At 45.4% G+C, this 71,686-nt stretch overlaps 1 protein-coding gene across 1 annotated transcript; it reads left to right on the top strand.

The window, feature by feature from the left end:
* The first annotated feature begins 249 nt into the window (after window positions 1–249).
* Window positions 250–26,356, top strand: SLC22A5 (solute carrier family 22 member 5). Its single transcript, XM_043587335.1, has 10 exons — window positions 250–722; window positions 8,046–8,149; window positions 14,676–14,830; window positions 15,832–16,003; window positions 17,208–17,334; window positions 19,043–19,143; window positions 20,824–21,038; window positions 23,207–23,389; window positions 24,423–24,558; window positions 24,923–26,356. The coding sequence occupies exons 1-10, from the start codon at window positions 330–332 to the stop codon at window positions 25,008–25,010; spliced, it is 1,674 nt and encodes a 557-aa protein (XP_043443270.1). The 5' UTR covers window positions 250–329; the 3' UTR covers window positions 25,011–26,356.
* The last annotated feature ends 45,330 nt before the right edge of the window (window positions 26,357–71,686 follow it).

Here is a 71,686-nt window from a genome sequence, read left to right on the forward strand (position 1 = left end):
GTGCACGCAGCGGCTGGGGCCTGCCCACCCGCCGTCACGCACAGACCCAGTCCCGCCTCTCCGTCTGCGCCGCTAAGCCCAGAGCCCGCCCCAGCCTCGAGCTCTATGTAAAGCAGGTCTCTGCAGGCAGGCCGCTATGGCGTCTGGAGCGCGACTGCCCGTTCAGTCAGAGGGCCGACAAACCGCCCCTCCCTCTCTGGGTCGCGCGGCGAGGGCCTGGCGCGCACGCGCACGCGCACGCTCCACCCCCCGCCCCCGCCCCCGCGCGCTGCCGCGCGCCCCCGCGTCCTTCGACCCCGGGCAGCGCGCCGCTGGCCGCTGAAGGCGGCATGCGGGACTACGACGAGGTGACCGCCTTCCTGGGCGAGTGGGGGCCCTTCCAGCGCCTCATCTTCTTCCTGCTCAGCGCCAGCATCATCCCCAACGGCTTCAATGGAATGTCAGTCGTGTTCTTGACGCCCACCCCGGAGCACCGCTGCCGGGTGCCCGACACCGCGAACCTGAGCAGCGCGTGGCGCAACCACAGTATCCCGCTGCGGCTGCAGGACGGTCGCGAGGTGCCTCACAGCTGCCGGCGCTACCGGCTGGCGGCGATCGCCAACTTCTCGGCACTGGGGCTGGAGCCGGGGCGCGACTTGGATCTGGAGCAACTGGAGCAGGAGAGCTGCCTGGATGGCTGGGAGTTCAGCCAGGACATCTACCTGTCCACCATCGTGACTGAGGTGCGTACTAGCCCCGGGGCCGAGGACGTGGGGAGGACCTTCGCACTGCACCCCACAAGGTGTGCGCTGGATGCTGTCACTCTCTCTCCCCCAATACACTATCCACCTCGAAGTGGGCATCCTCCAGGCAACGCTTTGAGAAGTGACTTCCAGCCAGACCATGCCCCTACCAGCACGAGTGTCCTATTAGCTGCCTGTTAATGGCCACCTTGAAGAGGGTGCCAAGAAGGCCACAGCGGTCCCTAAGATACTCTAAGACCGTGAATAATCAAAGACTTTTTCTAGATGGAGATGGGGGTGTTGAGCAAATTCAGAGCTTGGGCCAAGGGGCTGTCACCGCTTTTTCTCTAGCCTCTTGGCATCTGTTCAGAGAGAAACACTCCTTTCTTAAGAACTTGTAGGGGCGCCTGGGTGGCTCAGTCGGTTGAGCGTCCGACTTCAGCTCAGGTCACCATCTCACGGTCTGTGAGTTGGAGCCCCACGTCGGGCTCTGGGCTGATGGCTCAGAGCCTGGAGCCTGCTTCCGATTCTGTGTCTCCTTCTCTCTCTGCCCCTCCCCCATTCATGCTGTGTCTCTCTCTGTCGCAAAAATAAATAAAAATGTTAAAAAAAAAAAAAAAGAACTTGTAAAACTAAGGGAAGCATGTGTATAAAATAATGACGGTGCTCCTTTCTCCAGTTACTCTTTCCTCACCCACCCTCACCCAAAATGTCGGTCTAGTCATACCCTATCAGAGATTGTTTACCTTTTGCTTATGTTTAGTTACCAGAATTATAGGACCCATTCATCTGAACATCAATTCAGGCTGACTTGTTCACTTGGAATGCTTTAGAATATTCGAAGGCCATGTCGTTGGGCAGATTTAAAGCATACAACTTTAGTTCATAGGAAGCATGGGGGGGTGGTGCTTCTTATTCCCCAACCCCTTGGATTTTCCTTTTTGGGTAGCTTTGTCTCTCCCAGTGACCCTGCAGTCGTTAGTACTACATGTATGGCATCACGTTAACGGATGCTTGTAGATGTGCTTTGCATCTTATTCAGACACTGGACTCCCTGGGGTCTCAAGCAGAAATGAACTAGCAGAGCAGTGAAAAGAGTCCTCCATAGGCACCTAGGTGCCCAGGTTCACAAAGTGTCAGGATCAGGGATTCACAGATGAGAGAAAGCTTCCTGGCAATGGCATCTCGCTGAATCTGGAATGTTTAGCTCCAGTCTGGAACAGCTGGAAACAACCTGGAAGGAGGGCAGGGTTCACAGGGAGAGTTCTAAAAGGGAGTGTGCACAGGTCCTGATATGGCATCAAACCCTCCTGTAAGCCCACAGGGGTTCTGGAGGCCCCTTTTATGTTGCTTCTGGAGGCTGTCACCCTTCAAGGGAGTCTGATCACTGCCTTGAGCCTCTTGTGTCCATGGATGTGCACGCTTGTGCTCTGTATGTTTGGATGTTTGATGTCCCCAGCATCTGTGCTTCCTTACTGCCATGTATATGTAATAGGAGTGTGATCTGAGCCCCACTGGGATCTCTCAGCTAGTGATATCATTCCACTGTCCTGAGGTATTGATACTTGACAAGACAGGCACTGAATGGAGGTAGCTGACAGTGCTTTGTGACCCAAGAGTCGACAGAGAATCAAAACTCCTAGTCATTACAAGTCCTCAAGCAAGTCTGTCACACCCCTGGAAGCCAGTGAGTTGTGAAAGCAGAGGCTGTCCCTCAGGTTGCTTGCTGAGGCCACCAAGGGGAAGCCATACTTCATGACACAGGAGTCCCTGCAAATTCTGCTTCTGGCTGCCCAATGAAAGGGGAAGCAGTGAATTCACGAGAAGCTCATGGCATCTCTTTGGATTTTACCCTGACTTCTAGAGTCCCTTGTCTTACCCTACTCATTTGCTCTTGCTTCACTGCCCCTATCCTGTCTTGGGCTAAGACTGGTGGTGGCACTGATGAGCTCCCAAAGGTCGGCTATAGTGGAAGCGTCTTTGAGCTACATTGCTGCCAATGTCAGTCTTTTCCTTTTTTGTATTTAGCCTATTTATTTAGCTGTCTTGGCAGTTTCATAAGAGCTGCCTGCCCTTTTACCTACATATACATTTTCAGCCTTTGCAAGGAGACAAGGTTAATACATTACTTAGCCCTTTGTTTTGGGATTCTGGAATGTCTGACTCTTAAGCCCAAGGCTGTTTGTTCCTCTTAGGTGAATAGTCACCCCTGGAAGCTATTGCATTAACATTCTGATGGCTCCATTTTTCTGAGACCCATTTTCTTCCAACCTGGACCTGGCCTGCTGATCACTGCAGCCAGTTCCATGTCTGATAAAGTTTCAAGCCTGTCCTCAGCCCCAAATCATACATAGAGGTGTTTATAAGTACATTGGTATTGAATTCCTATTTGTTTTTCAACAGAAGATGAAAACCTTAGGTCTCCTGTTTAATTGTTTTTCCTTGTTGAAGTTATCAAGTATGTACATGTAGTACTAAACGTTGTGGTAGATTTACCTCTTTGCATCTCCCTGACATGAGGCTGGATATAGACAGGGTACTGAAGGAAATTTTTGGTGAATGGATTAATGAACAACTTAAGAAATGTTGTCTAAAGTTTGAGAGCTAAAGAAGGAAAGGACAGTTTAATTCATAGAAGGGAAACTTGGAGGTGGTCAGAAAGCATTGACCAAAATATTTTAAAGAAAATGTAACCTCCCAGCCCACAAACTGTGGCTTGCCCCTAAATGGATCTGCGACAAAGTGTCGGGATTGGCGGAAAGGAGGTGAAAAGGAATGCGATGAAAGGGAATGTTTCGGGAATAGTTTGGTGGTTCCTGTGCTTCTAGACTGGCCTCTTCCCTGCCCCTCAGTCATTCCTGGAGTACTAGAGAAATCAGCCACCCCACCTTGCAGTGTTGCTCCAATATCTGAGTGCTTCTTGATTCAGGACTACCCCTCTTCTGAAACCTGGGTGATTCAGCAGGCTGCCTGGCCCACCTGCTTTTTGGTATTTCTCTAGCCCAGCTAGCAGCCAGAAAGATTCTTTGAGAAACTTCTAGCTCTTCTGGCACCCATCAGTTAGGGTGTCTTCAGCTAAGACCTGGGAGTCATGTGTGTTTCCTTGCTTCTGGCCATTCTCTGCTTCTCTGAAGCCTCCTGCCCCAGCCCATGGCAATACTTTGACTCACTCCTTATTGTCCTGGAAAGTCTCTTCCTCTGGACTGGCTTTTCTGTCAGTCTTATCTCAGGTACCAAGTCTTGGAAGATAGGACAGCCCTCAATGCTATCTACAAGCCTGCCTGAAGGAAAAACCACATCAACCGGGGAGGCAGGGCTGGGCTGACTCAGTGTGGAAAGACCCAGAGCTTGTGCCTCACTGTTAGGTCTTTGCTGACATGTCTCACTCAAGGGAGAGTGAGTGAGCAGACCCTCAGCCCTGCCTTTGGAGCTCATGGCAACCAGAGAAGTTACTTGTTGGGTCCCTGAGGCCCCTGTACACACAGTCTTAGTAGAACCATCTAGACATGAGTGGTCAGATTGAGCCCTGCTCTAGCTGGCTGAGAACCGACACCCTGGGTTAAAGTTCTTAGAGCTGACACAGAGAGGGGGTTAAATAGAAAAAAAAAGAAAGAAAAAAATTCTAGAGATTGAAGCTCAGGGTTCATCTGGGCCTTGAGCAGCCAAGCCTAAGGTCCAAGCCCAAAAGATACTGTGGTGTTGCAAGTTAACAGCCCTTTTATTTATCTATTCCCTCACTCAACTATGTACCAAATAGCCTCTCCTCTGTAGAGCACTGCCAGGCGTTATAGAGGATATGGCAGCAAATTCTTTGTCTCCTTGCCCAGACAGCCTTGGGGCAAGGATCTGCCATTAACTGCAGCAGGAGGCAGGATGAAATGTGTGTAGGAACACATGGCATTCAGTAACAGGTGGTGCTTACCAGCATAGCGTGTCTGACCATTGATGCGGTCAGGCCAGGTACATCACAGGAAGAATTTCTGCCCTATGGGCACAGACCCTGTCTTTTTTCCCTTCCAGCCAACTCACAGGTTAGAACATTTAGTCCCAGGGATCTACATCACATCTCTATTTCCCACAACTGAGAAGCAGCTATAATTATATACTGCATACAAGATACACAGTTCTCTCTCTTCTTAAAAACATTGACAGCTTTGGGGCGTCTGGGTGACTCAGTTGGTTGAGCGTCCAACTTTGGCTCAGGTCATGATCTTGCGGTCATGATTTCGCGGTCATGATCTCGCTGTGAGTTCCAGCCCCGCATCTGGCTCTGTGCTGACAGCTCAGAGCCTGGAGCCTGCTTTGGATTCTGTGTCTCCCTCTCTCTCTGCCCCTCCCCCGCTCATGCCCTGTCTCTCTCTGTCAAAAATAAATAAACATTAAAACAAAAAAACATTAACAGCTTTGTTGAGGTGTAAATAACAGAAAATAAATGGCACATAAGTAAAGTGTACAATTTGAAAAGCTTTGAGAGAGAGAGATCCATGAAACCATCACCAGTAGAGAGGCACATTTCTGAACAGGAAGGATGGCAAGTCTGGACCCTTGCCAGAGTGGCTCTTAGATTTTTTCAGGCTGTCTGTTTTCACAGCTCACCCAGCTGAGGGGTCACAATGCTAGACTCATGACCTGAATCTTAAACACACATTTAGTTCTAACACTGAGACTTGCTATCATCAGCCAGTACCAGCCTATCCCACGAACCAAGAGGAAGCATCCATGAGCTAGTCTATAGCTGCTTTAGTCATGGCTGGGGAGCCACGAGCTCAGGATAGGAACACTAGATTCCTCTGCAAACACAAATCTTGATACATAGCCTGGACTCTAAGGGCTTCTCAGCCCACCTCTGCTAAAGAGGATGCAAGCCAAATCCTGGAGCCCACTGCAATCCTGGTGGCTGACACATTGGGTTGGCTGAATGGGTTGGCTGGGTAGGATCTAGTCCATGGCTGCCCTTGTGTTCATTTTTTGAGACCTATTATCTTTCCTGACCGTACTCATAGGCTGTCTGTGGCCAGTAGGAAGGAAGTGTCAACCCAGGTTTGCTTTTGGAGGCCCAAAACCAGGTCCTGAGGATTGTTAAGAATCTTCAGTGGTGGATAAAGGGCCCAGTTACTCCCAAGGAGTTACACACTTGCCCAGAGTAAGGACAGCCTGGACCAAGTGGTGGGATTGAGGCTGCAGGTACTGGAGAGATGCCCTGGGAATCTATCCCAAGATGAGCATGACAGACACCTTGTCTCCTGCAGGGGATAGTCTGACCTGGTTTCAGGTAACACCTGGCCTTGTCAGCACAGAATTCCCTATAAGCCTGTATCAGGAGACCTGACATTGTTGGGGGAGGGGTCTACTGCTCCAGAACTCACTATAGAAGCCCCTGTGGATTTCCAGTCTAGCTCAGCTGTATCAGTCCCCACCCCTCATGCGAATCCTGTTGAGAAGCAGCTACTGACTCTTCAGTTTTGCATCTCTATTGCTACAAAAGTAATGCGTGCTGGCTGGGAATAGAGCCCATCATAGTCAGGAGCTGCGGTGGTAGTCGTAATCTGGCCCCTGAAGCTCTAAGCTTAAGAGCCAGAGGCTCGCACCCCATTACCGAGTCCCCCAGCTCTCACTCCCTGGTCACTCCCATCCTGACTGTAGCAGCCGTGTCTGTATGAGAACTGCCCTGGGAGCACTCACCCTCCTAGAAGAGAGATGCTATCTAGATGCTAGCACCACTGAGGCTGCGGGGGTAGGAGGGCTGCCTGAGTATTTGGACCTTGGTGCTCCTCTATTCTTGCCTCCTGCTAATCTGGACTTCCTCTAGATTTGTGTGTGTGTGTGTGTGTGTGTGTGTGTGAGAGAGAGAGAGAGAGAGAGAGCACAAGTAAGCGAGTGGCAGAGAGAGAGAATCCAATGAGGGACAGAGAGAGAGAGAGAGAGAAGGGGGGCTCAAACTCACAAACCGTGAGATCATGACCTGAGCCAAAGTCAGATGCTTAACCAACTGAGCCACTCAGGCGCCCCTAAACTTCTCTAGATTTGAGTTTCAGATTGCTACCTCTTCCTTGCAGTGAGGATCACCACACCATTCTCAGCCCATCCAAGGTGCATGCTTATTCCAGAGTGGAGAGCCAGTTATGTGGCCAAGTGACCCTTATTGTTAGCTGTGGGGGTTCTTCATGGACTGCCTCACACCCCTCTGAGGTGCCCGGAGGCTATGTGCACACATGCCCAGTGGGGCAGGGAAGCAGACTTGTTTTTCCCCTGTCACTGGCCTGGAAGAAATGCTTTCTTGGAAGCTGCACATCGCCCCACCCCTTTGTTACTGGGGAGCCAGCAGGCTCCATGGAGGGCAGGCCAGCAGCCTGGCACCAGACAGGCAAGGGTCTGCATTCCTGGAGGGCAGCCTTCTTGGTGATTACTGAGCACCATCTTTCTCTGTTCTGGGAAACATTTTTCTGGGAACCACTAAGATTTTTGTTTTGTCCTTTCCTCTCTTTTTTTTGGCTCCTTGTTAGGCTGGGGCAACCCACCATCTGAATGTTCAGCTGCTTCCCCATGCCTACAGATCTCTTTTCATGGTAACTATAGATGGAACTATGCACTGGGAGCTGGAAAACTCAAGCGGAGCAGCCTGTTCGGTACCTCGATCCCTGTTTTACACATGGGGAAATTAAGGCACAATGAGGGAGGAAAATCTTACCTGACATTGGATAACCACTTAACAGTAGAGCAGAAGCTAAACCCAGTTTCTTGATTCCCAGCTCAGAGCTCTTGGCTGTAATTTGGCCTAGTGTTTTTAGCACAGCATTAAGGATCCCAGGGCTCACTGGCCCAGAGTGGGGACCTGGGTCCAGCTGCAAGAACAGATCCAGATGATGCATTCTGGGCCCTCTGGCCTCAGTCCTTTGCTGGATGCCTTGACTCTTAGAGCCCCAGAGTCCCACTTTAGACCCATTCCTGTGCCATTCATCCTAATGGCCTCAACCCCGCTGAAAGAGTACCCTGCCCCATCCACAGATTCTTAGAAGTGACCATGAAAGGCCACAGTATTTGCTCCCTACCTGTCCCCCCCTCCTCAAATTGGTAGCAAAACAATGGAGCTGAAAGCCATGAAAAACAGGATGGGAGGGGCCCGCTCTCCCTGTGAGGGGCAACCTCCTCTCTGCTTTGCTGCCCACATGAGCCTTTGCCTGCCTGAATGAGGTCATGACCTGTGCAGTAATGTAAACAGAACCTGCAGGGATGCAGGATATTCTCATTTAATTTAACAAGAAGTCTTAAATTTAAAACATTTAACAAAAGAAGTGAGTGATATGTCCCTTTGCTCCCTTACAGTGGAACCTGGTGTGTGAGGACGACTGGAAGGCCCCACTCACGGTCTCCTTGTTTTTCGTGGGTGTGCTGGTGGGCTCCTTCATTTCGGGGCAGCTCTCAGACAGGTAAGGTGGGTGTCTGTCTCCTGCAGCTGCAGGGGACCATGGGACCGAGCAAGGAGCATGTACGTGCCTGGCGCCTGACTTCAGATGATAGTCTCTCAGCCCAGGGCCTTGTGTTTTAAAAGAAGAGGAAGCTGTGTCTATAGTATATACTCCATACCAGGTAAAGAAACCCAACAACCTCCTCCCTAATTCTTGCTTAGCAGAACAATCTGAGCGAATTATATCCATGATCCCACTGAACCAGAAATATGCCATAATTCACTTCTTGTACCAGCCTAGTTGGCTTTCCCTAGGTGACTCTTTCATGTCCCTGAGCTTTGGAGAGGTAGACACCACACACATGCAGATGAATTTTTTGTAGATCTTAAGGCCTACAATGAATGACCACCTCTGTATTTTCCAAACCATCATTCTCTCTGGTGATGAGGAGATCTCACTAGCTGGTAGTGGCATAACAGGCAGAACTCTTAGGTTCATGGGGATGGTGCCTCTTAGCTAAGAGACCTTTGGTTATGTTACCTACTTCACAACAAGCAGAAAATGTGCTATTTTGGCCCATAAGCAGCTTATTTGTGTAATTCCAAGGTTTTTAACTCAAGTTCCATTCATGGCTTAGGGAGTTCACCTACTCTTGAAATTATGTGCAAAATTTTAGAGATTGTATATGAGCATTTTTTTCTGAGGAAGGTCCATAGTTTCCATGAAGTCCTCAGAGGGATCCATTATACCCTGTCTTTTTACCCTAGGGCTCCAAGGTCTGTTGGAGAAGTCCACAGTGAAAAGAATAGCCTTCACCCAAGGTCCTTGGCTGTACTGGATCACCCAGTGGAGTCCCAGCATTCTCCTAGCTGGTTGGGGTTTAACAGAGAAGTTCAGGATGAGAATGCCATCCTACCTTAAGAACAAAGTCAGGGGTGTCTGGGTGGCTCAGTCAGTTAAGTGTCCCACTTCGGCTTAGGTCATGATCTCATGTTTTGTGTGTTCGAGCCCCACGTTGGGCTCTATGCGGACAGCTCCTAGCCTGGAGCCTGCTTTGGATTCTATGCCTCCCCCTCTCTCTGCCCCTCCCCTGCTCATGCTCTGTCTCTTTCTGTCTCAAAAATAAATTAAAAAAAAATTTTTTTAAAGAACAAAGTCATATTGTCCCATAGCACAAACTCAGGGTGGTGTTCTGGCATGTTTAGATTATTGTTTTTACCTGAGAATCCTTTCTTCATGAGAAATAAATGGATTTCTCACTAGATTTGTGTTTTCCAAGTGTCATCTAGCCATTAGAAAAGGGTCGGAGTGCCTGGGTGGCTTAGTTGGTTGAGTGTCCAACCCTTGGTTTCGTCTCAGGTCATGATCTCATGGTTTGTGAGTTTGAGCCCCACATCCGGTTCCGTGCTGACAGTGCAGATTCCCTCCTTCTCTTTCTCTCTCTTTCTCTCTGCCCTTCTGTCTCTCATGCTCTTTGTCTCTGTCTCAAAAATAAATAAATAAAGTTAAAAAAAAAAATTAGAAAAGGATCAAATTCCCGCAGTCACCAGTGAGCATTAAAGAGTCAGGTGGGCCATGACCACTGATTGACAATTCTAGACGAGCCTGAGACACTTGCTCTTTTGGAGGAAAGACCTTGCTTCCCTAGATCTTTAATCTAGCAGTAAGCATCAGTTGATTACTTATATTTATCTAACAAATACATGGCACCTAAGATGTACTAGACACTCTCATAAGCACTGCACAAATTTAAAAGAAAGAACAAATAATCTCATCATAACCCTATGAAGTAGGAAGTATTCTTACTGTTATTTTTACAGACAGGGAAAATGAAACCCACAGGAGTTAAATCGCTTGTACAGTCACAAAGCCAGCAAGTGGCAGAGCTAGGATTTGGGCCCTTAGAGCCTTGATGCTCTGTTTTGTGTGGACTACTGTTCTCGGGCCTTGCTCTTCCAGAATTTGCCTTCTATCAAGGCAGAATGTACTAAACAACTACTTGAGGCATGTACTTGTCCTTTGTGGTGTAAGTGATACAGAGAAGTAGTACAGGAAGCTAAGAGAGAGTCTGACAGAGGAGGCCAGGAGAAGCTACCCCGACGAGATGACAATGTGCTGGGAGTTGAAAGAGGAGTAGAAACTGGCCAGCGATAAAGGGGTGCAGAGAGGAAGGAGCATTCTGGGCAAAGAGAGCTGTACTTAAGCCTAGACTCCAGAAGAGATGGCACACTTTAGAACCTGGAAAAAAGTCCTCTGTGGTGGATGTGTGGAGAGTGGTATGAAGAGGAAGCATGACACATGGAGGCCCAAGCAGAAGAGCAGGCCAAGCTTAGCTGATGGACAGGAATTTGGGCTTTAGTCACAGAATAGTGGGGAGCTGAGAGTTTTGTAAAAACAGGAGTGTGGTATAATCAGATTTGTATTTTTTTTTTAATGATTATCTGATAATTTTGCAGAGAAAGGACTGAAAGGGAGAAAGAGGGGTTGTGGAGAGACCACATAACAGGCTGTCACAGTATTTATGTGGGAAATGATGGCTTGGACCAGGCTGACAGTGGTAGAAATGGAGAAGAGAGGTAGGAGGTCCAACCAACAGCCCTTGGCTGTGTGTTGGATGCAGGAGAGGAAGGAAGATTTGGGGCCTGTACAACAGAGCCCTTCTCTGAGACAAAGTACTCTGGAAGAGGACCATGTCTGTAGGAGAAGAGTGGAGCTCAGTTTGAGTGTTCTGAATGTGGTGTGACTGGGAGAGACCTGAATGGATGAAATGAGCCTGCAGTTGGATGTACAGCTATGGTGCTCCATGAGAGGTTTGAGCTGGAGAAACACATTTGGGAATCGTCAGCTCCGTAGAACTCTTGGCAAAGCCCCCGAGTGTGGAGGAGATTGCCTGGGAAGGGTGTAGAGTGAGAACAGGGGCTGCCCAGGACTGCTCTTTGAGACCTTCCAAATGGGCTGGTCGGTAGGAAATCTCCTCTCACGGGGTTGAGTGGCAGCTAAGACTCAGAGGAATTTCCTTGATGTAAAAATCAAGGAGGAAGTACCCCAAGTTCAAAGTTGAAACTCAGTGTATTTTTCTGGGTCAACTATGTCATGGGTTAAGTAGATCTTTGTGGGCTAGCCTGAGAACCTGATTACCAGGAACACCATGAATGCCTGAGGAAAGTGTTCAAGTTCCACAGATGTGATCCCAAGCAAACAGTAGAAGGAAAATTAATGAGTACATTGAGGACTACCTTAGCCTTCTGAAGGGCAAGTGCAGTATTTTAAAAACGTAAAAAACGTGAGCAGACTTCTTTTAAGTAGGGTCATCTATGTCAAGTAAATGAAGCAGCTAAAAGTGTAGCTGTTGTAGGTGCAGCCCTGCCTTCAGCTCCTAGCATCACCTCTCAAGTTTGTCTGCACCCCTATGGGAGGCACCAGGCTTGCCGGGATGGACGGTTTCTGATCTCATTACTTCTAAGTAAGCTGGCTCCAAAAAATGACCTCATGCCAAAGAAATGACCTCAGAGCAGTAGATTCATGCCCTCAACTTGTCTAGGGTATCAACAGTAACTTTTTGTATAAGGCAAAGATTTAGTCTTCTTTCTAGAATGTTAATAAGCCTGAAATTCAAGAGCAGTTAAAATAATCCTGGGTTGTCGCAGCATTTTACCTGAAGATACCGAGTTACCTTCTTGTGTGTGAATTACAAGAGGGCATAGCCCTAGAAAGAAGTAGTCAGATATTTCCTGGTTTTCTAACATATGTGTGGTTGACATTTTGTTGACAGACTTTAAAAGCGAGCATTTCTGGTCCCAGCCCTGGACTGCCAAAAACTGGTGCTATGTAAGGATTCCCTGGGTCTTTCTCTTCCCTACCATCCCAGGGAACCCATGAGAAGGGAAGGCATGGGTAAAGGTTATCCCTGTCTCCTTATAGGAAGGGGCCGTCCCTAGGTTTGTGTGTAGGGTACTCTTGTTATGGAACAATGCAGGGGGAGATGGTCTCCTTCTAGACCAGAGTTTCTCAACCTTGGCACTATTGATATTTTGAGCCAGAAAATTCTGTGTTGTGGGAGACTATCCTGGGCATTTTAGGATGTTTAGAACATCTCTGGCCTCTACCTACTGGATGCCATTAGCACCAAAAACAAAGATTAAACCTGTTTCATTGGAGGGGCGCCTGGGTGGCGCAGTCGGTTAAGCATCCGACTTCAGCCAGGTCACTATCTCGCGGTCCGTGAGTTCGAGCCCCGCGTCAGGCTCTGGGCTGATGGCTCAGAGCCTGGAGCCTGTTTCCGATTCTGTGTCTCTCTCTCTCTCTGCCCCTCCCCTGTTCATGCTCTGTCTCTCTCTGTCCCAAAAATAAATAAACGTTGAAAAAAAAAAAAACAAAAAAAAACCTGTTTCGTTGGAGACAAGCACCAAACTCTTTAACATGGCACCAAGGCCTTGTGCGGTTTGGTTCCCCCCACACACACACCGACCCCGGCAGCCTTCTGTTGAACAGCTGACGCCACTCAGGCTGGCTGCTGGCTGCGCATGTCCTCCTGTCTCCTCCAGCTGCACTTGTGTATGCTCTTCTCTGTGTTCCCCAATCACCCCGACCTTCCTCAACCATGAAGGCCAACTCATGCTTCCTTGTGCCTTTTCTCCATTGCACTGATCAGAAATTGGTAATTAAGAGGTGTTATCATCTGATTAATGTTGGTCTCCTCCACTATACTGTGAATGCTTGGTCCCTTTTGCCTACTTCCCTTTGTCAATAATAACTTCTTTTTCGGGCCTCATCAGCTCCCCATCATTGGGGATCCCTTCCCTGAATGCCCACATCCCCAACCCCTAGTCCCAGGCCAGAGTAGTTTCTTTTGTTGTATCCCTTGTGAACCTGAGTGGTGATCATTCAGTGCACTTGTGTCCATGTGTAATTGTACTTTCAGTAGTATGGTTGTTTGATTAGAACGTGATTACTGTCTGTCCCACCAACTGTAGACTGTAAGTCCCTTGAGGGTAGAAACAACAATTTTTTTTTTTTATAATCCAGAAGTATCCCTAGTGCCTAGTATATAATTGAGGTTCAAGTAAACATTCATTGAATAAAAATGGGTAATTTAGCCAGCCCTGGCCAGACTCCAGCTGAACCTGCTAGGTTGGTTGAAATACGTTGACTTGTTCCTTTCTAACTGTGATACTATCTTTAAAACAGAACAAACCCCCCAAAAAACCAACAGTTAAAAAAATTTTTTTAAATGAACATAGAGAAAACCACACAAAACAAGTGTGTGGTGGATTGATGACTTATTCCAGGGAAATAACCTTGTAACTACCACTGAGTCAAGAAATAGAACCTTGCTGGCCACCCAGGAGCCCCCATGCACATGTCCTGTCTCAAGTACAACAGCCTCTCTCCACCATAGGTAACCACCAGGCTCACTTAAAAAAATTTTTTAACATTTATTTATTTTTGAGAGACAGAGCATGAGTGGGGGAGGAGCAGAGAGAGAGGGAGACACAGAACCTGAAGCAGGCTCCAGGTTCTGAGCTGTCAGCACAGAGCCCAATGCAGGGCTCAAACTCACAAACCGTGAGATCATGACCTGAGCTGAAGTCAGATGCTTAACCGACTGAGCCACCCACGTGCCTCTCAGCCTGACTTTTATACTAATTACTTCCTTGTGGGTTTTTTGTAGTTTTATCCTCCCGATGTGCATCCTTAAACACAATTCTAGTCTTGGCCACTTAAAAAGTTTTTGATATGTCTTTTAGTCTACTTTGATTAAGGGATTCTGCCTCCATCCTTTTCTTTACCATATATTTTATCTCTTGCACTCTGGATTGTTCCTCTGTAGAATTTTCTCGTCTGGATTTTGCTGATTGCATACTGAGGGTGCACTTCAGCATATTCCTCTTTTCTCTGTGTCTCTTGAATATTGGTAGTTGGATATAGAGACTTGATCAGATTCAGGTTCATACCCTTTAGTGAGACTAGAAATCATGCATGCAGTATTCAGTTATCTTTTCATAAAAAGACTGTTAGCAGTCACTGAAACATAATTCCCAAATCTGTCCATTTATTAAAGATTATAATATGGTGATATTCTAATTTTATCACTTCTCTTTCATTTAATAGTTGGAATACTTTCATAAAATGATATTTCCCCTCACCTATTATTGGTTCCTATTGACATTCTTTGGATATGTGACAATTGTTTCTTTTCCTTTATTTACCAGTCTTCATTTAAAATGACTTGTTTCTCCATCATCCTCCAAAGTAAACCAGTTCTCTTGTAAAAAGCTACATAATGAATACACTTCAATCCCTTGCAATCATTATCATATTTCTGGCACTACGTTGGGGGCAGTCCTGGTGCCTGGGCTGAACATTGGTCCTGGGGAGTGGGGAGGGCAAGTAACAGCACAGGGACTGGAGACCAGGACTGTCCTTGTACTGCACCCTGGCAGCACTGTCCACAGCCCCTCCCTGGAGAGCTCTGGGGGAAGCCCATCTTGGTGGAGCCCATTTCTGCCACCTCCTCCCAGCTGGATCTCTGTCACTCTCTTCCCAGGTTTGGTCGGAAGAACGTGCTGTTTGTGACCATGGGCATGCAGACAGGCTTCAGCTTCCTACAGATCTTCTCGAAGAACTTTGAGATGTTTGCTGTACTGTTTGTCCTTGTGGGCATGGGCCAGATCTCCAACTATGTGGCAGCATTTGTCCTGGGTATGGCCATCAAGTTGGAGTTGAGTACTCGATCCTGTGTTTCACCATCATCCCACCACCCACTCTCTGGAGATAGCTATGATGTCCCCCAAGGGGAAGTGGTCTCTAGCAACACCAACCAGCACTGCTTGAACCTAGTTTTGTAGGCAGTGAAATTGAGTCCTCTGAGTGCCCAGCCTTGAGTCACTAGGAGCACGGTAGCCTGAAGGCTGAATTCCAGTTCTTTTCTGGTCTCTGAGATGTGGACCTTGGCCCCATTAGTATTCAATAGCCACTTTACTAGAATTCACGAAAGATCATCTGTTAAAAAAAAAAGAGCCTTCCCAGAGCTAAGGTTGCTAAGGAAAGATGGAGACATGATGTGAGGGGCAAGGGCCATGAATGGTAGGCTTGCCAAGGAAGAAAACTGCCTCTTCTGTAAAGCATTGTGTCCAGGAAAACTGACTGGAAAGAACGAATTGATATGAATGGACTTTAGTCTTGTGATGTTTAGGGTTTTAATTCCAAGAACACACTGCAGTACTTTGGCCTGTTCTCACTGAAAGTCCCACTCTCACTGTTTGGAGGAATCCAACTCTAGCTTATTGGTCTTTGGGTTCCTTGGGTTGTATGCTGAAAGGATTATTTCTTTCTCTTCACGTCTAATAGAATAATCTTTTCTTAAAAATATTTCCTTTAAGCCCCCATGTGCATCCTTCATAGTGACTTCCCCTTTAATAAATTCTTCCTCACATGAGGATTACATTTTGAGGCCTAACGTGGCATCTTTAGTTTACAGCTTGGGGAAGTGATAAAATTTTCAAGGTAGAACTGTCCTTGAGGAGCCTAAGAGGCCAGCGTGGGGCACCCCCAGTGGGCGCTCAGACTGCACGGGGTTCAGAATCCCACCGTTTCCTAGGGCGTGGCTGCTTCCATTTCTGTTGAAAATTACATAAGAGAAAATCAAAAAGGAAATTACCTAAATTAAAGTGCTAACATGACTCCTCCCTTGTTTTGAACAGGAACAGAAATCCTTGGCAAGTCGGTTCGTATTATATTCTCCACGTTAGGAGTGTGCATATTTTATGCGTTTGGCTACATGCTGCTGCCACTGTTTGCTTACTTCATCAGAGACTGGCGGATGCTGCTGCTGGCGCTGACGGTGCCGGGGGTGCTGTGTGCCGCGCTCTGGTGGTGAGTGTCACCTGTGCCCAGGGGTGCCCATCCGCAGGATGTCTTCCACCTGGCCTTCACTAGGGGGCAGCAGCAAGCCACAAATCCCTATTTGGGCTCCCAGAGACAGGGAGTGTAAATTAGTTGTAAGTTGTTTCAGAATGTTTTTTCCCTACCGGAAAAGCCAAAAAGGAAACAAAACAAAATCCCCAGACATCAACAGACAGACTTGTTCTCAGTCCTGTGCTGGGTTTATTGAAGCGCAAGGAGAGGAAGAAGTTGTAGCCGGGAGATGATGGGGTCTAGTATGACCTTCAGGAAGTTATCAGACTGACAAGACTGCCTAGGCCCTGGTTCCGGCTGTGTGTTGCCAAGACCTCACACCACAGGCACTGGGAGAAGAGGGAGAGCGCTGGAAGTGAGAGTCCCCTGGCTTACACGGAGGAAGCCAGGCTCTACATGGGCTTCCAAGATAGAGGACTTGGACAGGCAAAGAGGAGGCTGTCCATACCAAGAGTGGGACCACAGCAGAGCGCCTGAGGCAGGAATTGCCCCTTGCAGGTGGGGTTGGTGAGATCACTGCTCCCCTTAGAGCAGAGAGCATTACAGAGCATAGTGGGAGAGGACACAGAGCAGAGCATGAGTCATTCCTGGTCATGACCAAAGGGCAGAGTCCATTTGGTGAGGTGGAAAATAAGATCCATAAAGTCTTAAAGTCCCAGGTGCTTTGATAAACATAGGCAGGGGATCTGACAAGTCATTTGGATGCAGCAGGGGTGGGAAGTGAGGAAAAACTACAGGCTAAGAGGCCAGTGCAGAAGCTTCTGTGGATGCTGGGGACAAGTAGGAAAGTACAACAGGGCAAGAGTCTGGGCTGGGCCAGGCCCAGGACAGAAGCCAGGCTTCAGGAACTTATCTTGTGCCTTTCTCTTCAGTGTCCAGCAGGTGGCACCACCATTCTTTAGAAATGGAGGTGGCCAGCCTAAGAAGGAATCTCGTCCCGGTGCGCAGGACCCTCCAAATTTTGTGCACTCTTGAGGGTACTCAAAAGCTCACACTTCAGGTCATTAGTGGGTATAGTGTCAACCATCTCTTTGCTTCTCGCTTGGAAACACCAGACATTCCCCAAATGTAGACTCTAAAACCCCATTTCCCACTTCCACTTATGCTGCACCTGGTCTGTTGGGCAGGACTGTCCCAGTGAGATTATTGCTTATACATCCAGGTTCATCCCAGAGTCCCCCCGATGGCTCATCTCTCAGGGACGATTTGAAGAGGCAGAGGTCATCATCCGCAGGGCTGCCAAAATCAATGGAATTGTTGCACCCTCAACTATCTTTGACTCAAGTGAGGTAAGCGCCATGAGGGAGCTGGGCAGAGGGTGTCCGTGACCATGATTTTAGGCCAGCACCACACAGGAGCCCAGCCCTCTCCCTGCCCAAGCCCCAGCTGCCCTGCAGCAGGTCCTGTTCAAATTCACATCTCGAGGAGAAGGTACCAGTTGTCCAAATCTCTTCACCTTCACCTTTGGTTGTCATACTTATGTAATTCTCTTCTAGGCAATCATATAGTTAAACCATTAATTTGAATAATAAACACTCTGAGTAATAGGACTTGCATGAAGTTGGCATCATGGGAAATTATTGTTTCTCATGTCTTAGGTAGTTTCTCATTTAAAAAAAAAATAGTACATAAAATACAGAGCAAAAGTAGGTTTGGAGTTAGAAATGTCCAGTGTCCTTCCACCCACCAGTCATTCGTGTTGCATATCATCTTGGAGCCAGCTCCTTTTTGACATCCGCCTCTTCCGCCTATGCCACCCCTCTCTGCAAATCCTATTCTCATGTGCCATGGGTAATTTCCTGGCTCTGCCTTATTCCTGGGTCTTGATTCTCCCTCCTGTTCCCTCTCCTTCCACCATCCAGAGCAGGCAGTTTTCCTTAGTCTCATGACTACCACAAGAGGTTAGAAGTTGTAATTGCTGGCTGATGGGGTCCTGGAATGTGTCTCTGATCTGATGGGAAGACAAGGCTGTGAGAACAGCCACTAGCAGTCATGCTGAAGTGTGTGCAGAAGGAACGTGAGAAACACGCAGGACTCAGGTGCAGACCAGGGCTTAGGAAAGGGAGACCAGTTATTACAGGCATCAGAGAAGCTGCTGGCCACCAACAGCCCTGCCTGCCTCACAATTAAGTGCTGGCCCAGCAACAGCTCCCACCCAGCACGTACTGGAAGGGCCTCTGACACACAGATGGCAGGGCGGGAGTAGATGGCAGGGAGGGCTTTTAAGTGTGGTAGCTTTGGTGGCTTTTCAGTGAGGGGTCAGTCTGGGTGAACCCATAAGCCCCACTGGCATCTTTGAGGAAATGAGGCTATTTCAGGGGCTCCATTAAAGTCAAAATTTGACCTTTGGTTGAACTGCTAACTTGAGAAAAACAAACTCCAAAGCTGGGTTTGCTTAAGAAAGCAACATCAGTGTGTTTAGACGTGTGGTTTATTAATGTCCTTGGCTGTGCCAAATTTCATAGGAAGTTACTCTGGGTGAAGCTGAGGTCAATTTTCCTGTTTTTCTATCTGAGATTTTTTTCCTTGGAAGTAACCCAGTAACTACATGGTATGAGGACTCAAAACATTAATTCTTTAAAAATATCAAATCAATAAAGTGCACAGCCAGTTTCTCTCTCTGACCCAGAGGGCAGGGAGCCAGCCTCAGGAAGGAATGCTTGGGAGGCCTCCCTGGAATGTGGCCACTGATGGTGGCTGGGGGTGGGGCAGAGAAGGAGCTGTCAGCCTGGGCCTCTGCCTTGGCTGCATCCCCTGAGGTATGGGTCACCTACTTTTCCTTATTCTTGCTCACTAATGTGTCATCGACAAGGCCTGGGGATGCCTTCTGCAGCAGCGTAAGATACACTCAGCACACTTTTTCTTTTCAAGAAAGAAACATAAAACACTCACCAACTTGGAGACGCAGAAAGCTAAGATGATAGGGTTCAGGTGTGTTATTGAATCTCTGAGTCTCCAGCCTCTCCATCCCATACCCTTGTCATATCATTCCTGCAGCTACAAGACCTGAGTTCCAAGAAACAACAGTCCCACAGCATTCTGGATCTGCTTCAAACCCGGAATATCCGAATGGTCACTGTCATGTCCATAATTCTGTGGTGCGTAAGTGAGACCTACCTGAGGCTTCCTGACAAAGCTTCTGGCAGTGGCTGTCAGGCCTCTCATTTGCAAATGTGTGCCTCAGACCAAATTGAAAGCCTGTGTCATCAGAAAGCGTAAGGGATCTGCCTTGCAGTGAAAGAAGTGGGCATGTCACAATTTTTAGCTTGATGGAATCTCAGAAAAGGAGAATGAAATCTGTTGTGGGGGCTTTTTGGGAAGCTGTGGGGTCTTTGGGGAAACCCTCCAGGTCCTGAGGCAGATCCTTGATCACTGTGGGCCCTAGTTTGTTTCTGTCCCCTGCACCTCAGACAGTGACTGACGAGGACAGGGGAGGCCTTTAAGAAGGAGCTAAGTGAAAACGTTATGTCCTTCCCATTACAGAGACTGCTAAGTACTGTCTGGGAATGTGGAAGCAGAACATCCTCCCTTTGGGATGTTCACAGATTGTCCTGAAGGCAGGGCCCATAGCCAAGATGTCCTCAGGCTCCTTTTAATGAGGCATTTCACCAAGCGTGTCAGGAGGGCATTTGTGAGTTACCAGAGAAGGGGGCACAGCCTAGTGCCTTGGTAGCATTGGCTCAGTGGCCAGACCCTTGGGATTGTAGAATACCTGAGCTTGCTGGGTGAGAACAGCAGGCTTCATCTCAGTGTCCTTTGTCACTGGAGCTGTCAGTTTTGAGGCAGCCAGCTGTTTTGCTCCCTGGGGGATACTGTGAGTCACTCACTTCCAAGGAATTGCCCAGGACCCCTCAGGGCAGTGCACCACACCTGTGTGGGCCTCAGACAGGACCGGTGTTCATCCTGCACCACAGACTTGCCAGCCTATGATGAGTCACCTATTCTGTGGTTCACCCAGGTCCTCTTCCACCTCTGGATTTCCCAGGGACTCCTGGACACTTCCTTTTTCCTGATTGTCCCAGCTGTGGTTTCAACATGCAGATGAGTCAAAACATCCTAATGCCTAAAGGTCTGGTTTGCCAGAGTGTTGGTCATCAGCAGAGAGAATGCCTACCAGGGATAGGGTCCAGGCCTGGGACATTGGGAAGCTTGTAGATGAGAGATGATGTGGCCCTGCCATCGGGAGCTCCTCCCCTTGTCCACAAGTACAGTGGGGCTGCAGTCAGCCGCTTCTGTCCATCCTCCTCTGGGCTGAGAGCCACAGATGGCGGGTCTGCTAGGAGGTCTTTCTCCAAATGTTTGACCTAATGATTGTTTTATCTTATCCCTCCAGTCCTGTCACACCTTACTTGACACATGCCTCTTTTCTCATTCTCTCCCTCCTTCTGCACTTGCTGGATTTAGGGGCTGGGGGGTCACAGGGTAGGGAAGTAGCTTTTGTGAGTACTTTGGCTTAGGGTTTTTAAAGCTGAGAAGCACGTTGGAGGTGGTTATTGTTTTTGTTTTTTTTTCAACAAAGTAAATCTACCTGAATTATATAAGCCTTTTTGCTGGGACTCTTTCTATTTGGAATGCTCTGAAATTGGTGTGGTCCAGGGTTAACATGGGGTTAGGAGGAAATTATCTTTTGTTCTAAGAAGTAAGGCTCAGGGTTAAACCCGCTGTCCTCCTGGCGAGGATAGTTTTAAATTTCCTGCGCTAATTGTACTTTAAAAGTTGTTGAGGTTGGGAGGCACATGGATGCTATTTCTCCAGCTTTCTCCCGCACTCTTTTCCAGGATGACCATCTCAGTGGGCTATTTTGGGCTATCCCTTGACACTCCTAACTTGCATGGGGATGTCTATGTGAACTGCTTCCTGTCGGCAGTGGTTGAAGTCCCAGCATACGTGCTGGCCTGGCTGCTGCTACAGCACCTGCCCCGGCGCTACTCCATGGCCACCGCCCTCTTCCTGGGCGGTAGCGTCCTCCTCTTCGTGCAGCTGGTGCCTCCAGGTAGGGGCCACATGCATCTGTGGTCTGAAGTTTTTGCTGACTCACTCATTCTCTACCAGGCTGTGTCCCCCCATTAATGAAGAAAATGAAATCACGCAGAAACAGCTTACTTGCATATCTGCATCCTCCATCAAAAAAATCAAGAGAAAGTGTCTCCTGGGACCAGACACTCATCATGGCTTGGGCTTTGGGGGAGTGGTGAGAGCTGGTGGTGAGCATTAACTCTCCCAAGTTAAGGTGTGCATATGTGTCCTCTGCAGAGTAAGGGGGAAGAAAGAGCCAACCCCATTACTCTTGAACCTGGGCCTATGTTAGTCATGTATTTATTCAATAAGTAGCTCCGGAGTGCCTCTGTGGACCAGGTGCTGTGCTTGCGGCTAAAGACGCAGAATTAAACAAGTCAGACAGAACCCCGGGCCCTCCTGGAGTTCGCACACTAGTTGTGAAGACAACAAACCAGTAAATAAAATGGTTAATATGGTGCAGACTGGGTCACCTTTGATAATAACAATAAAGGACAGTGGAGAGCTAGTTTAAATAGAACAGTCATGGACAGTGTCCCTGAAGAACAGGCATTTGCAAGTGAGCAAGGACGTAGATGGAATGATGGAGAAGACCGTGAGAGGGTCTACACATAGAGCATTTCAGGCTGAAAAAACAGCAGAGGCAGAGACCCTGAGGAGGGAATAACTCTGGCATGTCTGAGGAGAAGGAGGGAGCTGGTAAGAGGTGAAGGGATGGAGAAGGAACGGGCCAGGCACCGCATGGGTCTCACAGGCCATTAGCTGGATTTTTTTTTAATTTTTTTTTTTAACGTTTATTTATTTTTGAGACAGAGAGAGACAGAGCATGAATGGGGGAGGGGCAGAGAGAGAGGGAGACACAGAATCGGAAGCAGGCTCCAGGCTTTGAGCCATCAGCCCAGAGCCCGACGCGGGGCTCGAACTCACAAACCGTGAGATCGTGACCTGAGCTGAAGTCGGACGCTTAACCGACTGAGCCATCCAGGCGCCCCTAGCTGGATTTTTTTTTAATGTTTATCTTATTTATATTTGAGAGAAAGTGAGCATGTGTGGGGAAGTGGAAGAGAGAAAGAGAGGGAGAGAGAATCCCAAGCAGGCTACATGCTGTCTGTGCAGAGCCCGATGTGGGGCTCAGACTCACAAACCTGAGATCATGACCTGAGCCAAAACCAAGAGTTGGATACTCAACTGACTCAGCCACCCAGGAGCCCCAATTTTTTTTTTTTTGAGAGAGAGAGACAGAGAGAGAGGGAGAGAGCATGTGCATGCACGTGAGTGGGGTATGGAAAGAGAGAGCAGCACTCAGCACTGTCAGCACAGAGCCCGTTGTGGGGCTTGAACTCACAAACCGTGAGATCATGACCTGAGCTGAAGTCAGATGCTTCACCAACTGAGCCACTCAGGTGCCTCAAGTGGATTTTATTTTTAAAACCATCTTGGTATCCTACTGATGGGATAAGGAGGCAACCTTTTTCCAGAATTCACAGAACAGTGTGTGGACCTTTGTATTCCATCATGGTATCCAGATACATGAATATGGGGGCCTCTGGTGGTTGTTTGTGGGTGCCTGAGCCTGGCAGTGTTCTGCACAGGCATGGCATATATACATAGAGCTCACACCAGAGCTTAGGGTGACCCACAGGCCACTGTGCCTCATTGGTACAGCGAGCAGGATAGATAGGATTATTCCTGGGGATCTGCTGTCCTATGAATTGTCAAGGTCTATGTGAGGGAAAGCATGAAATGAGTTAGAATGGAACCCCATTCATCCACAGGTCATTCATTGATTCCACAGTGCCTGCAGTGTGCGGTTCTAGGGTGCCACCTGACCCCTCGCTAGGCATGTCTTTAGTGACTTCTGGACTAGAGCAGGTTTACTTGGGCTATTGAGAGGCTCACTTCGGTGGTCTATAGGCTGAGAAGGGCATGTCCTCACACAGCTGTGGGTCCCAGCCTCCTCTCAGGAAGCAACTTGGAGGGATATCTTGGCTACAGCTTCTTATCCCACAGAAGGTCATTAGAGAAACTGTCCCCCATATCCCAGAAAGGAGAAAATATGTTTGCTTCAGGAAAAAAGATACAAAATGCCTAATAGCAGCGTACTGTGGGTTGGTGCCTTCTACTTCCTTCCCTTTGCCTTTCCAGATTTGTATTACTTGGCCACTGTCCTGGTGATGGTGGGCAAGTTTGGAGTCACTGCTGCCTTTTCCATGGTCTACGTGTACACAGCCGAGCTGTATCCCACAGTGGTCAGAAACATGGGTGTGGGGGTCAGCTCCACAGCATCCCGCCTGGGGAGCATCCTGTCCCCCTACTTTGTTTACCTCGGTAAGTCCTGTGGGCTGGGGCATGCAGGAGCCGTGGCATGGAAGCACTGATTGCCTTTAATGTGAGCTCTGGTGGGTTGTTAACAGCAAAGCAGGCACACACAGCAGATGGGATCCATCCAGTACCAGATCTATGCCTAGAGAGGGCCTGTGTCCAGGCACACTGTAGAGGAGGCACTCACTTGTAAACAGAAAACGACCTACGCGCTAGCTAGAAATCAGTGAGATAAGTAGAGTTTTGTTTCTGCTCTGGCTATCCCAGGCCTTCCATCAAAGAATCTAGTTCCCTTGTCCTAAGAAACTGCAGCATGGTATAGGGAGCCCATGTACTTAATTGAAGAAATTTCTTCTTGGAATCAGAGTATAAAAGGAACATGGAGGGAAGGATGTCCATTCAAGACATCTGATGGATGAACTGAGAATTACCGTAATTTGGAACACTTTGGTTTTACACCATGGTTCTATACTGTGTAAAGATATGCCTTGTGCCATTTTATGTAACAGGGCATAATTTTTCTCTTCTTTGGAATTATTTCCCCATGGCAGCTTCTCCCTCCTGCACACCCCCAGCCTGCACATCTTTGGGGGGGGTTGGTGGCCGCCTTGAAAGTACCCAGAACATGTTGTGAACATGCTACATGAATCTGACAAGCAGAAACACATTATCTGGCCTTAAGGCAAAGTGAGCGGGTTGTGACATATCTAGAGAGGTGGAGGAGTTACTGCTGTACCTGGATGAGAACCTCGAGTTCCATGGAAATGCAGCATTGGGAGATAGGAATAGTGCCCTCCTCCCGGCCCACACCCCTCCCCTGTACCGTGAGGCACTGCAGGATCTCTGGGCACATCTGTGCCAACTCTGGGTTCTGAGTGAGACCTGTCCAGGTGCCAGGTTTCAATCTGGTAGCTCAGACTGTGGGAGATGCAGAGGCTGAGAAGGCACGTGGTCCCCTTTAGAGTCCTGGGAGCACAAAGGGAGGAAGGGAGGCCAAGTCTGACTGCATCCCTCGCTTAGAGTTCTGTCTTTGCCATAGGTGCCTATGACCGCTTCCTGCCCTACATTCTCATGGGAAGTCTGACTATCCTGACAGCCATTCTCACCTTGTTCCTCCCAGAGAGCTTTGGCACCCCTCTCCCAGACACCATTGACCAGATGCTGAGGGTCAAAGGGTAAGGTTGTGCTGGGTTGCTGGGTTGCAGTGTTGATGTACTGGGTCCAGGCCTGGCTGAGAGTTCCCTACAAACTCTCCCAGACACCGTGGGCTAGTTTAGCCATCAGAGGGTTAGAAATGGCAAGGTGCTTAGAGACTGTCCTGTCTGGTCTGAGACAGACCACAGTGTCACCATGTGCATCTCCACCACCCCAGAAGCTCTGGGACCGCAAGAGACCAGGAGAAACCTTTTAGAATCTGCTGTAAGATTTTTTCCCCCTTAGTGAGATCATCTCAGTTCTGGGTTTTGTTTGACTATTTAGAGACTGGTAGACATTTTTTTAAAGATTCATTGCTAACACTAGTTTTGTTTGTTTTTGTAGGATAAAGTACAGGCAAACTCCAAGCCACACAAGGATGTTAAAAGATGGTGAAGAAAGCTCCAAAGTGCTTAAAAGTACAGCCTTATAACACAGCATCCAGTGGGGGAGAAGGTGAGGAGAGGGACAGGGTCTTGTCAGAAACAGCTTGTGCTGTTGTGCAGACACTGAGCCCTTCAGCAGTGGACATCTCCACCCTTCATGCTCTTGCCTCTGTGTCTGACTTGCTCCTGGCTGGACACCCAGACTCAGAGGTTGCATGTGGCCCTAGGGCATTACCTTCCCTCCAGAGTGACAAATTTAGATACATCTTAACTCCCGGATTTGGTGGATGGTGGACTTGGCACTCCCTAAGAAGTTAACTGTTTGCCAGAACCAATGGGACTTAGAAGAATAAGAGAGACACATGCTAAATTTACATCTTAATTTCAGGCCACCTGAAAAGACTCCTGACAAAACTGGAGGTCTAATTATCCCCCCAAATCTTCTCCCCATTTCCCTCTAGTGGTGCACTTTAGAGGAAAACAAATAATTGCACAGAGAGTTTGCTTTCTCACACTTTCTTAGTCTTAAGGGGTATTAAGTGGGATTGTTGCTCCCCCAGGCAGGAGAGCACAGATCTGGGGAAACCTAAAGGTAATTAATACAGAGGGAACTGAGCAGATAATGGAAGAAGGGCAAGTGCATTGATTTGTGAGTTCTGGTGCCACTCAGTGTGACTACTGGGTTGACTTGTTTACATCTGATCAAAGCCTTGGGCTTGTCCAGGCCCATACAAGGTGCATCATCGAATCTCTTATTCTTGTTTTCCACTGCTGTGTGAATCACATCTCTTAGCTTCTGTGGTTTCTGATGTATGATTGGAAGGAAGTGTATCAGTGAGAAAGAGAGGCAAGCAAACTCATCTCTTTTCTCAAAACTATAATGTAGATTTTGTATATTTGTGTTTTGTTTGTTCATTTGTTGTTTGTTATGTCTTTTTCTGCTTAAGTTATTTGCCCTTCAGAATAGACTTTAGGAAAGGCTTGTTCTTCAGCCTCCTGGTTTGTGTCTTTGTTGTTTTTTTCCAACCCAGAATCACTCTGGCGATGGCCTGCCATTGCCCTTTGTGCAAAGAAATCAGCCTTAGCCACAAGCACTTCTCTGAGTGCCAAAAATGACGTCACTATAAGAGTTCCTTTTGTGATACCTAATCATGGGAAAAAATTACAAAGAAGAAAGTTAACCTGTGTTCACAGTCTTTCAGAGTTGCTCACTTCAGTCGTGTAACATTGGGAGATATTTTGTGTTCAGTGTAACTGTCTTTTATGATTATGTTACCACGGTACTCCAAAAGCAGATGCTTCACCTGGATAAAAACCATATTTTTGTGAAAGCTACTGAAGTGCCTTGGTAAATGAAGATGTTTTAATAAATAAAATGATTTTTTAAATAACAGCTGCTGCCTACAACCTTTATTTCCACAATTTGGTGAGTCATGCCACACTACCGCCTGACTTTTGTCTGGGTCAGCTTGGGCTCATTGTTGCAGTGATCGGTGATTAGTCTCTCAGGCTAAGATTTAATCCCTGTGTGCTGGAAACCTTTACTTTATTAATTGACAGTGGAATGAGCCAGCCTTCTTGCACAAGTGCCTGGGTTCTCCTGAAAGCAGGGCCTGAGACCAGTGCTTCTGTGCAGTTAGGTAGTATATTTGGGAACAAGATTCCAAGGGGGAGGAAACAGGGAAAGAGGGACACCCAGTACAAGGATGCACGCTCAGGATGGCCACCACCAAAGGCACTGCTCCAGCCAGCCAGAACTTCTGAGGAGCCCTATGCATCTCAAAACCATCTGATCTGCCTCGTGGATAAAAGGGGGAAGCATGTATACATCGGCTTCCTTTCCACATGCATCAAAGGCAGCCCCATAGGTGTCAGGCCCCCAGGTTTCCAGGTTGCACATGTGTGAGTCCTGAGCAGGGCCTTTCCTCTGGTTAGAAAGCAAGAGGTAATATATTGCAGACCTGAGGTGAGGCAATGTCAGGTTGCACTTCAGTGGAGATGGTCAAAGCTTGTGTGAACTGGTCACTGCAAGAGTGGCTGGAGTAAGTGGTGGGGCCAGGAAGACTGTGGGTTGGGCACAGTCCATAATACATATATACGTAAAACATGCCACAGGGCGATTTGAGCTAGAACGTGTAGATAGATCTGGGTGAAAAAGCTCCAGTGTTGGACAGATAACTCAAAAGGCCTGTTGCATAACATAACAAGTAGCATCAAATTCCAGTGGGAAGGAAGGAAGCTCATCTCATGTAGTCCTACTGGCTTCTCCACTCTCTTCAAATGTGGTTCTGTGCTGGACTCCTGATTAACAAAGTTTTCTCTCTTATTCTCCATGCCACTGATCCCAATCATTTGTGGCCTTCTGCAGACAAAAATCATAATTACCTGAACGCTTAGAGCTCTTCCTGTGGCCAGGCAATAGCCCATGTCACTGCTTCCAGGACTGAGCCAAGTATCTGAAAATCCAAGCCCTCTGGGCCTGCTGGACTTGTTTCCATCAGAGCGATGGCTTTGGGAATACTAAGCAAGTTATCCTGACCAGGGACCTCCTCTCAAGGAGAGAGGGGTGCATCATCTGAAGTCACAGGGACAATTGGTGCTCAGTTAAAGCCCCTAAGAATTAGAAACCAGGATCGCCACAGAAATACAAAGGACAAAACAAACAAAGTCAATGAGCAATTCAGATTTTAAAAATAATAACTTTTCTACCACAGATAAAGATGAAAGCAAGAGTAAACCTATGATCTTTCTTATTCTTGGCAATAGCTCCTCTCTCTCAGAGTTCCCTAAACATTCTCATAAATTCCAGAAGGGCTATGTTTGCCAAAGAGAATTATTCTACTTAACACCTAGTCGAAGTGATGGTGAATGAAGTTGGGCAGAGGGCCCTGTTCTCTGTCAAGAAGTAAGTGCAAGAAATCTTTCCCCTAAGTGTTTATCATTTAATTGCTTTTCCTAAAGGGTTTTTAGGTTGATGGAGGCTGGACGCAACACAGTATTAGCAGTACCTGAGGTTGTGTGCCATTGCCCTAAAATCAGGTTGGAAAAATGCAGGCATATCTTGTTTTATTGAACTTCACTTTGTTGTGCTTTTTACAAATTGAAGATTCAAGATGTTAGCAGAGGAAGTAACAGCAGCTGTGGTGGAAATAGCAAGAGAACTAGAATCAGGTGTGGAGCCTGAAAGTATGACTGAATTTCTACCATCTCCTGGTAAAACTTGATGGATGAGGAGTTGCTTCTTGCTGATGAACAAAGAAAGTGGTTTCTTGAGATGGAATGTACTCCTGGGGAAGATGCCATGAAGCTGAAGATTGTTGAAATGACAACGAAGGATTTAGAATATGATTTAAACTTAGTCAATCAAGCAGCAGTAGGGTTTGAGAGAATTGACTCCAATTTCAAAAGAAGTTCTGTGGGTAAAATGCTATCAAACAGCATCACATGCTGCAGAGAAACAGTATGGGAAGGAAGAGTCACTGAATGCGGCAGACTTCATTGTTGTCCTACTTTAAGAAATTGCCACAGCTCCCCAACCTACAATAGCCTCCATCCTGATCAGTCAGCTGCTGTCTGTGATTGGCTGAAAGCTCAGACAATGGATAGCAGTTTTTTAGCAGCAAAGTATTTTTTTAATGTTTATTTTTTATTTTTGAGAGCCAGAGAGCATGTGTACAAGCAGGGGAGGGGCAGAGAGAGAGGGGGACAGAGGATCCAAAGCAGACTCTGTGCTGTCAGCAGCAAGCCCGATGTGGGGCTGGAACTCACGAACTGTGAGATCATGACCTGAGCTGAAGTTGAATGCTTAACTGACTGAGCCATCCAGGCTCCACAGCAACAAAGTATTTTTAAATTAAGGTGTGAACATTTTTTTTACATATAATTCTATTGCAAACTTAATAGACTACAGTGTAAACATAACTCTTATTATGTACCAAGAAACCAAAAATTTCATTTGACTTGCTTTTTTGTGATATTTGCTTTATTGCAGGGGTCTGACCAAACCTGCAGTATCTCGAGGTATGCCTATACACCTGTTTTCTCATTTGATCCTTATAAAAAGCCCATGAGAATGAGAGGTTTCTCAGAAGTCACATGTCTTCCTGGAGTCTCAGAAGGACCCACCCCAGAAAGTCTCACCTTGGGAAGAAGAGACTTAACTCAAGTATAGTTGCTCAAGAATCTGTCAGAGACACTGGAACATCATCTCTCTGCTGGGCCAGCCAAAGGCAGCAGCCAGGCACCGGATTAGCTCTTTTTACCTCAGAGGAAGTCTCATATGATAAGCTCTTCTCATGAATGTGTGGGGGTGTGGGAATAGGCTGCAGGCATCAAGGATACAGTACTAAGTGCATGCAATGGTAGCAGCATTCCCCAGGGCTTGTCTACTGAAGAGCTTGGAAACATTTAATTACCATGTAACCTTTGATTAGGAACAAAATAATTCTGAAAATTCCAAATGTCATTAACCAAACAAGAAACCAGCATGATATACAACACACTTTAAAAATTGGTGAAAGGAAGTAGAAAATTCTAACACTGTATACAATGTAGAACATTGTATCTACATTCTAACCATTGTAATACAACATAATAACCCCTAAACTCTTTAGCCATACTAAAAAGTCATCAACATCTGGAAGTCTAATCCTCCCAAGTCTGGGCAACAGCAGACTGGATGAAGGCCTCTATTTCCCTCTTCAAAGATTTTTGCAACTGCTATAAAAAACAAATAGATGAAATGGAGAAAGTGGATAATGGGGCTAATCACTGAAAGAAGTGAGGCCTGCCCTATGAGAAATGTTACAGAGAGCCCTTCAGGCTGAAATGAAAGAATACTAGACAGCAACTCAAATCCACATGAAGGAATACAGCACATGGATAAAGTGAACAACCTAAGTAAATATAAAAGGCATTAATCAATGAAAATGAGGAAATTGTTGCCAACCCTACAGAAATAATAAGGATTATAAGAGAATACTATCAACAACTGTATGCCAATAAATTCGACAATGTAGATGAACTGTATAAATTCCTAGAAACACAAAGATTACAAAAAATGACTCAGGAAGAAACAGAAAATCCAAACAAACTGAAGTAGAGAGATTGAATTAATAATCAAAAACCTCCCCCCAAAATAAATGGTGAACCAGATGGTTCTACCAAACATTTAAAGAAGAATTAATACCAGTCCTTCTCAAATTCCTCACAAAAATAGAAGAGGAGAAAATACTTCCTGACTCACTCTATGAGGCCAGCATTACCCTGAGACCAAACCCAGACGAAGACTTCAAAAGAAAAGAAAACTATACATCAATATCCCTTATGAGCATAAATGTAAAATATTCCATAAAATACCAACAAACCAAATCCAGCAGCATACTAGGAGGATTATATATTGTGACCCTGTGGGATCTATCCCAGGAACACAAATATAGCTCAATGTAAAAATATTAATAACGTAATACAACACATGAATAAAATAAAGGTTTAAATAAAGGTCATATCAATTGATGCAGAAAATTATTTGACAATATTCAACCTACTTTCATGATAAAAGACACTCATCAAACTAGAAATAGAAGGGAACTTCCTCAACATGATAAATGACACCTGTGAAAACCCTATAGTTAACATTATACTCACTGTTGAAACAAAGCTCTCTCCCTAAGATCAGGAACAAGACAAGGAAGCCACTTGCTACTCCTGTAATTGTATTGGAACTTCTGGCCATAGCAATTAGGCAAGAAAAAGAAACAAAAGGTAGCCAGTTGAGAAGGAAGAAGCTACAGTAATCAAAACAGTGTGGTACTGGCAGAATGACAGAAGTAGAGACAAAACAGAATAGAGGGTCCAGAAATAAACCTTCACATATGTGGTCAAGAAGGTGATTTGCAAAGAAAGTTCCAAGATAATTCAAGGGGGAAAGGATAGTCTTTTCATCAATGAAAACAATATTGAAATATCATTTTTACCTACCCATCCTCCTCTCTGTTTAAATGCAAAGAAATGCATAGAATATTTTTCTAATATTAATAGCAATGTTTTAGATGGTAAGATTTAGGGAAGCTTTTCAGGCATTTATTATACTTTGTATAGTGTTTGCATTTCTTATAATGAGCATGTATAAGTTTTGAAGTGGTTTTAGTTAAAAAATAAAACTGGAAGTAAATATGCAAGATGACAATAAAGAGGAATTTTTTCTTCTTTTTACTTTTCAGCATTTTTTAACCACCCCCCAACCCTCTCCCAAACCATCACCTATTTTTTAGTGTATTTTGATTCTTGAAATAACACACTTCCAGTTTTGCATTTTTCCTTCACATTCCTGCATCCATCCTTATCTCTGATTTCCCAGTCCTACCCATGTTCTAGGTTCAGCTCAAACACATCCTCTTCTTGGGCGGCACTGGAGCATATTGGCTAAGTGCCCACAGTGGGACACTGCTGGAGCAGATGTGCGGTCCAACAGGCCCAAAAGTAGGTTTCTCCAATTACTAGCTCTATGACTTTAGGCAAGTCACTTAATCTTTCTGAGACTCGGTTTCCTCCTCTATAATAGAACAGATGATCTATCTCACTGGAGTTTTTAAAGAATTAAATTAGATCATAACATGTAAAGTGCTCAACAATAATAAATTTGTGTCGATGATAATAATACTGTTATTCCTCCAGACCTCTCTAAAGCAATCATTAGCTCTACAAATAGTCAGTCCTTATTAATTCAGTTTGGTTCCATGTGGGAAATTATAACTACCTTTGGGAGAAATAGTTTTACCCATTCATCCCTTAATGAAAGCCAGAGCCCTCAGGAAAACATACTTCATGATGCCCACACCTGCTTCTTCCTCTTTTTAGTCCAAGCAAACTAATGGTATCTAGGCTTCTTGAAAGCTTGGTTTAAAAAAAGGAAGAAGGATGGGGTGCCTGGGTGGCTCAGTCGGTTAGGCACCCAACTTCAGCTCAGGTTGTGATGTCACCATCCGTGAGTTCGAGCCCCGCGTCGGGCTCTGTGCTGACAGCTCAGAGCCTGGAGCCTGCTTCGGACTGTGTGTGTGTCTCTCTCTCTGCCCCTCCCCTGTTCATGCTCTGTCTCTCTCTGTCTCAAAAATAAAACATTAAAAAAATAACAAAAAAAGGAAGAAGGAGATGGGGAAGAGGAGGAGGAAGAGGAAGAAGGAGGAGGAGAAGAGAAAAGGTAATCTCATCTACTATCAGCCTCCACACTTCACAATGAGATGGGTATGGGCTGTCTGGGGTCTGTACTTAGTGAAGGAAACATTGACTTATCAGAGAGGTCAGTGTTCAAATACTCATATTGTAGTCATGATTTCTGTTCAAGCCTGAGGTCAGCAGGATGAACCAATGTTGGACTTGAACATATCTGCCCTATCACTCTTTACTCCTGCAAGCTACTGGGGACTGCAGTCTTCATGACAGGGTCATCCTCTGGCAGCCAGCTCTCGAAGGGCACCTTGCTCAGGGAGACAGACATCAAAGTAAGAGTGCCTTTCGGAGTACTAGCTTCTTTTCCTCACTGAAAGACAGATTTCCATCGGTGTTGCCAAATATGTAAGTACTTTCCTTTAGGAACACTTATGAAAGACTACGTTTTCACAGGAAACCAGGGCCACCCAAAGCAAAAATCTTCACCTTTAACTGTTTAAGAACAATTGCCCACTCGCTTTCTATTTGTTTACTTTTTCCTCCTCCATAAGAAATTTAAAGGATATTTTTGCTAGTGGTAGGTTGTATTTTTCCAGAGGCAAACAGTTTTAGTTTTGAGTTCTAAACTAAGGTTTGGAGCCTGTCCGTGGAACAAGCATTTTACAAAGAAGACCAGACACGAGCTCATGCAGAGGACATAGTTGGATAGTTCAGTAGCAAAGCACAAACACATCTCAGCAGTAGGAAAGCAGACATGGAAATTCCCTGCCCACCTGACACCTCATCCAAGATGTGCAGAATCGAAGCCCTGAAAAATGTGATCCTTTAACACAGTTCTCCAGCTCAAAGAAAGGGGTCATTGTGTCAGTTCAGGTCCTCCTAGAGCATATGCCAAGATGGGATTCAACATGCAAGAACTTACTGAGAAACATGTTTATGAAGGGTGAAGGGGAGAACGAACAGGAATAGTCAGACTCAGATTATGACGCAGCTCTGTCTCCTGTGAAAAGGGAAAGGGAAGGAAGGAAGATTGGGCAGCACGAGCTTCAAACTGCAGATGAGTTCTGAGAAATTATTGACCACACTGATGGAAATTCCCACAGTACAGATTGCCTGTTAGAGGAGGCCCACCTTGGGCAGAAATGGCCTGGCTCTGGTACCCCCACTGTGTTCATTCATTGGCTAGGAGCAGCCAGAGAGCGTGTAGCCTTGTGTGAATGTTGCAGCACATCTAAAGGTGTGGCAGCCCAGGTGCCTGGGTGGCTCAGTCGGTTAAGTGTCTGACTTCGGCTTAGGTCATGATCTCACGGTCGGTGAGTTTGAGCCCCGTGTTGGGCTCTGTGCTGACAGCTCAGAGCCTGGAGCTTGCTTCAGATTCTGTGTCTCCCTCTCTCTCTGACCCTCCCCTGTTCATGCTCTGTCTCTCTCTGTCTCATAAATAAATAAACATTAAAAAAAATTTTTTTAAATAAATAAATAAAGGTGTGGCGACCAGTGGCTCTCAGCTATGTTCTTGGTAGAAGGTTCTCTGGAAGAGTGATCTGTATAGGTATACAGCTACCACAATCATTCACTCAATTATGCATCCTGGGAGTCATGACTCTTATCTTATCCCTATCTCTAAGACCCAATCTACTGGCAAGTTCCTAACCATTTTACCTCCTAAATATCCTTCATGTCTGTCCATTTCTATCTCCTTCACCACTACCACCATCATCTTGCTCCCATCTGGTGGCCATCTTTCTTTTCTTTTCTTTTCTTTTTTTTTAATGTTTATTTTTGAGAGAGAGAGAGAGAGAGAGAGAGACTGTGAGCAGGGGAGGGGGAGAGAGAGAGGCAGACACAGAATCCAAAGCAGGCTCCAGGCTCTGAGCTGTCAGCACAGAGCCCCACATGGGGCTCGAACCCATGGACCGTGAGATCATGACCTGAACCGAAGTGGATGCTTAACTGACTGAGCCACCCAGGTGCCCCCAGAACAGTCTTTTAAAAATAGAAATCAGGGTACCTGGGTGGCTCAATTGGTTAAACTTCCAACTCTTGGTTTCAGCTCAGATCATGATCTCAGTTTTGTGAGATGGAGCCCTGCATTAGGCTCTGCGCTGGCAGTGTGGAGCCTGCTTGGGATTCTCCCTCTCCCTCTATCTCTGACCCTCCCCCACTCACTCTGTCTCTCTTAAAATAGATAAATAAAAACAAAAAAAAAATACAAATCAGATCTGCTTAAACAACATCAGTGATCATAGGATAAGGACCTAAGTCCTTAGCATGACCTTCAAGGCCCTGTTACAGCTTTAGCCTCCTGTGGACTTGGGTTGTCCTTCCTCTCTCTGCTCCCTCTGAGCATCAGATAGATATCTGATAGATATCAGATAGACAATCTAACCTGCTTCCAGTTCCCCAAATGTTCCAAGTTCTTTCCTGCCTCTGGACCCTTGTATATGTTGTTCCCTCTCCCAGTCATCTCTTCTCCAACCCTATGCCCCTTTACTCAGTTAACTAACCCTCATTCCTTTGCTACCAGTTCAAATATCATTTCTTTCTGCCTTCTTTGACCCTCACACAAATCCAAATCCTTTGTCATTCTCTCTCATAAGTGAATTAAATGCACTTTTGCAGCATTTAGGATGGTATTCTAAATATGACTAATTATCTGATTGACTACTTCACTATAAAGTGTGTTTTCTGATAGCAGAGACTATGTGTATTTTTGCTCATTATTGCATTGCCAGCATTAGCAAAGTGGTTGCATTTTGTAGTTGCAACAAAATATTTGTTGAATAAAGGAAGTATCTAAAAGGGTTAGTTGATATGTATTTTTTCCTTTTTATCTGAGTCACTCCAAGCGTTTTATTTTTTAACCAGCAAATTCTATTTCTTTCTCTTTGTATTGTTATCCAGCTGTGTTGCATGATCTCTCCTCATGTCTACTTCCACCATGGTAAAATCTTTGAGGGCTGGCCTTGGACTTGGATTTTGGGTCTTCGCTGATGAGCACTGCAGGCCTGGATAATGTGCTTGTTGCAAAACTTACTGTAGCACAAGATTTTATTCTAGAGTTAGAAGGCTAGGGAGGTAGGAAGGAAAAGAAAGTGAGTTGCCCCCCAAGAGTTGGGATACAAAGTTGCGCTTTGAAAGTTAAATTATAAATCAAACCCATCAAAGCAAAAATATACAAAATGCCCCCTTAAAGAGAAATAAGGGCTCCAGGACCTACAAGGCCTAACAGTACTGTCACTTAGTAAGGCCTTGCTCTACCTAAAAAAGAAATACGTTCATCTGAGGAGGGACAGCCCAGGTGGCATAATAAGGAGAAATTAAGTAATAGAGATGGGGCTGTCCACCAGCCACCATCTCCAAGAGAAGCGCTGGCCAGGACAGCAGGAGCGAGTGGCCTGTCCTCACAGCAGCTTGTTTGACCTCTGATGTGGAGGAAGATGCACCACACTGTCCAAGGCTGATAAGTCAGACAATTCACTCTTCTGATTCTGACTTCAAGCTCACCAAGCCACCTTCCAACAATTAGGTTCCAAATTGAACAGTTACAAGAAGAGAGTGCAGTCACCAAACAGTCTCATGTTCCTGACTGTTTTGCATCTAACAGTAATAGTTAAGCTCCAGGTTTTGGAATCACATGGCCTTTATTTGAACACTTATATACTGTACTTACTAAGCTTGGGAATTTCCTTCATCTTTTGTAGCTCAGCTGAAAAAAATATCACAATATACTGCACGATTACAGGGAGAATTAAATGAAGCAATGCATGTAATGTACTTAGCATACAGTTTAGCAAACAGTGAATGAAATCAGTAAGTTGGCATTCTGATTTTCTACAACATAGATTTTTAATCAACACTGGAACACTGAAAAGATGAAATTTTATATCCCATAGTATCAAAGACCAAATCTGGACTCTGGGAAATTACCAAGCTGATAGACTATATGCTAGCCTTTTACCTCTTGGCACCTCTCTGGTCACATGTGTAACATCTTGTAAAAGGTAACCAGGACTTGGCTTTATCTTCTTGGATCTCTACCTCTCTTTTCCTAACCCTCATCTCCCAGACATACTTTTTATGCAGAAACAGATTTACCTCTACTTTGCTCTCGTGGAATCAAGAATGATTATCCACGGGGCGCCTGGGTGGCGCAGTCGGTTAAGCGTCCGACTTCAGCCAGGTCACGATCTCGCGGTCCGTGAGTTCGAGCCCCGCGTCGGGCTCTGGGCTGATGGCTCAGAGCCTGGAGCTTGTTTCTGATTCTGTGTCTCCCTCTCTCTCTGCCCCTCCCCCGTTCATGCTCTGTCTCTCTCTGTCCCAAAAATAAATAAACGTTGAAAAAAAAATTTTATAAAAAAAAAGAATGATTATCCTATCACAAGGAAGAGCTCCAAGGCTTGCCTTGATTTTTTTTTTCTTTTTCCTTTTCCTTCATACTACAGACCAAAAGCATCATCTCCTGGAGGGGGAAACATGGGCTCTTATTTTTCTAAGATCATCATTTGGCCTGCTTCACTTCCCCATGTGCTCTTGAGGGAAATACTGCAAACACTTAGAAACCCACAGCATGAGTCACAAATCAAGTCCTCCATCATGCAGGGAACGTGCCTGAATTTCAAAGAGGCAAACCAAAGTGACTGGCAGATCAGGCAGTTAATCTGTTTTTCTGTTCCAGTTATCAGACTGCTCTATGACAAAAATGAACAAACCCGTGGCAAACTGTGTTTGGAGTATGGAGTCTTAGCAACATTTTCCAAGTAGGACGGCTTACAAAAAGTATTTTCAGATCTCAGTAACTGATGCAGGACAGGGCTGTGGGGACTTGTGTCCAACTTCAACTGCAGCGGTACTCTAAGAGAACTTGGTCCACTGGCATAATTATAGGGGCAAATTGTCAGGCTGAGTGTGAGGTGCCTTCCAAAATGACTGCAGTGCCTCCTCAGCCCTTCTAAGTCATGATAGCACAGTCCAAACTTTGAAAACTTTCTTATTATCATAGAGATCTCCAAATTTTATCAACTGACATTAGAGAATGTCTATCAAGCATCCAGAAAAACAACAACAAATATTTTCTCCCTTACATCGGTTCATTTAAGTCCTACAACCTTGACGTAGGTATGGTTATCATCCTCATCCTACAGGGAGTACTCTGCCCCAAATCACACAGCCAATAAGTGATAAGCCTCTAAATCCTTCGGTATTGATGGGCACCAATTAGTCCAGGGAGTCCAAGTCTTAAGCTTGCTGTTCAGTTTTTCTTAATCAAATGAAGAGCCCCCATTTCCTTGATACCACTGACTTTTTATTTCCCCGCTGACCCAGGATGAGGAGCCTGGTAGGTACCTCATGGTCACGACCAGGCTGTTCGAAGCGATGGTGCCGCCAACTTGGCAGAGGGATCAGTGCGCATGCCCACGCTTGGGCACAGGCTGACCCCAGCTGGCTCAGCGCCCCCACCCGAGACCCCTCAGAGGCTTGCTCCTGGTCGCCCAGGCCAAACCCGCCTCCTGAGGCCAGAAACCCACGAAGCGCCGCCACCAGCCCCGAAGCCGAAGCAGGCGCTAAGGGGCGGCCTGGGAAGCAACCCCGATGGGCCGAGGCACGGTAGGCCGCGCGGGCGAACGACGGCGCACGGCGGGCCACTCCACCTGCTGCCCGGACGCGGCCCGGGCCCTGTCCCGCGGAGATGTTCGCGCCAGGCTCGCTGCGGCGCCTCAGGTGGACGGGGTTCCCGCCCGAACGCCGCCCGGCCGCCCGCGTGCAGGCCCGAGACCTGAGCCCCCGCCTCTGGCTGCCAGCCCGCGCTCCGCGTTCACCGCGCTCGGCCGGGGCCCGCCTCTCGGCAGTTTTCGCTTTCGCTTTCCTGCCGCTGTTGTTGAGGAAAATGAAAGTGACCGTGGCCGTGGCCCGGGCCGGCGCAGCTGCCGTCGGGGCGAGGGACGCACAAAACGGCGGCGGTCGGCGAGGGGCCTGGGAGCTGGAGCCGCTACCCGCGCCAGACGAGGTAAGCGCAGCCCCGTGGCGGCCGCCTCGCGGGCTCCTCCTTGCGGACCCGGCGGGCGGGACGCCAGGCGGGCCTGTGACGCACGGGCGGGTCTTGCGGGGGGCTCCTGCCGCGGGGCTGGGGCGGCGGCGACGCGGCAGCGCCCGGGCCTGCAGGGCTCTTGTCCTCCGGGCCCGGCTGAAGACCACCTGAGGGAGCTTAGAGCAGCGTACCAAGGATCTGGCAGCCCGGGGCCGAGGTCGCACCTCGGCAAGACTGGCCACGGTTCCCATCGCACGTTTCCTTTTTGTACGACGCCACCGGTCCCCCACCCCCCACCGGACTTCAGTAAAAATCGAAGTGGGGGTTGTATAAAATGCTGAGCAGAGTGCTTCACCTGAGCTCAGCAGGGAGGAACTCATAATGTACCCCTTCGTACCTGTGAGACTTCTCTTCCCCACTCAGCTCCACTCCTCCTGTAGTTTGCCTTTCTACGTTTTACAGATAGGGTGCACTTGGGCGCACCTGGGGTGCCTTCCAACCTTTCCCTGAACTGGCAGGCTTGCAGCGCGCCTCTCTTGGTCATAGGCATGGACATCAGCTAGGCCAGGCCGTCACCCTCTCCCCAACGCTCTGTTCGTGAGAAGACAGGGGCTCGCTCCAACCCTGGGGCTGGCGATAACGGTCGGGGACGGGTGCACTCAGGGACTGAGTCCTTCCCAGACCAGGAAACTTTCTGTCCACTGCATCTGCCCGCAGAAGGGTGAAAGATGAGTGCTCTCGTCCCGTTAACGCTAAGTTGATCGTGGGGTGCGGGAACTGGGCTCCACCTCAAGGCTGTGAACACAACCACTGGGAAGACATGGTGGGGGGCGGTGAGATGTGTAATGTCCCCAGGGGTAAGTGAAAAAGGCAAGACAAAAGAAGGAATATATCTAGGGTATGTATGTATGTGTATGTATGTGTGTGTATATATGTATATCCCAGAAAGCCAGTTATGTGGGACAAGCATACACTGTAGAAGGCACTAAGTGTTGAAAGTAAAGTGGCTTACTTGACTTATATTCGAATGATGACGGTTTTTGTAGCCAGTACCATGAACCCCCTTTTAATCAGCGTTTGTCTCAATAAAAATGAATTCAGCCTAATCACATGGATCTGATCATAAGGCCCATTACTAAAACAAAACTTGAATAATCTTAACTTTGAAAAAAGCCATCCGAATTTGACAAAAGATGGCATAAGGTCCTGATTTTTTTTTAATTTTTTTTAACATTTATTTATTTTTGAGAGGGAGACAGAGCACGAGTGGGGGAGGGGAGACAGAGACAGAGAGACACTCACAGAATCTGAAGCAGAATCCAGGCTCTAAGCTGTCAGCACAGAGCCCCATATGGGGCTCAAGCTCAGTGACTGCAAGATCATGACCTGAGCCAAAGTCTGTCGCTTAATGAACCGAGCCACCCAGGCGCCCCCATAAGGTCTCGATTTTTAAAGCATGGAGGTCTTCTCCTGCCTTGCTCCAGGGCGGTGTTGAGTATTCGTTGCTTTTAGAAAACGCTGCCTTTATCATAAGGCAAAAAAATTAGATTCTTGGATTCAATCAGTTATTCCTTTTCTTCTGAATTCCATAATGTCCTGTTCTCTCTCTCCTGTTAACTAAAGTTCAGCTGTAGTGGATGGTTCTCTCCCTTTGCTCCCCTGTCTCCTGTCTGCAGGGGGAGGAGGTGGTGTAGTGGGGACAACATCCACCACATTTCTACCACCCTGTGTTCTTTCTTCCCTGGAAACTGAATTACTCAGCTGGAGACCAAGCAAGCCTCTGGCTTTCCCACTACCTTCTTTTCTCCGCAGCTTTATGTTTCATTGAGTTAGCCTCCCACATGTGATGGACTTTCTTAAATTTTTCACTGAAAAGTAATGCATGATATTTTATTTTTCTTAGTATCTCAGGTATCACAAATTTAATTGCTCATATATCTTAGTTCATGGCATACTATAATCCTTGGTCCATTTTGAGTCTCTCATTTTATTTCACTTTGTTATTTCCTCCCTTTATACTCCATTTCTCTCTCAACACCCTCCTCCCTATGCGCACACAGACAGGAGGCCATGCTGGCATATTTGTTTGTTCTTCCAAAGTACATTTCATTATATCATCTTAGAACACGTATATCTTTGAAACATATGTCTTGTTTTGCTTTTGTTGCACTTAACTAAATAAATACTATTATACTATAAATCTCATACTATTTCTTTTTTCCCTTCCACATTATGTTTTTGAGTCAAACCATAATGCTGTATGTATGTAAGTCTAATTCATTACTCCTGGCTGTTGCATAGTTTTGTATGAAAAGTATACACCACAAGTACTTAACAGCCTCCTGGGGATAGACATCGGTGGCCTGTAAGCCCTTGCTTGCATGAACAGTTCTGCACCAAACGTCCTTTTGAGTATCTCCCTGTGGCCTTGTGCAAGAATTTTTTTGGTAGACAGACAGATATGGAACTGTTGGTAAAAGACTGATGTCTTTTACTAAAACCTGCTACTTTGTGCTGCAGAATGACTTCATCGGTTTCCTCCCACCAGGAGTGCATGAAAAGTCACTTTTCCAACAGCTGCTGGCACTTACTATTATTTAATTTACTAATTTTTGTCAAACTACTAGGTTAAAGCAGTACTCCATTTCTGTTTTAATTGAGCATCTCATCACATTGTTTTGTCATTTGTGAACTGCCTATCCATCTAATTTGCCCTTCTTTTCTTTCAGATTTCTGATATTTTTCTATATGGGGTTTGCATTTTGTTCCTTATTTTTTTGTTGTTGTTTTTATGTATTGTTGTTTATTTTATTTAAAACCAAGTTAGTTAAAATATAGTGTAATAAATGGTTTCAGGAGTAGAATTTAGTGATTCATCACTTATATACAACACCCAGTGCTCCTCCCAGCAAGTGCCCTCCTTAATGCCCATCACCCATTTAGCCATCCCCCCACCCAGCACCCCTCCAGCAACCTTCAGTTTGTTCTCTGTATTTAAGAGTCTCTTATGGTTCCTTCTGTATTGGTATCCTTACATGTTAAAGTGTTAGTCCTTTGTCAGATGTGGATGTTTTAAGTCTTCCCCTAGTCTTGTCTCCCATCTGTTAATCTCACATATGGTCTCCTTTTTATTATTAACTTTATTGAGATATAATTTTTATACCACAAAATCCACCTATTTAAAGTGAACTCATTGGTTTATAGTACATTTACAGAGTGGGTAACTATCATCATGATCTAATTTTAGAATATTTTTATCACTCCATTAGCAGTCACCCTCCAGTTTCCCTCAATATGCTCCTCCCAAGCCCTAGGCGAGCACTAATCTACTTCCTGTCTGTATTTGCCTGTTTCTGAACATTTCATATAAATGGGGTTCTACAGTATGTTTTTGTTGTGACTGGCTTCTTTCACTTAGCATAGTGTAGTGTAGGTTTATCCACATTATAGCCTATAGCAGTAATTTGTTCCTTTTTATTGCCCAATAATATTCCTTCATGTGGGTATACTGCTTTTGGTTTATCTGTTTATTAGTTGGTGCGCACTTAGGTTGTTTTTACTTTTGGGCTATTATGAATAATGCTTCTGTGAACATTCATGTACAGTTTTTGTGTGAACACATATTTCCATTTCTTTTGGATATATACCTAGAAGTGGAATGGCTGGATCATATGGTATCTCTATGTTTAAACTTTTGAGGAAGTCCCAAACGGTTTTCTAAAGCAGCTGCAACATTTTACAGTCTTACCTGCAGTGCATGAGGGTTCCATTTTCTTCACATCCTCACCAACACTTGTCTGTCATTTTGGTTATAACCAACCTAGCAGGTGTGAAGTTGTAGCTCATTGTGGTTTTGATTTATGCTTCCCTGATGGTTAATGATTTTGAACATATTTTCATGCACTCACTAACCACTTGTATATCTGTATCTGCTTTGGAGAAATGTCTATTCAGATCTATTTTTTTAAATGTGTATTTATTTATTTATTTTGAGAGAGAGAGAGAGAGAGAGAGCAAGTGGGAGAGGCAGAGAGAGATGGGGACAGAGAGAATCCCAAGCAGGCTCTGCACCATCAGGGCAGAGCTTGAGGTGGAGCTTGAATTCACGAACCGCGAGATCATGACCTGAGCCAAAATCAAGAGTTGGTCGCTCAATCAACTGAGCCACCTAGGTGCCCCTATTCAGATCTATTTTTAAAGTTGGATTCTTTGTTTTTTATCATAGAATTGTAAGTTATTTCTATATTCTTGATATTTATCCTTTCTCAGATGTATCAGTTGCAAATAGTTTCTCCCATTCTGTGAGTTATCTTTTCACTTTCTTGATGGTGTTCAATTTTGTTGAAATCCAACTGATCAATCTTCTCTCTTACCTGTTGTGTTTTTGTGTCATATCTGAGAAATTCTTGCCTAACTCAAGGTTGTAAGGGGTTACTCCTATGTTTTCATCTAAGACCTTTATCGTTTCAGCTTTTACATTTAGGTCCATTGTCGTCTTCTTCTTCTTCTTCTTCTTCTTCTTCTTCTTCTTCTTCTTTTTTTAACATAAATCTTTAAACTTTGTGTAGTCACATCCATCATCTTTCTCCTTTTAGCTTGAGCTATTTGCATCTTATTTTAAAAATCCTTACCTACCTGAAGATCAAAAAGTTTTTCTATATTTTCTCCTACTAACTTCGGTTATTCTTCTACATTCACATCTTTAACCCAGTTGGATTTTGTTTTTATTATGGCTTTGTAATATATCTTAATATCTACCTTTTTGTTCTTTTTCAAACTTTTCTTAGCTTGTCATGGATTTATTCTTTAATAAATATTTTAAAATCTGTCTGTAAAGTTCACAGAAGTCTTTCTGAAGTTTTGATTAGAAATTAATTGGAATCATAGGTTCATCTGTAAAGAATTGACACCTTTTAGTGTCATGCCATCTCACTTGTGAGTATGGTCTATCTCTGCATTTATTCATGTTTCTTTTATATACTTTAATACAGTTTTTCAAATTTTCTCCACAAGTCTGTTATACATTCTTTATTAAGATAATTCCTAGAGAGGTGCCTGGGTGGTTCAGTCACTTGAGTGTCCAACTCTTGATTTCGGCTCAGGCCATAATCCCAGGATTGTGGGATTGCTCAGGTCATATTCCAGAGTTGTGGGATTGAGCCCCATGTTGGGCTCCATACGGAGTGTGAAGCCTGCTTAAAATTCCCTCTCTCTCCCTCTACCCTTTCACCCGCTCCTGCTCTTTTGCTCTCTCTTAAGAAACAAAAATTCCTAGATTCAATAATATTACTATTATAAGTGTTTTTTTTATTTTGTCACATTGTTATAGGTTACCCTGTTACATATCTTCTCTTTCTCTCTCTCTTTCTCTCTCTCTCTCTCTCTCTCTCTCTCTCTCTGTCTCACACTCTCTCTCTCTCTCTCTCTCTCTCTCTCTCTCTCTCTTTGGTTGGTTACTGTTGGTGTGGAGAAGTGTAGTCAGTTGTTTTTAAGTTAGTCTCATATCCAGCTATCTTTTTGAACTCCTATTAATTCTAATAGTTTTTCTGTGGATTCTCTTGAGAGTCCTGTGTGAAATAACTATACCAGTTGCAAACACTGACAACTTTTGACTCGTTCCTTCCAATTTTATACTTGGTTTTACTTCTTATTATTTCCTTGTAGTGGTTAATTTTTCTATAATTCTATTACATGTTGGTGGGGATAGCTGGAATCCTTGTCTTGTTCCATTTCTTAAAAAAAATATATGTAGTTTCTCTATTAAGTATAATGTTAGCTATAGGTTTGTATCCCTTTCCTTAGGATCTATCAAGGAAAATAGATAAAATTCATGCATTAGTTTCCAATGAAAAATTTTGTAAGAAAATGCATCAATATGGGGCTAAAGTAATGAATAATCAAGCGATGAAGGAAAGAGGGTGGTGGGGAAGACAGGGGTTTGGTCTCCTAATTCTGTTTCAGCTCCCAAAAGCTGGTTCTTGTTTTGTTTAAGGTATTTATTTTTTAGTAGTCTCTATACCCAGTGTGGTGCTTGAACTCACAAACCCGACATCAAGAGTTGCATGCTCCTCCAACTGAAGCAGCCGGGTGCCCCTTGTTTTTGTTTTTAACACAAATTAGCATTGAACTTTGTCAAATGATCTCTCTGTGTCTGGGGAGATAATCATCTGGGGAGATAATCGTCTTCCCCATACCAGTTTTCAATATATTATTAGAGTGTATAATCTTAGCTACTGTAACAGCCCCAATGTTTCAGTGACTTAAACCAATAACGTTATTTATTTATCACTCAAGACACAGTCGAAGGTGTTGGGAAGATAGTAGGCTCTCCTTCACTTAGTTGTTCAGGAACCCAGGCTCTTTCTAGCCAGTTGCTTCCCCAACTGCTAGGACCTAAGTCCTTCAGCGAGTTCTCTATGATGGCAAGAGAGGACACATATCGCTACTCCTCTCATTCCGTTGACGAGGACAAGTCACCTGGTCCCACGTATTTTAAGGTGGCTGGGAAGTTTAATGGTATTCCCAGGAGGCAAAGGACAACAGAGAGATGTTGAGCAGTAGTAACTTCTTCCATAATCCATTAATGTAGTGAATTACATTGAGAGATTTTCTGACTTTGAACCATTTTTAAATATTTTATTATGATATATTCTTAATACTTTTTTGGATTTGGTTAGGTAATATTTTATTTGGGTGTTTGGCATCCATGTTTAGAAGTGAAACTGGCCCATATTTTCTTTTTATGAACAGTCCATATTCCAAATTTCAAAATTATAGCAACATTAGGTTGGGCGATGTTTCCTCCTTTTTTTTTTTTTTTAATTTTCCAGAGTAACACATTTAAGGAAAGAGTGTCTGTTCTTTGGAAGGTAGTAGGATGCTCTTGTATAACGTCATAGCCCTGAAACTTTACGGAGAATAAGTTTTTTAGATTACTTTGGTTTTGGAGTGCCTGGGTGGCTCAATCGATTAAGCATCTGACTCTTGATCTCAGCTCAAGTCTTGATCTCTGGGTCATGAGTTCAAGCCTCATGTTGGGCTCTGTACTGGGCATGAAGCCTACTAAAGAAAGAATAGAATAGAATAGAATAGAATAGAATAACTTCAATTTCTTAAATGGTTATTCACATTTTTATGCCAATCTTGGCATTTTTTTCTAGAAATGTATTGATTTCATCTTTGTTTTCAAAATGTATTGTCATGTAGTTTTTTACAGTTATATAGTTATTTATAGTTATATAGAAAAATACAGTTATATTGTTCTTTTATAGGTTTTTAAATGTCTGTCATATTTGTCATGCCTTTTTTTTTCTGTAGTCTTTTTTACCCCCATATTATTCTTGTTCTGTCTCCCTGTGTTCAAAGAAATACTTTGACCATGATGAGCCATGATACATAGAATTGTTGAATCACTGGATTGTACACCTGAAACAAATATAAAAGTGTATGTTAACCCTACTTAAAATTAAAAACTTAATTAAAAAATAAATTCAAATTCAAAAAACCTCACAAAGAAATACTTTTATTTTATTAATCACCTTTATTTTTTGTTCTGTGTATCTTCTATTTCACTGATTCTGCCCTTATATTTATTATTTCATTCCTTCTTATTTCTTTGGTTATATGCTATTTGTAATAGATTCAGTGTAGGCACTTATAAAGTGAGATAGGAAAACCTGCTCCTGTCTCCTATAATCGCACTCTTTATAGGCAACCACCATTACCAAATTAGTGTTTTTCTGGATCCTTTTCCCTGCTTATGCATTTTCTACAACTTTTCTAAACTATGAAAGTGCTGCGCCTCTTTTTCTGGTGTACACACACACACACACATCCATTAAAATGGTATATCATAATTTATTTACTTGTTTTCCAACTAATAGGAAATTAAGTTGAAAGTCTTGGTTTTTTAATAGTAGAGTTTAAAAATTTTTTTTGGGGGGGGGGGGGACAGAGAGAGACAGAACATGAACAGGCGAGGGGCAGAGAGAGAGGGAGACACAGAATCGGAAACAGGCTCCAGGCTCCGAGCCATCAGCCCAGAGCCCGACGCGGGGCTCGAACTCACGGACCGCGAGATCGTGACCTGGCTGAAGTCGGACGCTTAACTGACTGCGCCACCCAGGCGCCCCTAATAGTAGAGTTTAATTGACATGCAAGTAAAACCTTGGTTTACGAGCATAATTCATTCCAGAGACATGCTTGTAAACCAAAGCACTTGTGTATCAAAGCAAATTTCAAGAACCATGGGCTCAGTTGTGATCACGTAACATTTGGTGTCATGTACTACTCATATTGCAAGACATCGCTCATTTATCAAGTTAAAATTTATTAGAAATGTTTGCTTGTCTTGGCACTGGCAGAACAAGTTACTCACAATTCAAGGTTTTACCATATATTTATTTTGGGCCTTATTTCTGCCTTCTTGTTTTGCCAAATATTTATCATGAGTTCTTCCTTTTCTTTTTGTTCTTATGACTTTTTCTGGATTAATCAAGGTATCTGTTTCCATTCCTTCCTTCTTTTTTTTTTTTTTAGTTTATTTATTTATTTTAGAGAGAGGGAGAGGAAGTGTGTACTTATACAAGCAGGGGAGGGGCAGAGAGAGAGAGAGGGAGAGAGAGAATCACAAGCAGGCTCCATGCTGTCAGCACAGCGCCAGATGTGGGGCTCGATCCTATGAATAGTGAGATCATGACCTGATCCAAAATCAAGAGTCACACGGATGCTCAACTGACTGAGCCACCCGGGCGCCCCTCTTCTTTCTTTTTATTTAATGAGTTGGAATTCTGTACCTTACAGGGAGCCCTTTTAATTTCTTAAGCATAAACAAATTTATGTTTTCCTATAAACACCAAAAGTTAATCAGAACCTCTAACCTCTTCCCAAACATAAGAAACTTTTTATGTTTTTAATTCTCTTGTCCCTTACTTTCCCTCATAGGTGCAAACACACATTAAGTGTCTGCCCAGGAATTACTGAGATAATCTGGAAGCTTCCTATTGTTATTAATTCTTCATACTTCAGAATACACTTTTCTTTTTCTATTTTAGAAATCTTTTGTTAACAATTGCATTCATCTGTACAAGTGCATTAAACTGCATTTGTGCAGTGGCCCTATCACATTAGGATAGGAAGGCTCACACATATGTTTCTTTTAGAGTTTTCATTAACTTTCTGAATTATTTATAATGATTGGTGTCTCATGAGTAATGCTTCTCTGGCTTCCTTATTTCTCAAAAGACTACTTTGGAATCCATGCTATTCTGAGCCTCATTTGACCTTTGCTGGCACAAAAACATTCTGAAGTATTTGCAAATGCTAGTCACTTCCTCATGTTTTACTTAGTTTACTTTAGCTTGGTTAAACCAAGAGCAATATCAGTTTGTGTAAACTTACCACTAACTGGAGGTTCATGTAATCGTCCTGCGCCAGGGTCAGAGACTGGCTAGAGGAATATGAAAATCGCTTTGAAAATTCAGCTGGTGAATATCTTACACTATAATGCTTAACGTTTTAACATTTGTGTTTATAATACTTAACTATTTGAGGCTGGAGCCAAGTGGGCACTCTTACATTAAAACTGTGGTGAAACTAATCTGGATGGTGTTTATCAAAAGCTTTTTTTTTTATTGTAATTTTTAAAAGATTTTATCTTTAAGTAATCTCTACACCCAACATGTGGTTCGAACTCACAACCCCGAGATCAAGAGTCACTTGCTCCTTCGACTGAGCCAGCCAGGTGCCCCTATCAAAAGCTTCTTAAAGTGTCGACATCTTTTATTGCAATAATTCTACTTCTAGAACTATATTCTAAGACATGTTCCTATGAGAGGTGATGTCAGGTGGTGCAGGGTAATTCCAGGTGGAACACATATGTGGCGTTGTCTCACAGGATTCGCATATTGAGAAAGTTATTCATTCCCTGTCAATTCCTTTTCAGTGTTCTGATCAAGGGAGGGAGAAAGCTGTCAGTTTGGTGCTGCTATGTCTTTAACACCTCTCTAAACTTTCCCAATCTCCCTTTTGATATCAAAGAATGAGCAAAAGGATAGCAATATCTTAACTATATTTTCACAACGGTTTTTTTGTTTTCCATTGTGTTTGTCTGTAAGATTGCCTTCCTTTATGACATAAGATGCTGGTTTTCCATTTATAGTAGTAAATAAAGTTTGCTTTTAAGATTCATTTATTATTTAAGGGCAGGAATTAATTAATTTAAAGAGAAATATTAAGTATAGTACATATGGTATTTAATTTTGGTGAAATAGTTATGGTGACGTATGGATGACTAAAACGTGCAAAACATGACACTAAAGAACAATCAGAGCTTCAGATACAGATTTAAAAAATTTTTAATGTTTTATTTATTTTTGAGACAGAGAGAGAGACAGAGCATGAGCAGGGGAGGGGCAGAGAGAGAGGGAGACACAGAATCGGAAGCAGGCTCCAGGCTCTGAGCTGTCAGCACAGAGCCCAATGCGGGGCTCAAACTCACGAACTGTGAGATCATGACCTGAGCCGAAGTCGGATGCTCAGCCGACTGAGCCACCCAGGCATCCCCAGGTACAGATTTTAAATGGAGTGTTCTTATATAGGAAGCTGTTCCTCTCAGTGAGACTTCTGCTATCAGAAAATTGGAAACCAGGGCGGTCAGATGGCTCAGTTGATTGAGTGTTTGATCTTGATTTCGGCTCAGGTCATGTTCCCAGGGTTGTGGAATCAAGCCCCACATCAAGCTGGGTTGGAGATACATATGTTTAAATTTGGATGTCTCCTTGCTAGGTTTACAAAACCTCTGTTGGGAAGAAAAATATGTTCACTGCAAGGTCTAATGCTTGGCAGAAACAATTTCTACCTTTTGCCTAGTAGAAATTCCTAGCGAACTGCAGAACTTTTTTCTCGAAACTCTTGGATTCTTTTGTGGGAATGGGGTCAGCAGGTCCCTATTGAGAGACTAGATGATGTCTGTTTCTGAGAGTGGTCTCACTGCCTTGGTGCAGGCTTCCTCTTTCTACAAAGGATGCTGGGCCCTGGCCAGGGCCAGACAGCCTGGTCCTGAGCCTCAAGAAGGCCTATTGCAGCATTCCAGTGACATCTGCCAGGTTGTAGCAAGACCTTTGACTGGCCAACTCCCTCTTTCCTAGGGTCCCTCAACTCCTCTCCACTCCCAATGCCACCACTTCTGTGATTCAAATTGTCACATCTCTTGCCTGGATAACACAGTGACCTCCAACTGGTCCCTACTTCTCATTACCTCTTGACTATTTTGTCACAGAAGCCAATGTGTGTTAGTCTGTTATGGCTGCTATAACAGATTACCACAAAGTCTGAAGGTCAAAGTCCTAAAATCGAAGTTTCATCAGGGCTGTGTTCCTTTTGGAGGCTCTGGAGGCAAATCATTTAGTTGCCTCTTCCAGCTTTTTGAGGCTTCCTGCATTCCTTGGCTCATGGCCCCTTCTTCCATCTTTTGAACCAACAAGTCTTTCTCAGGTTGTACTGCTCTGATGCTCCTCTTCTATAGTCACATCTTCATCTGCCTCCCTCTTGTAAGGACACCTGTGATTACATTGGGCCCACCTGCATAATCCAAGATCATCTTCCCATCTCAAGATCCTTAATTTATCACATTCTGCCTTTCTCCATGTTAGGGGATATATTCACTACCTGCAGGGATTCAGACATCAACATCTTTGGAAGGGCCATTATTCAGCCTACCACGTAGTACAGCATTTTAAAAACACACACACATCCAATCACATTACTCCTCTGCCTAAAATTCTCATGTGGTGCTCCAGTCCTCAGAGGATGCAAGCCTCTCAGGGCTGGGGGTGCCATACAAGGGCTGCCTCCCCGTACCTCCTCTCTCCCTACCCAGCCTCTGGCTTGCTGTCTGTGTTCCAGCCTTTGCACATGTTTTTTACCCTACACTCCATTCCAAGTCTTCCCAAGGCTTCAGACAAGATCAGGCCTCTTTAGGATGCTCTCATAGTGGCTTGCGCCTTTCTGCTGTCACACTTAACCACAGGTCGTTATACCTTTGCATTTATTTCAGTGATCATTTGATTAATATATGCTTCTCCTATGTGAGTAAGTACTCCATACAGGCAAGGACCATGTGTGGGTTTTGCCCTTTGTTGGATCCCAGCACAATGTCCTGCTTATGGTAGATGGTTAATAAGTACATGGGGATAAATGAATAAGTGAATGCATATCAATGGGTTTGTCATCACCCTCTGTTCCCTTACCCTGCTGCTGCTTCTGCACAGCATTTATTGCTCCTTCTCTTGTCACATCCCTCCACCAGAATGGAAGCCCACGTTAGAAGGGACTTTGTCTTTTGGGTTCATTCCAGGTCCTAGAGTAGTGTCTGGTCCATAACAGGTGCTTGATAAATGAGGGATGCATGATATGCAGGATGCTCAGATCCTCTCTCAAAGTTTTCACAGCTGACCCCTCTTTGAAATTGGCCATTATCAAGTTCTTCATTTTAATTATTCATATGATAACTTACTAATCAGGCAAAGCAGCAGAGACCTTTAAAATATTCAATTTTTTAAAAAGTTTATTTATTCTGAGAGAGAGTGAGCATTTGTGTGAGCAGGGGAGGGGCAGAGAAAGGGAGAGAGAGAGCGGGTTCCCTGCTGTCAGTGCAGAGCCAGACTTGGGGCTCGATCCCACGAACTGTGAGATCATGACTGGAACCGAAATCAAGAGTCACACACTTAACGGACTGAGCCACCCAGGCGCCCCTAAAACATTTTTGTGAGGATTAAATGAGTTACTAAATGTAAATCATTTGGAGCAGTGTCCGGTACTTGGTGAGCTCTGTGTAAGTTTGCTTGTTGTTGCTATTAAGAAATGCTTGAGTCCTTGATAGTTTACAATTTACAGTTCTTACTATGTCGTGACTCTGTGGTGGGATCACAAACTGAACTGAGTGGGTTCTCCTGGCTCCTGCACCTGGGTGGACCCAGCTGTTGCAGCTGCCTGTGGACAGGCCAGGGGTGGGAGTGGGGGAGGGCAGTTGGTAGGCACTTCAGGTGGATGATTTGGTTCATGACTTGTGCTTTTTCTTGTTTTGCCTGCAGATGGCAGCACGCCCTGGACTTGTCTGCACCGCAAGCGGCCCTGAGGAGGGACAGCAGGGAGACAAGAAAATGGACTCCCCTCTGCAACCTGCAATGTGAGCAGTTGTGTGAGGATTGTTGATGTTCTGTTTCGACCCCATTCGCCCTCCACAGATAATAATTCTAAGTTTCCTATTTGGGAATAAGAGTACTTTCTGTCCAGAAGGCTAAGGCCATTGTGCTGCTTCTTGGCATTGTGATGAGATCTAGGAGAGACTTCCTGATTTTCAGCACCTGCTTGGTTTGATGCTGTTCTTTCCTGACTCGCAACCCCTTTAGGGCCGTGTGTGACAGGGATTCTGTGACAGTTTCCTTCAGTGTCACTAGTCCTTCTTTGCAAGGAGCTTGATGATCCCTGTCCTTCATCCTACTCTCTGCCTGCTTTGCCCCAAGACTCTGTGTGTCAGGCACTGCTATGCGGTTTATATCTCATTTGGCCCCCACAAAAACCTGGTCAAATAGCAAATATTATTCCTTTGTTAAAAATGCAGAACCAGGGCCCAGAGATTAAATTATGTACAGAGGTGATATGTGGCAAGCCAGGGTGTGCAGCCCAAGGTCTCTGTCACTCTTGCCTCTTATCAGAAAATGAGGCTGGCCACCTATGGGTAGAGGATGAATCATATTTGTGCTTGTAGACCAGAAAAAGGAACAAAGTGGAAGTAATGGAAAACAAAATTAGAGTCCCTAAATAACCTCACTCTCTTAAATCTACATCCTAACTTCACATAATCCTATTTTTCTTTATTTCTTTTAACCTGAATTATTGACACACTAGCAAAATTTGCCTTTGTTACTATTTGCCTTATGCATATCCTTGTGTACTTGGCGCAAGGTAGCTTTATGGTTCATTTGAAGGGTCTGGAACCTCCATAAATCAGACAAGTGGGAAGAGTCTTCCTCTGTGTGCGGAAGGTCTGGTGACCCATCTGAGGGTGCACACGGTGACGACCCTGAGCGCCCTGAGTGTGACCCTGTCTCAGCTTACCTCTGATGACTGGTACAACCCACAGCTGAAGTGTCGCCCATGTCAGTTATGTCATAAGCCAGACCACTCATAAGTGCCTCCTGATATCAGAGCATTCTAAAATGCTGCAGTTAAAACTGTGGCCAGTGGAAGAAGAGCTGTTCTTTGTCCCAGGGGCATCTTCCTGAGTGCGACTTTGGGGCACTTCTCTAGCCCCTCAGCACAAAGAGCCTCGAGGACACATTCACTGTGGATGTTTCAAACCAGTAGATTGACACCAATCACTTTCACAAGCAACAGTCACTAGCCTGTGTGAGATATTTTTTCCTTGTACTTTAAAAAAAAAAAAAAAAACAGCTTTACTGAACTATAGTTCTCACACCATACAATTCATCCATTTAAAATGTATGATTAAGGGGCACCTGGGTGGCTCCGTCAGTTAAGCATCTGACTTCAGCTCAGGTCATGATCTCATGAGTTCAAGCCCCTCATTGGGCTCTTTGCTGTCAGGACAGAGCCTGCCTCGGATCCTCTGTCTCCCTCTCTCTCTGACCCTCCTCCACTCATGTGTTCTCTCTCTCTCTCAAAAATAAACAAAAAAAATATATGATTGAATGGCTTTTAATATATTCACAGTTATGCATCCATCACCAGTCACTTTTATAACATTTTCATTACCCCGAAAGAAAGTGTACCCCTAAATTGTCACCCACCTCCACTCTCCCGATTTCCCCACGCCACTGGCAGCCACTCATCTACTTTCTGTTTCTAGACATACTATACTGGACATTGTAGAAATAGAGCCACACCACCTGTGATCTTCTGCGTCTGGCTTCTTTCACTTCGCACCATGTCACAGCATGTGTCAGTGCTCCATTCCTTTTCATTGCCAAGTAATATTCCATTGTGTGGATATACTGCCTTTGGGTTCTCATTCATCATTTGATGGACATTTGGGTTGATTTCAGTTTTGGCTGTTATAACACTATGAATATTTTGGAGTGTGGGTTTTTGTGGGGGCCATGATTGTAAGTTGTAAGTTTTATGACTGTAAGTTGTAATGAGCAATTCCAGTTTTTAAAGATTTAAGAGAGGAATAGAACTATGTCACTGTTGTTTGTAACTTAAAGGGACAATTTTTTTGTGTAGATGTAGATTTCCATTCAGAGAGATTAACTATATAACACAAGGTTAAAATCAAAAGGTGTCTAGACCTAATTCTCCATATCACTTGAGTTTTCTGAGTTCTATGTTTTACTATTTTTGTTTAAAAAAAAAATGGGCTGGGGCGCCTGGGTGGCTCAGTTGGTTAAGTATCAACTCTTTATGTCAACTCAGATCGTGATCTCATGGTTCATGGGTTCAAGCCCCTCATCAGGCTCTGCACTGATGGTATGAAGCCTCCTTGCTATTCTCTCTCTCCCTCTCTCTCTCTGTCCCTCCTCATCCTCCCCCCCCCCCTCAAAATAAATAAATAAACTTTAAAAAAATTAGGAAAGAAATATGTATCGGTCCTGAGGTCTCACTTGAAATGTTGTGGAATTAGTTTGGGTGGAAGGTGGTACAAGGATTTTTTTCTGGGTGTGTTTGGCTGCTGGGTGGTTGAGGTGGAAGCCGGGACCAGAGAGAGGAACAAGGTGGGAGGAGAATCTGGGTGATGTGTGACACCCATCTGCCTTCGGCCCAGCTTCCCCTGGCCCACCCTCATGGCTGCAGGGCACTGACTGGTAATACTTAGTATGGTTATTGCTTGTTAACTGGGTGACGTGCTTCACAGCTGAGAACCTCTGTGTCCAGTTTCACTCTGCTTCTGACTCACAAAGCTCTGGTGTTGAGCTGTTGGTTTTTAGTAAAAGCAGGTGTTAGGAAGAATGTACTAAAGGACGAATCAAGCCCCTAAGGGACTTTGATAGATGCAGTACTAAAAAACATTTCCGGGCTGTTTTTTGTTATTATGTTTGTTTTGTTTTGTTTTGTTTTTTAAACAGGACTTAACAGTTTTCAGTTTAACTGTGTTTTCCTTCCTGAAATCTCTAAGTGAGGCCAGTCCTTGTGATTTATTCTATGCATTGTTTTTAGGGAGTTCCTCTACTTCTCATGTCTCGGTTGAAGTTAGAGAGCGTTGTTTTTCTTTTCACACCAACCATACCTGCAGAAATAGGAGTGATTTGAGTTTGCCTCCAATTTCTTTCTTTATCTCTATTTTCCTTCCTTTGGGGGTGTTTTAACTGAATTCTGACTTCGGGTGAGTCAACAAGAATTTTTATGTATCATTCAATGCATGACAGGAGAGATATCATAAGAGATGGTAGCCCTCAAGGATCCCACCTTCTGGTTTGAGAGTCAAAGCTTTGTTCCTACCTGTTGACATACAGTACTAACACCTCTGAGTGCCCAATTGTGAATGGCCAGAGAAGCCCAAGTGAGGGAAGGCTTTGTGAGGCCTGCCCCTGAGACTTTAGTAAACTCAAATGGGAGAAAGAAAGTGGGTAATAGTCGTAGGCATACAGACATGACAGCAAACTGGAGTTGGGAGGCGTGATGATGAGTAGGGTAGTTGACAAGATTTGGGTGATGGTAGGATTTGACTATCAAGCCAAGCAGTTTGACTTTAATAACCCTAAAGAATACGAAGTAAGGGGGCGCCTGCTTGGCTGAGTCAGTGGAGCATGCAACTCTTGATCTTGCAGTTGTGAGTTTGAGCCCCACGTTGGGTATAGAGATTACTTAAAAAAGTATTTAAAAAAAAAAAGAATAGGAAGTAAAGACTTTTGAACAGGAACACAAGCTTACTGTTTAAAGGAGAGACTTTTATTTCCATTTTATACCTGAGGAAACCAGTGCTTTTCAAATATTTTCTTTTCAAATAATTCTCCAAGGTCACATGGCTAGTGGAGGTTGGATCCCCCAGAGCCCAGGGTAGATATATATATGCGTGCACTGGCCTGAATCTTCAGATCACCAAGGCTTCAGCCAGCTTCACCCTTGTGTGACCCTGGGAGTCTATACATGACTGCATTTGTTTGTCAGCGTCACTCCCTGGGCTGAACCGATAAGGGGGAGATGGGGGATTTGGGGTAAGTCACTTCCCAGCCTTTATGAAGCCCTGGGAAAGCAGGGGCAGGCACCCAGCCAGGCCTCCATAGTCTGCACAGCAACTGTCCAGGCATGTTCCAAGAGCTGCAGAGAGTGCCTGAGGAGTTTTGGAGCTACAGGTCCCTGGGCGAGCCTTTCCTCCAAAATGGGAGCCGCAGGGCTGATTGTGATCTGGGCAGGGTGTCAGCACAGCTGCAGCCACAGCACAAGTCGACTCTTGTCACTGCCCTGATCCTTTAGCGCAGGCAGGAGAACAAGAGGACTCCGTCTGTACTGAAGTTTTCCATTCATTCCTTTGCTCACTCCTTCACAGACTATGCAACAAATAGTTAAGTACCTAAGATGTCCTGAGCCACCTTAAGGCAACACACAAAACAACCTGAGTCCCTGGGTTGCCTTTGCTTGATCCTTCTGGTCTCACCTATGGAATTTGAGTAGGCAGAGCATTCCTGTCCAACAGGAGAGAGAAAGGAAAAAAATGAGTTATTGAGGGTTTTCCTCATCTTAGAGGTCTCTGATTCTGTAGACAGATCTCACAGAAGGTTCTTAAATGGATTAGGAATATCCCTTAAATCATGTCCAGGGGGTTGCAATTTGTATTTCTATTATGCAGCGCACCCCTCCTCTTTTTTTTTTCTTTCAAAACACTTTTACTTCTGTCCTTGATCTTTATGAATTAATTCTTTATGTCACAGTAGATATACAGACATGATACTGAGACCCACGTCTACCTTTACTAACAGTGGACCCTGGTTCCTCCAAAATTTCCTTGTCTGAAAACGGGAATGAAAACAGTACCTACCTTAGAGGGCACTCCGGGGATAGAGGTGACGATGCTCCTGGCACAGGGCCTGGCTCAGAGAAAAACCTCAGGGAATGATGGTTACAATGATGACTGTCTGTAATTATTCCCATTTAACAGGAAGGAAAGCCTTAGACCTGGGAGGTTAAGTGACTTGCTTAAGATCATGTAGAGAGTTAGAGGCAAAGCTGGAAGTAGGAGCCAGGGCTTATGGGGTCCCAGGCCAGTGCTCTGGCCTTGGGATTCATTTTGGTCTCCAAGAGAAAATGTTAATACACATGGATAATTGTGTCTGAGGCTAATCCTCTAGTAGCTGGTTTTGCCTTTTATCGGGGATTGGAGGGCAAGGCTTCCTCAACACACAAGATTCTCAATCCCGGGCACCTGTGGGAGCAGAGGATTGGGGGCCTCCTTCTTTGTTTTCTGAGAGGCATAGTGGGCCTGGGGGCGGTGTGATTCCAGTACTCCTCTGCTCCACCCTTGCCTGGTGCTGGCCAGATCCTGCGGACCCCTCTGGGGCTTCACAGGGACCAAGCCTGGCCTGGGGTGGGCGCTGGGCTAGGCATGCAGATGGCAGCTGGGTGCTCTAGAATTCTCCATCTTTGAGCAGCGCTGGGCCCTTACTGCTGTAGGAGGACTCTCAGGCTTAAGCCTGGGAACTGGGTATGGGAGGAGTCTCCTTAAAACCCTTTGGAAAAAGAAACCTGACATTTGCCATTGGGGCAGGGGCAGCAGATGTCCCTTGCAGCTTCCCTGGTCACCCAGTGGTCAGAGGACTGTTCCCATTGGTCTTAGGTACACAGTGGGGTGCCCTTACTGCTGGTAAGGGAGAGTTAAGAACTGCCCAGATGGGTTTTCCCGGGAAGTGGATAGCACTTGGAATTTTGCTTCAGGTGGGATAGTGCAGTGGAGAAGTCCACAGTCAGGCCTGGATTTGAATCCCAGCTCTGCTTCTCTGCGTGCAGGGGTGGATGGGTGGGGCATGCTTGGAAAGTTATTTAGCCCCTTTAGTTCTCAGTTTCTATATCTGTAAAATGGGAATGAGAATACCTACCTCACACATATGCAGTATGAAATAAAGTAACATATGCAAACGTGCATGTGCATGGCCTGTTGTGGCTATTTTTATCATTCTTATTGTTATTAAGCATATCACTGGGCTCCACTAATACGTGGGTGGAAACAGCTTTCACGTGTGGCTCAGCCTTGCAGAGGCTGTGCATCTGCCATGACTCAGGAGCTTAAAATGAGCCGAGGAGCTTAAACCTCTCTTTGCTGTATTGTTATGTGCAGTCATTCCTGTTATCTGGGGGGGATCATTCGGTTCCTGCTGCTGTGTAATGCCATGTCATCTTTCACAGTTTCTTCTCTTTTTAGTTTGGTGTTTTTGAATGAAAAAAATAACTATATAGCTAAAACGTATTGAGGGTTTACTCTAATAAAGTTTTACTTATATTATCTTCTTTAATTCATGTAACAACCAAATGAAGAGACAGAAGTTGAATGATGCCCAAGGCTACACTGCTTTTGTACAGCAGACCCCAGCTTCCCAGGCCCAACGCCAGAGCCCACACTCAGCCCCTGCCTGCCTCCCTTAACAGGGCAGTGGTTGACTTTGGTGGCCTCGAGAGATCACGTAGTCTGGTCTGTCCCCCAGCCCCCTCTCTGGACGAAGCTGTGTGCCACAGAGGTGAACATCTGCCTGACCTTAGAAGCTTCTCTGAGGACACTGCAGATCCTGTTCCGGAAGCCATATTAGGGTCTGTAGGGACAGTGGCTTCGTCCTCAGTCCTCTTGCAGTGTCCCCTTCAGGCTATCCATACATCCTCAGGAGTAGTTAGGGACTCACTTTGAGAGTGTGCTCAGTCCTGGGTTGGGCACAGACAGCAAGGGTGACGTTCCACTGGTATGTGGATGGTGGGGCCTTCTGCCGCTGTGTCTGTGGTATGTGGCATCCAGTGCTGGTGTAACCAGACATCGTCTCCGCCTTCCCTCCAACTGAATCACCAGACCACAGCTGGCTCCTTCCTCACAGGTTTGTGTCTACTGGGCTCTGAGAGCAGAGAGGTGGCCTGTGGGCCAACTGGATGGCTTGAGGAGCTGAGTGGCTGTACCCAGCCTGGCCTGCGGTCCCTGACGTGACTGGGGTAGGTGGATCAGCTCCGACCACAGCAGCCACTGAGGGGTTTTTTAGGGACCTTGAGGCCTGAGAACTAATATACCCCCCGGGTGTGCCTTCATGCAGTGAGCACTTATTGAGCATCCACTGTGTGCCTCAGGAGACCGTGTGAAAGAGACCTCACGTGTGAGTTGGTCTAGTGCTGCTTCCAGCCCAGCGGGCAGGGCCACCAGTGGCCACCAGGGAGCTCCACTGCTCTCAGGCTGGCAGAGGGGCCGGGTTGGCTGTGTTTCTGTTTATCTGAGCAGCTTCCATGACAACCAGGAGATAAATACCTGAGGTCAAGCAAAGCCTGGAGCAAGATTAGGTGTCTGGATAGGGTGGGGCCTATACTGTGATTTGGAGACCCTTAAGTGACCAGAATCTTCCAGGTGGCCTATTCAACCTATCTAATTAGTTTTTTAGTTAATTAATTAATGCCCCACCCAATTCCAGGAAGGATTTAAAGTGGCTCCATTCAGCAGGTGTTTTAGAGGGAAGAAGGTATCCTAAGCTTGCTCTCAGTGAAATGTTGGGGTTTAGGCCCCACATGTGTCATATACCAGCTGCCAGCTCAGCTCCATGCTCCCAGGTCTGGCTCCCTGAGAAGCACAGCCTTTGCAGCTTCTATAATCACCTCCTGGGCCCTTTGCAACAAGTGGCCCCCCGACACCTTCCTGCCTTGAGGCAAATCATGTGACTTAAGAGAAGCAAATCTGACCTCAATTACCAGGTGCAAATATCAGTCACTGGGAGTAACCAGGAGGCCAGCGTCCCTGGTTGTTTCAGCCTCTGGCGTTAAATATTAAGAGTGCACTGTTCAGGGTGTGATAAAGGCTGTCTCTAACAGTTTATGATTTCCAGTAAACCAGAGGGCTTCAAGGAAGGCCCAGGGGCAGGTGAGAGACTCCAAGCCTGGCCTACCACTGAGCTGGCAGAGCAATTTCTGCAGGAATAGGAGGGGCGGGCGCAGGGCCCCAGCTTCTCAAAGGGCCAGAGAGCCCTTTCCCAGCAGAGCCAGAGAGCCACACTGCCCAGCCACCATGAAGCAGGGCTGGTTTCTGCAGCTAGCCACACAGTGATGTGCACTCTGGGGGTGGCCATATGGGGAAAGGAAGACATGTATCCGCAGTGCTGTGGCCATTGTGCCTGCTTCCTGCTACCCAGCTGCCAGGCCAGCTAGGAGCCTTGGACACATTCCTCTGTACGTCTGGCCCGTGGGCAGCTGGAGCTGCTCTCACAGAAAGCCAGAGGAGCATTTCCAGCATCTGGGACCTGCAGACACTGGGCTGAGAATCTTCAGTATCTGGCCACGTGGAAGCTCTAGGCAGGCAGCATACCCCATCTTGGCCTGGGAAGAGACCTGAGCTCCCCTCCCCACTTCCAATACCATAAAGGAGGCCCTTCTAAGTTTCTCTGGAGTATCTGATCCAACAGCAAAGATAGAAGACACACGTAGAATTAAATCAGAACACAGTAACAGTAGCATGCATTCACTTAACAAATATGTAATGAACACTTCGCTGTGTGGCACACACTGTGCTAGATGCTGGGCTTAAAACCGTGAACACCTATCCCTGATCAAATGGAGCTTGCTTACTCTAGTGGTGAAGATAGGAGGTAATTAAACACATAAATAAAATGTTAACAGTAGGATTAAGTGGTGTGTAGCAAATTAAAGTACACTAATATGTAACCAAGTGACCAAGTAGCTATGTTGCACTGGGTGGTCAGGGATGGCCTCTGAGGAAGTGGTGTTCAAGAGAATACCTGAAAAAGAAGAGGGAGTTTGGAGGAGGTGAATAGTCACAAGATTACCTGTCCTGATAGCTGTTGGGGCAGGAGAGCCAGGGTGCCAGTAGGAGAGGAAGGATGTTCTAGAACACACAGCTTAGTTAACTTGATGCTTTGGGATTTGTAACATTTCTTATTTTCTGAATCATGCCCTAAACATCCATTCAGGAAACCTTTACTGAGTGTCCTCTGTGTGCCATGCACTCTACTGGATGTGGTGAAAGTAAAATGGACCTGCCAGCATCCCTTCTCAAGGGTGTTGAATCTGTTGTGAGAGGCCAGGAAACCAAGGCTGTGTGGGAAGTGCTGTGGAGGAGAGAACCAAGGAGGGGCTTCCCAATCCCTGTGGGCCTTGAGGGGAGGAGACACTGTCTGTGAGGCTCCCTGGGTGAGATGACACCTGAGGGGTCGTGGAGGGGATGAGGTTAGCCAGGCAAAGAAGAGAACGCGTGTGTTCCAGGCACAGCGACCTGTGCGAAGGTTCGGAGGGGAGGGGAGGCAGATGTGAGAAGAATATGCTCCAGAGCCTGCACCAGACATCTGAGAGTGGCTTGTGGAGTTAAGAGGTTCCCAGGGGGCCAAGTGAGTGCCGGGCAAAGGCTTGAGAAAAGGACTGCTGAGGTTCACGAGCTCAGACCAATCTCGGGCCTCCCTTCCCACCGGGAGCCATCCCATGGGAGGATCAACTCACTCGGAGCAGCCATTTCCCAAATCAGAATAGAAGAGTCACCTGAACCCTCCACGTGAACACATCTGACTGCTGGTTTTTTAGAAGGAAGGGAGCCCTGAGATAAAATCTATTAATCTAGAAGTAGGAACAAAAGTTTGTGTTTAGGGCAGGAAGACCTTCTTTGCAAGTCTCACTAGGCTCTCTGGTGAGTCTCAATAGGCTGTAAAATTGCCAAGACTGTTATCACATCCCAATAAATGCATAGTATGATCATAAAGTAAAATAATGCTGTGTTTATTCCAGCCCCATAGGGAACATACACTTTCTCTCCTCCTTGCCTCTTACCTTCTCCCCTTCTTTTGTTTCCCTCTCTCATTTCCAGCCCCCAGAGTCCCTGGTAATCTTTTTTACACACTCATTACTCTCTCAAAACCCTCCAATATAGATAACCGCACTTGATTACTTGGAACTCATCTCAACCTGTTGAAAACCAGGAAGTAAGCAGTAAATAAAAAAGGTAGCCAGAAAGAGAGTGAGAGGGAGAGAGACCAAAGTCTAAAATTAATCAATATTGGGGCGCCTGGGTGGCGCAGTCGGTTAAGCGTCCGGCTTCAGCCAGGTCACGATCTCGCGGTCCGTGAGTTCGAGCCCCGTGTCAGGCTCTGGGCTGATGGCTCAGAGCCTGGAGCCTGTTTCCGATTCTGTGTCTCCCTCTCTCTCTGCCCCTCCCCCGTTCATGCTCTGCCTCTCTCTGTCCCAAAAATAAATAAACGTTGAAAAAAAAAAACCAAAAAAACAAAAAAAAAATAAAATTAATCAATATTTATTGAGGATTTGTGGACTTACTATGTTCAAGCACTGTGCTAAGCTCATCACATTCTGTTTTTGTTTAACCTTCCCAAATGCTCTTCCACGTGCCCCATCACATCTGCTCCCCACCCCCTCCACCTCCTTTGTGCCCCAGGAGGCTGACCTGTATGCAGTACGTCATCACGTACCTTGTCTCTGGGTTTGGACTTTGGCCAGTGGAGATCAGTGGACACAGGAAAATTAGGTAAAGAATTTATTCCCCTGGCTCCACCCCAGGTCATTACAGCCTAACTCACCCATTCTGACAGCCACCTTCTCTGGGCTCCCTGCCCTCGTCCTTCACACCTTCAGGCTGGAGGTGGTAACAGCTCCCCACTGTTGCTAACCCTAAAGTACCCCTCTCTTCCTTGTTGGTTTCCTTAAACCCTTCCAGTTTGAGAATGCCACCTGTTTCCTGCAGGACCCTGACAGTATGATAAACTCTAGGAGGTAAGCACTGTATTCACCCCATTGTAAGACAGGGAACGTGAGGCTCAGAGAAGTTTAATAACTTGTCCAAGGGCCTATGGGGCAGAGGGTAGAACTAAGACTCAAATCCAAGTGTTCCTGATACTTGTGGCTAAGCATGTGTATGTTTAGTCATTACATCCCACTGTTCCCCATGCAGAGAAGACCACCTATCTCCCCAGATTCCACTAAATATCTGTTACTACTTTTGTTTCCCTATCCACAACCATTTAAGAAGAGCAAAAATTAGAAATCGGTGCTATAGACAGGCTTTCTAGTAAATAATGAGAAGGGCCTGGAGACAGTCTGCAATGGAGAAAGGCATAGTAACTATTAAAAATAGGCCTCAGAACTTGACAAGCCTTCAAACTCCATACTTGCCGTATCTTCTGTGTGTTCTGAGGGATGGCAGCATTGACATTACGATCCTTCGGAGCTGAAGTAGAGTTTCTGAATTTGCGAAAAGACTTAACTTGGGGTTGCCTAATTCTGCCTGACATTGGTTTTTATTTCAGTGGTCAGTTTTCATGCTTAGTTTGTAACACCCCAAGCACAGGGCAGAGGTTTTTTTAGTTCTGAAACTGCTGATTCAGTTTGCATGAGGATATTACTTTTTAAGGAACTTTCAAAAACACCTAAAATTTAACTGTAGCCATAGTTTAGTTAGAGAATCCCTGGGTGAAGAGTTTTGTCCATTCCCTAGCATTTACAGAACCTGACATCACTTAGGTTGGAGGAAGACCCTGGGGAGAAGCGCCAGGAGCCATTCAGCGGGTGGAAGGGCCTTTACCCTGGGACTCTCTCCATGGACAGCTATATGGAGGTTGTTATTAGGACATCATCTCCTGCCTGTCTGGCCAGTCCTTCAAGATCATAGCTGGAAGAAACCGTAATAGGGCTGCTTTACATTTTATTTGATTATTGGTAAGGTTGACCCTTTAAAAATCTTTTACATTTGTATTAATTTTGGTAATTCCGTTCACATGTATGCAAGAACTTGCTAGTTGCTTCCCAGTATCCATTGTCCCCTTTCTTAGTAACAAACCCAGATGTTAGCTGAGCCCTTTGCTGGCCAACCAAATGATTATGTTTCCCAGACTTCCTTGCAGCTAGGTATGGCCATGTTACTGGGTTGTGGCTAATGAGATATAAGTGAGAGTATCATGAGGTACTTCCAAGAAGTTGCCTGAAAAGGAGAGGCATGTGCCCTTCTACTCATTCTCCCTTTCTCCAACCTACTTTATTTTTGTTTGTTTTATTTATTTGAGAGAGAGAGAGAGAGAGAGAGAGAGAAGAAGAAGAAGAAGAAGAAGAAGAAGAAGAAGAAGAAGAAGAAGAAGAAGGAGGAGGAGGAGGAGGGAGAGGGGAAGGAGCAGAGGGAGACACAGAATCCAAAGCAGGCTCCAGGCTTCAAGCTGTCAGCACAGAGCCTGATGCAGGGCTTGAACCCACAAATCACAAGATCATGACCTGAGCTGAAGTCGGATGCTTAACTGAGTCACCCAGGCGCCCCTCCCCAGCCTACTTTTTTAAATGAGAGCACTATAACTAGAGTTCAAGCAACCAACATTGACCATGAGAGCTGTGCCCTAGGGTTGGGGTAGAATGAGCTAGAAAAAGTATAGGTCCCTGATGACTCTTAGAATCACCATGCTGGCGCTGGACTGACACCTCTGGGCTTTTTTTTTTTTTTTTAACATGAGAAAGAAATCACCTCCATCTTGTTTAAGCCAGTGTTGTTTTCTGTTATATGTAACTGCACCAAATTCTAACTAATACAAAGTGCTCTGTGTTTTTCTTTTGTTTTTTTTTTTAATTCTGGACCATGTTTTTTCATTACTTATCTGTGTTCTTTACATAAGAAGAATATTTTCTCTGTAAATGTGATTATTCTCCCCATTTTTGCTTGCCTTTTGATTTTGTTTATGAGTTTTGTTTTTAAAGCAGAGGTGTTGGGTTTTTTTTTAATGTTAAAATTTCTAGAGTTTTAAAATGCTATTTGCTTTTGTATTTGAAGTCCTTCTCCATTCAGATGCGATAAATATCCACCAATATCTTTCTAGGTTTTTTTCCTAATGGTTCACTGTTTATATTTAGCATTTTTGTCCATTGGTGAGTGCTATTGGTGAGTTTTGAATCTCCTGTAGGTCATCAATTTTGATCCCCACCTGGCCTCCTGAGGTGTGGGACAGGAGCCAATATCACCTCTCACGTACACCAGCTGTCCTGGCCTGAGCCTCCTGAAGGCCAGCACACTCAGCACACATACTCCCCCTGCACCTTCCCCCACTCCCCCCTCTTTGATTTCTCCACCCACTACCCAGGATAGCACTCTTGGCTTCTTCTGGGACTCCTGTCTTCACCACCCTGTGTTCAGTGCTATTCCAGCTCACCTCAAATTCCTATTTACCTAGACCAGGCCATTGACAGATTTCCTAACTGTCCCATTTTTTTTTTAATTATTTTTTCTCTGGAAAGGTAATATGAAGAATTTTTATATCTTTTTCTAAGTGGACATGGAGTTTTTTTAATTAAAATTTTGTTTTCTGATAAGAGAAATGAAACATATTCATCACCTAAAAAATTAGAAAATGCAAAAAAGTCCCAAACAAAATAAAAATAAAAGCCAGAAGTTCTGTATGAATACTGCTTTATAAAAACACAAAATATAGCCTTGTATGATGACAGATGGTAGCTACACTTGTGGTGAGCATAGTATTACATATCGATTTTTTGAATGACTATGTTGTACGCTTAAAACTAATGTAATATTGTTTGTCAACTCTACTTCAATTAAAAAAAAATACATAGTAAAAAGTGAAATCTCTACCACCTCAAGAAGTAACCTCTATCAATAGTTGAAGTAGCTCCTTCCAGACTTATTTATACAAACAAACGTAAAAGATACACATAGGCACAGTTTTGTTCATGAATGTTAGATTGTGCTGTATATGTGTTTGGCAACTAGCTTTTTAAAATAGCGATATACTATGTATGTCTTTCTGAGATGGTACAAAGAGACCTATACCACCTATGTTTCAAAGGCTGCATGATATTATCTCACTGCATGAATGCACCATTTTTTCATCTTCCCTCCTGCAGATGAATGTGGAGTTTTCCACTGTCATGTGACTGACTGATATGCGAGGCTACTATAAACATCCTCATCTTTATATTTTTACGCATTTGTGCCAGTGTACCTATAGGACTTCTAAAATTGAGGTTGTTGAGTAAACGGGTACCTACATAGTAAATTGTGCATGCTGCCAAAACCTCTTACATAAGTGCCTTGTCCTTTTATTTATTTATTTTTTATTTATTTTTTAACGTTTATTTATTTTGGAGACAGAGAGAGACAGAGCATGGACGGGGGAGGGGCAGAGAGAGAGGGAGACACAGAATCGGAAGCATGCTCTAGGCTCTGAGCCATCAGCCCAGAGCCCGACGTGGGGCTCGAACTCACGGACCGTAAAATCATGACCTGAGCTGAAGTCGGACACTTAACCGACTGAGCCACCCAGGCGCCCCTGCCGTGTCCTTTTAAACGGTCATTTCACCATCCCGCTCCTCCCCACTGGTTTGTTCCTCACTCTGCTGCTGGATTACTTTCACAAAATTCAGATGTGATCGCACCTCTCCCTGTTGAGGAGGCCTCGATGGCTTCTCACTGCCAACAGGACAGAGCCCAGACACTGAGCATCCATCCAGGGACCTCTCCAGTCTGTTTGGGTCCCCTCTGGGAGGCACGCACCCAGATGGCACGTGGAGTGCAAGAGACTTATGGAGGTAACATCTGTGAAAGAGAAAGGGAAGGGGGCAGGAGGAGGCAGTCTGACTATGGTAGGGGTCTCAGTCCTGAGGAAGAAGTGGGTGGGAAGATCCTCCAACCGTGTTGCAGCGTGGAGAAGGTCTCAGCCAGCCCAGGGAATGGTTCCAATGCAGAGATGATTGCCCATGAGGTGAGTCACTTTCTGGGTAGAAATAGGTCCTAGCATCCCTGCCTTAATCTGCCATTGGCTGGGAGGTTCCCAGGAGAAAATGTGACCTTGACCCGAATGGTTTGGCAGATCCTGAAGTTGCAAGCTGCCACTCTGTCCATGCCCTCCAGGAACTGCAGCCTGCCTTTTATTTCCTGCTCCCCAGACCCCCTGCTCTGGCACCACTGTCCTGACTACCTGCCACACACCACACAACCAGCTGTCCATAACCCTCCCACTCCCCACCCCAACCCTGACCTTTGTTCACCTTGTTCTTTCTGCCTGGAATGCCACTTCTCCCCAGTTATACCTCTCAAAATGTGTTTTCAAAGCCCAGCTTAAATGTTACCCCTCTGGGTCACCTTCCTTGATCACCCCATGCAGAGTCAATTGTTCCTTGCACCTGTGGTGCTATTTGTAGGTCAATACTTCCCAAGCTGGAGTATTCTTAGCCACGCTTTTCTCAAAATCTTGCCCCCTTGAACCTCAAAACCCACCACAGTGTAGGTACACAGCAAATATTGACTGAAATATTGACCTGTCCCTCAAAGCACCTCGACGCTGTGGACTCCACTGCCTGGAAGGGTTGGAAGCACACAGTCCGTGGTCAATAAATGTTGAATTGTCTGGGCTTCATATGGGCAGGGTGAGGTGGGCAGAGGGTTTTGGGGAGAGGGTGTTTACTGTCATTGGGTATCACCTAAGTGTGGCACCAAGCCAGAGTTTCAAAACTAGAGCACATCTTCCTCTGTTCATATATTCCTCCATGACTTGGAAAGACCCCAAATTTTTTAAGTCATCATTTTATTGCCTCGGTCGACAGATGGGAACTTTTGGGGGGCTTCCCTTTTTAAACCACATTTTTAGGAGTTGGGATTTTGCATTTCTTCATCGCTCATTCTCCTTATGGGTGTAAGAAGAAATTAAAGAACTCCTCTGGGAGGGGACCTGTGGGAAATGGCTGAGGATCTCTGGGGTGGGCATAGTTGGGCTAACATCAGAGCTTGGCAGGGATGAGGGTGGGTGGAGAGAACAGAGGAAGAACTGCTGGCCCAGACTCTCTACGCACTTTAGATGTCCCTTGGCCACTGTCCCTTATCTGAAGGAGGCTGTGGCTGGGGTGGCCACACCCTCCACTCTTCCCTGGGCTTCTCCTCAGGACACCCTCTACAGTTTTCTTATCAGGGCGAGGGCCATGCGCCTCTGTCTTCTCTATTACTGTGTTCAGTGCAGGTATCAGCAAGGAGGGTTCTAGGCTGAGGCCTTGGCTGTTGGTGATGATTTGGCAGTGGTTGGGAATTCTTAGAGCTTTGTAGTGTAAGGAGGCCAGTTGTAAGGTCAAAGTCCTTATCTCTGGGTTCACAGGCTTATCTTCTGGGGTTGGACCCACCCTCTCTCCTAAGTGGTATCAAATTGTGCATTTGGTGGGCACATAATTCTCATCAAATTCTTTTTTTACCAGTGAAGTTTATGATCCAAACCACTGCTTTAAACCAAAGAAGAATAGCCTTTAAAAAAAAAAGGGGGGGGGCATGTTTTCCTACAAAAGTCAGATTCTAGTTGGATGATTGGCCCTGAGTAATGTAGACACCAGGGTGATTCCAGAAGGAAGCCCAGACCATCACCTTCACACTGTGATTGTCATCCAGCAGCTTTGCATCCCCCTTAGAATCATAATTCAGAATTTGTGGTTTAGGGACCATAGAGATTCTGTTGGCACAAATCTAGAGAGCTGAACCTCTGAGAGTTGGACCAAGTGGTCTGACGCTCACCTCCAAGAGGACAACCCAGAGACAGAGCAGACCCTGCAACTGTGTGGAGGGGAGAAGGGAGCCGTGTAGAGCCTGAATATGTAGGCATGTAGGCCTGGAATATCTATGAGAATAGAATATTGCTAGGCTTTTAAATGAATTCCAGCATAGTCATTCTAAACATCCCTACAAACCTGAGTTCTGGGCAGATTCTGGTCTCCAGGGTAATGGTTGTGATGTTCCCAGTAACTGTCAGGGGTGTTCGGGGCATAGCAGCCAACAATGAAGGGAAAGCAAAACAGAAAAGGGGGAAAGTGTGTGAAAAGAAACTTCTCAAAGTAGAGTAAAATATTGAACTAGGTTACAAAAGCACAGAGCTAGAACATGACAGCCTCTCTGATTTTGACAGCCCCTCTACTTTATTTTTTAAGTCCTGGCCACAGTTACAAAGAAGGAGCCGTATCTGTGGAGACTTCCCAAGGGTTACGTAAACGGTTTGGATGGTTATATATTTTTTTAAACAACAGTTTCTGAAAACACTGAAAAAAATCCCACTTATTTAACAGTCTGATGTCTGAGCCAACCCCGGGAGTCCCTGGGAGACCTTACAGAATCACTTCCTCCTGACTATAGTGGGGGCAGGGCCTTGGCTACGTCAGGAAGCTCATTGAGAGACCAGAGGAGCAAGAGCCGGATCTTCAGATTGTTCCTCATAAGGACAGCTCTGTCTTGTCACCAGCGGAGAGTGAGGACCCAGGATGCAGCAGACATAGGGCTTCTGGGGACATGGCCTTTTTAGGAGGGCACATGTGCTCCAGGCCACTCTGCCCACTTGAGATCTGGTATGATGATAGAAACAGGGTTCCTGGGCCCCTAAGTCATGGTGGGAATCCTCTCTTCTTTGTTAAGGTCTTAGGAACCTCAGTGGCCTCAAGGGTTTCTCAGATCTGAGGGGCTGGGTTTCATCTGAGAAATGCTTGTGTGTTTGGACACATCCTAGTCACTAACTCCTGTCTTCACTCCAGTAGCCTCTGAAAAGTATCTAGACTACTGGTATCTAGAAAAAAGTATCTAGAAAAACTGGTTGTATGCACCAGTGGGAGTGGCTTAAAGGAAGCAAGAAGGTCCTCGTGCTTCGTTGTCATCGTCCCCCCACTCAAATTTTAACTATACCTCAAGTTTGCCATTAGAAATATATTTTCACTTAAGCATTCTTCTTCCCAAGATGTTATTTTGGAAGTGCAGTTAGCTAAAGATGCGTAACTCATTAATGCAAATTAGCTTTATTAAACTGATGCTTTCTATTTAAAGAGGTCCTGGTCCAGTGGTTCTTAGTCTTTTTGAGGTCACACAGCCCTTCCAGAATTAAAGGAAATAGATGTACAAACATCCAGAATTTTACATACCATTTGGGGATCTCAAGGACCCCTTGATTGACCCTGCTCTGGAGTTCTGAGTTTTGTGGGAGGGTGGTACATGGGAAGAGGTGGTGGGGAGGGGTGGGGAACAGGTGCAAACAAAGAACCTGGGTGCTGCTAGAGATCACTTGTGGTTTTCCCCAAGGCTAGTAATGTGGACAAGTTAGAAAGGAATGTCTGTCACCCAGCTGTGGTCCCTGCCCTGCCCTAGAGAGAAGGTATGCTTCTGTCAGCAATGATGTTGGGGACTTGTGCACCACTTCTGTCAGCTCCCAAGGCCGTGTGCAGTATATCTCCATTGAGCTGGATGGGGAGAAAGCCGTCCCAGGGACTCTAGAGCTGGCTTTCTCCTAGAGGTCACAGAAGGTGGCTTGTGTCCATCTGTTGAGCTGGGGTTCTCTTGACAAGGTGACAGGGGCCACACTAACCTTCTACTGCCACCCCCCAGCAGAAGTGGGGGCTTGATCACTCCAGACTATATATTATAACCTTGACTCTGAGATCTGTTTTATTTTCTTTGGGGAAGTCAGTTTTACAAATCAGCTTGTGATTCCCTGGGTATTGTTCTGTTCAAACTAGGGGAAACATGGGGAAAGTTTTTGGATCCAGACTTCATTCGAAAGCATCACAGGGGATTTTGGAAGTGATGCAGCATAGCGAAACAAGCATAGTGATCATTTGTAGTCCCGTGCTTGTTATGTGAAGCTCCTTATGCTGTGGTGACTCAAGGAGGCAGAATTTCCCCTTCTTGAGCCAGCTGGACAAGTGTCAACACTTCTGTCTTTGCAAGCTCTGGCACAGAGGAGGAGGAGCAGGGCCTGGATTAAGGGAAGTCTGCAGGGACTGGGGGATTGGGTCCAGTTTAACACACATGAAATTAGGTGGTCCTTCTCTTGAGCCAGTCAGCCAGGTTCCCCCTGCCCCACAGAGCCATCTGCAATACCTGGCATGGCACCCCATCCAAACTGGACACCAGCACATGTTTGTTAAACTGATCAGAGACTCACCTCTCACTTCCATCCCGTCTCAGAACAAATCCCAGGCTTTGCACGTCACACTCAAGCAGGCATACCCTCATGATCAGAACCAGTTTTTCCCACACTCACAGTCAGACTTTCTCCATTACTTCTTTGTGTTTTCTAGTATTAGTGATTGTTGGTATTATTTCTGTGTCCACTGGATTTCTTGATATTAAAATAAAGATTTCTTAAACAGGATACACGAAGTGCTAGTCATAAATGAAGTGTATGATAAATTGACCTTTCATGAACTTTTGTTCATCAAAAATTACCAGTGAAAGAGTGAAAAGGCATGTCACAGACTGATATTTTCAGTAATGTACCTGACAGAGGACTTATATTTAGAATGTAAAAATAATTCCAGCAAGTCAATCAGAAAAAGACAAAATAGGCAAAAGTCTGGATCAGCAACATCTTAAAACTGCATATGTATATAGTCAATAAGCAAATTAAAATTTATAAGATATGCTATATACCGACCCAAAGGACTGAGACTTAAGATTGATAATACCAAATATTGGCAGACCCTCATATACTCCTGGCAGAAATATCATGTGGTAAAATGTGTAGCAGTACCTACGAAAGCTGGGATTATACCCATTTCATAAACTATCGATTTCGCTTCGCGTGTACACTCAAGAGGAGTGAATGCATGTGTCCACCAGTGTCTGTAGTTTTTTTATTCACAGAAGTCCCAAAGTGGAAACAGCGTAAATCTTCATCAGTCATGGAATGGAGAAATAAATTTTGTCATATCCATACAATGAAACACATCAGAGCAATTTAAAAAAAGAACAATGATGAAACAGAACAACATAGATGAATCTCACAGGCATGTTGAACGAAATCAGCCAGACATCAGAAAAGGGTGTATTATATGATTTGGTCCTCCTGAAGGATAGGACCACACTTTTCATCTCTGAAACCCCAGTGCCTGGCACAGTTCCTGTCACGTATAGCCGGCTCTCATGTGATGTTTGTTGACAGGGTGAGTGAAGTAAGGCCCTTACTCCTAAAGGTGCCTTCAGAGTAACGTTTGTGTATGCATGAGAGTGGAATCCATCTGGGAGGCAGTTAACAAATGTTCACAATTTGCTGTAAAATGAGGCAGAAAACACCTGCTGTAAAGAGGAGCAAAACTGAAGCCCTTTCAAGAGAATGAGGAGGGGAATGGCAGAGGAGCTGTGTGTTCTGGGAAGAGACACTCACAGGTGCTGGGGGACTAGGAGGGCTTCCTGAAAGGGATAGTATTGTGCTGAACTTTAAAGGTGGGTTGAGATGACAAGAGGCAGAAGAGGCCTGGGAAGGGCAGCCCAGGCTCAGGGAGTCCCATAACCAGGTAGTTCTTGAGCCTCAGTGCGAGTCAGAATTGCCTGGAGGCCTTGTGAAATCCCAGGTGGCTAGACCCCACCCCAAAGACTCTGATTGAGCA

The sequence above is a fragment of the Prionailurus bengalensis genome, chromosome A1 (genome assembly GCF_016509475.1).
Source record: "Prionailurus bengalensis isolate Pbe53 chromosome A1, Fcat_Pben_1.1_paternal_pri, whole genome shotgun sequence".
In the NCBI taxonomy this organism is placed as follows: Eukaryota; Metazoa; Chordata; class Mammalia; order Carnivora; family Felidae; genus Prionailurus; species Prionailurus bengalensis.

Coding starts and splice junctions, on each gene's coding strand:
- SLC22A5 (XM_043587335.1), top strand. CDS start 330: ATGCGGGACTACGACGAGGTGACCGCCTTCCTGGGCGAGTGGGGGCCC. Junction 8,150..14,675: donor TCGGGGCAGCTCTCAGACAG/GTAAGGTGGGTG, acceptor CTCTCTTCCCAG/GTTTGGTCGGAAGAACGTGC. Junction 19,144..20,823: donor GTCATGTCCATAATTCTGTG/GTGCGTAAGTGA, acceptor ACTCTTTTCCAG/GATGACCATCTCAGTGGGCT.